The sequence below is a fragment of the Cyrtonyx montezumae genome, unplaced genomic scaffold (assembly GCF_038088225.1).
Source record: "Cyrtonyx montezumae isolate F1298 unplaced genomic scaffold, pur_monq_1.0 scaffold_3, whole genome shotgun sequence".
Lineage (NCBI taxonomy): Eukaryota > Metazoa > Chordata > Aves > Galliformes > Odontophoridae > Cyrtonyx > Cyrtonyx montezumae.
The window spans coordinates 14222254-14294342 of NW_027072034.1; the positions used below are offsets into that span (position 1 = coordinate 14222254).

Below are 72089 nucleotides of genomic sequence, written 5' to 3' on the forward strand. Positions count from 1 at the left end.
TACTACAAGGAAAAGTACACAAGGAGTTATTTGAAAGTTAGTCCATGCTATCTGACAACAGGAAGCGAGTAAGATTCAATAAGGCCAAATGAAGGGTGTTGAACTTGAGTCAGGGCAATCCCAGATGTGTGTACAGTCTGGGAGAAGAATTCATTGAGAGCAGCCCTGTGGAGAAGGACTTTGGGGTCCTGGTGGATAAAAGATGAATGTGAGTTATCAGTGTGTTTTTACTTGCAGACCAGAAGGCCAACAGCATCCTAGGCTGCATCAAAAGAGGGGTGGGCAGTAGAGCAAGGAAGATGGTCCATCTCTACTATGTCCTCCCATATGGAGCTTTGTGTCCAGGCCTGGGGCCCTCAGCACAAGAAAGATATGGAAGTATTGGAGCAGGTCCAAACAAGGACCATGAAGTTGATCAGAGGTCTGCAGCACGCTGCCGCTGAAGAAAGGTTGAGGGAGCTGGGCTTGTTCAGACTGGAGAAGGCTCTGTAGAGACCTCATCGAGGCCATCCAATACTTGAAGGGAGCTTTAAAACAGGAGGGGGAGTGACTTTTTACATGGGTAGATATTAATAGGACAAGGGGGAATAGTTTTACACTAAAAAAGGGAAGATTTAGATTAAGCATTAGGAGGATATTTTATGCTCAGAGGGTAGTCAGGCACTGTAACAGTTTGCCCAGAGACACTGTGGATACTTTATCCCTGGAGGCGTTCAAGGTCAGGTTGGATGGGGCCCTGGGCAGCCTGACCTGGTGGGCAGTAACTCTATGTATGGAAGGGGGGCTTGAACTAGGTGAACTTTAAGGTTCCTTTCAACCCAAGCCATTCTATGTTTCTATGATATGTAGTAAAGACAGAGAAAGGATGTACGTATGGTCACTGAAGAATTTTCAAGCTTTAAATTCTACCATCACAATCTCTCTCAACAATTAATCTGGATGTTTCATTAATCTTTTAAGTTAGATGTTTTTCTTCTACAGCTGTGTGAAGGTAATCTAACATAGATATCATTTAGAATCATAGGATCATATTTAAATTTCAAAAAGCTCTGGATTTTGTCTGATAGAACTTTCTGCTTAAAGTGAAGACAACAGACATCAGGTTGCTCAGGATCTTCTCCAGTTGAGTTTTAAGTGTCTCCACTTCTCTGTGTGAGAGTCAGGCCCTTAAGCTCTTGTTTGGGTTAACTATGTAATTTGTCCATTGCTGTTGCTGCTCATGTTGTTAGTGACAGTTACATGACTTTCACCAGGAAATATACGTCAGGTTTGTTAAAACACAATGAGTTGCAGCAAAGATGCTTAACAAAGGTCAGTAGACCCTGGAAGTGTGGACTTCTCATAGACCTCTCATCTCAGATGCTGAGATTAGAGACAAGGCTGTTTTGACTGGGACATTACCCTTTTTCTCTCTTTGTTGGGGGTGCAACCACAGTCCTTGCTGCTGAGTGACAGTTTTGGATGAGGGGACACAATCTGATGGCAAACTTATGTTTTAGTCTTGGAATGAAAGTGCATCCAAAACTTAACTATATTTATGAGAACAATTATAATCATTTTGAGGGAGCTCATTCCTACCCTGCAGCATCAACATCCCATCTTAATTGCCTTCTTCCCATGGACAGAAAAGTGATTCTTTTTTCACCCTCAGCCTGTTTAGACAAAGTTTCCTGCCAGGTTAAGGAAAGTTATACATAACTATTCTGAATTGCCCAGGTCTGTGCATTCCTGTGCTTTTGACCCCTCTGAATGAGCAAGTGTATCTTCCCACTGTGTGTCTAAGACACTAAAGTGTAATATTCACTCAGATTTCCCAGGACCAACAACTCTGTGAATTGTTTGAGGCATCCCTTCTTGATCCATGAGCCCTGCTGCTTAGTGTAGAGGTTCACGTCTATGCTCCTATCCACCTCTTTCCAACTTCTCCACTACTGTGGTTATCTTTATCAGTGTCTGCTCCTGTGGGACGTTGAACAGCTAGGTCCCTGGGTGGCTGGTGATTCTGAGTCACAGACTGGTCTCTTGGATGCCAGCACTTCTGTATAGGACTTAGCCGGAGCATGGAGGATCAAGGGCAGATTGAGTGCTTAGTTCTCCATCCAGGTTCATATTCCTGGAAATACCAAAACATTGCTCAAATTCCAGGTTCTTTGGCCTCAGATTATATTTTTTGATTTTGAACTGGTGAAACCATAAATGTTGATCTCCTCTTGACCCTAGCTGACACTTCTTTAAATGCTGCTTAGCATCGTTCTCATTCAGCTTCAGCCCGGAAGGCCAACTGCCTCACAATCTAACTCAGGAATGTTTTGTAGCTTGTTGCCAAAGCTAAGGCACGTCGTTTTTGTCTGTAGCATGAGAATCAGAAAGGGCACATAAGGCCATGTTGCCTGCAGGATGAAGAAGTTAGATGTGCCAGCATTTATTTTTATATTGCAGAACTAGTAATGAAACCTTGGCAGGCAATGTTTTCCAGTTCATGCTTGCAATTTTTTAGTCAAGAGAGTTGTTCAGGTTCACCACTTCCACCATCACCAACACTCACCACACTGTAATATCATGCTGGCTGATAAATAATGTATATGTAGCCAGGAAGACTAAAGGACTCAGACCTGAGTTTGAAATACATAACACAGAACATGACAACAAAGATATGTCACTGTTTGGAATTCTGCAGTACCCAGAACTCAATGCCCAGTGCTTTCCTAAAATATATAGGAAAAACATATCTCACCTCAAAATGATCTAAGAGCTGAGGGAGGGATATGAAAAGATGTGGAAATAGAACACAGTATTATCCAACATATTAAGCATGGATGCTGTCTATCTCCCTCACCATGTAAAAAGCTGAGGAAAATTTCCTAGTAACAGGTTCGTAAACTAATATGCAAAGTGCATCCTGTATAAGACTGTCATGCAGAAACATTTTTGGAATAAGATTACAAGTGATCCATTCAAACTACAATCAGTGCAGAAGCAGATAATAAATTAAAAACATAGAGAACTCTTTCCACAAGGGCAGCATCTGTCCTGGCAGAGGAGGAGTACTTCAAATGAAAATGTAGCAGTAGCAGTGTACAGCACTGATAAATACAAAACAGAGAAAATAGAGAAGGGAAGAGTTGTAAAGGGGAAGGAAAATACAAGTTTGTGCTTATGCCCTGAGAAAAATAAATAAATAAATAAACAGTTTTATTTAAAGGGTCTTGGAGAATGTGGAAAACCCTTTTCCTTAACACAAGTCATTATCTTCAACCTTGAATTGAATATTAGTCTAGGACGGCCCACCTTTTGTGAGAGTCATCAGTACAATGAGTTACTGCCAGAATCCAGCAACAAATACCAAATGGGTTAACTTATCTGCTTAAAGCAACAAACAAATCATCCTACAAGAAGCTCTTTCAACTACTGTTTTTTTGGAATGACTCCCAACAGTATTAATTACATGGGTTCTTTCAACTTGAGTCTTTTGGAACGTCTCCCAATAAAGTTAATGACATTAAGCTCTTTCAGCTAGTGTATTTTGGAAAGTCTCTGTAATATTCCCTCAACTCATTTGCCATTGTAGCATCTTAGTAATTACACATTCATTTTCCTATATATTGAACTACTTTTCCTTGCAATAAAGTAACATTTTTAGGTAATTAAACAATATTTGGTCTAAAATATATCCAATATTAATGTATGCACTGTTTATAGACAGATAAATGGATGTGTAAACTAAAAAATCCATTAAACTGGAAATACTGTGATTTGTAAATTCAGTATATGATTTAGTTAATTTTAGTAGGATAATTTCAGGCATGCATAAATTAATTTGGAGAAGACTTGTTTTATTATTTACTCAGTAGAGTTGTCAAGCTAACTGCTATAAGAAAAAGGTCTGACTTCTTTGTGTGTCTACATGGAAAAAGTCATAAGAAGGCAATGTATTTTTAACATTTTAAAATGCCTATGTCTGAAATGACAGCACTGTTACAAAGGCTATTTTCTCTCTAATGTACTTTTTCATGCTTCAGACAATTAAATTGACTCTTTTGGAATCTTCAGACTGAATTGAATCTGAGGGTTTCTGTGCACAGTGGTAACTAGCCTCTTCACACTGTCTATATAAATCTCATCTACTGACAAAAGACTGTATTTTTGATGATGCTTAAGGATTTTAATGAAATATCATCAAATGGCTCAAGCCAAGCTTCTCCTACTTCCTTTTCTTTCTTTCCTTTTTTCCTTCTTTCTCTCCTTCTTTCCCTCTTTCTTTCTCACTTTCTCCCTTTTCTTTTTCTTTCTTTCTTGTAGAAATGCTAGATGCTCAGAAATTTGAAACAAATGCAAAGGACAACACATGGAAGGGAAATATACACTTGGATTGTGTGTCATATATTTTTTGCGTTCTCATCATAAAACTTTCTTTCTCACACAATTGTTGACCTCTAGAAAAAAAAAAAAAAAAGAAATGTATGGAATTAAATATTTGTTTTGTATCCTGTTCAGAAATATTAATAACAGCCTCGGGTGACTCGTAAAATGAAATAAAACTTCTGAGCTGTCAAAGACTTCTTTTATGCAGAGGCAGGAATGCCAGCTTTGTGGGGAGAAGTTATCTCAATACAAACCTTCCTAGAAACAAGTGCTATCAACAACATTTATTTTCCCTGTCATGCCACAATGCCAGTTCATTCCTTACAGCTTTTCTATGATCTTCTTTCCAGAAAGAGTGAAATTAAGCTACATTCACTTGCATATTTTTTTTCTACCTAAGTGGAGAGTTGAAGGTAGAACGCAACAAGATATTGTTCAGGTCAGATAAATTCTCACTCCTCTGCTGGATGATATAAAGGCCAGGATGGATATCACAGATTCTCATCATTACAAACTCCATCTATTCCTTCGTAATACTGAAAGCATGATGGGCATGTAGAGATGCTGTCACCTCCTTTGCTCACTTTCAGAAGCTTAGCCAGAGACAACTCCTATTCTGTCATAGGCAACACAATCTCGGCTCTGAGAATTTCACTTAATTTAGTTTATTGCCAATTTACATCAATTTTTAATAACCAATTTGGGAACTGGGAAACAAAGAAACATTTACAAAAACATTTAAGGAAAACTTTCCACCTTCTTTCCCCATTCAACATCCATCCAGAGAGTTCTCAGTCTCTTCTGTGAGACAATGGGAACTGTAAGAGGTTGGGACAAGTGTGAGTGTGGGTTCTACCACAGACAACAGTCTCTTCAGAGGTATTCCTGCTCCAGTGCGTGTGTATCCTTGGGCTGCACTCCCTCAGATGTGTACCATCTCTGTACAGGAGTGTTTCTTTAAGACTGCATATCTCTTCAAGATCACAGTGCCTCCTTTTTCTATCTCCTCTTTCATCTTTAGTACGCCCTCCTGTGTCTCCTTACACATCTTCCAGCAACAGCAGCTCCCAGCCCTTCTTACATGTGTATTAGCACAGACATTGCATGCTCTCCTAACCAGCTGAGGTTTGGGCACAGGTTGAGCTGGTTGCCACCTGACCAAAAACAACTGTGATCAGCACAGATTGGTTCATGGCCTCCTTCTACACAGGTCACTACTGCATCCTTCTGCTGGGATTGCTGGAGGGATAATTGAACTCAAGCAACTGATGGGTTTGTATGTGCAAGGAGAAGAGACCTGAACAACAAACACGTTGAGGTATATTTCTTTTACTGATAAGTAATTTATCCAGCTCAAATGCTTTATATGTCAGAAAAAAATCAGTGGTAAATATAAAGAAAAAAAAGTATATAAAACCAGAAGGCATATTATTCCCTAAAATAAGATAGCACTGTAGGAAACACACTTATGGAATAGACTGGCAGTGATGAAACTTTCAATATTTCTTTTGTAAATATATGATTTATTGCCATCTTCCAGTGTAAAAGCTGAAATACTGAGAAATTGAACGACATGGTGATCTAAGAGGTCCTAGTTCCTTTAAGAATAGATACTGTGGAACACCTCCTATACGTATACCTAATAAATGATCCATCCTTAAAACATGCAGAACCTTAAGCACCAAATACTAGATCTGTATCTGCTTTTAGCAGGTACCATTTTACTATGTTAAAGGAAGTATTTTGTAGCAGCTGAAAATCAGCTTCTTTTTTTTCATGATTCTCTGATGAATACAACTGTCAGATGGTTATCTAGACTTAGCTGTATTTAAACGTTATATGTAATTCAATAGATTGGAGACTTGAATAAGATATTTTATTAGAAGGAAGGGTTGGGTTGTTTAAGAACATGGAAAAGACATGTAGGGCTTTTAACCTTGAGGTCATTGGTTTGTACTTGGTCCAGCCTGATAAGAAACCAAAACGCTGTCTGTATGTTCTCATGCAACTCTTCCAAACAAGCATTTCCTAAAGTATTAGAGGGAGGTCATTGCTGTTGTTGTTTCTTCTTTTTCCTGCTTTCCTTTCTGAGTTGAACATTATGTTTGGTATGTTGATCTGTTTCTGCTTTTATAAGAAGCACAGCAGGGTTTTTTAATGAGATTCTTGTTCATAGAAAGAATGTTTCTGCTTCCCACATATATATTGTTTATGAAAAATATTTTATGTCATATTTACCCCACTGAATTTACTCCTATTTTAAATGGAGTGTCAGCTAGACAATGTTCGTTATGAACAGCTTCTTGTTCAGGCTATATGTTCTGGATTTATTTCACATAGATTCAAGTACCTAGTCAAATCACATAATTGAAGGGAGGTTTAATCTAAATTCTATAATCCTGGAAGAGGGACAAGTACAAGCAGAGCATGCTTGAGGTTCTTATATGTACACCATCTTATCTATAATAACAATGCTTTTGTGCAGCTCTGCTTAATGTTTTTGTGTACTTTGGGATTAAACCCAACTGCCAGAAGGCACCCAGTGTCGAATTAGAACGTTCACACAGGGACTTGGAATGTATTTAGATTTAGGTTAAGTTCCAAGGTTCAAGACAGAAATTAAGAATATTTATAATGTGTGTCCAACAGCCTTTGAAAACATCCATTATGTTCATTTTTCAGTATTTGAGGAAGAGGTTGTCAAGAGTACCTAGGACTTCAGTTCCATTTGATTTTGCAATTGGGAACAGCGTTGATGTGCACTAGCTGATGCCAATCTCTTAGTCCAATTTGTATCTTCATGCCACTCAATTGCTCTGAAGCAGTTGAGTATATCTGAGCTACTGTTTTCCTAACACTATGTGAAAGCCTTGGCTTTATACTCAATAAAATTGCCTGTAGCATTCAGCTGGCCTCCTTTTGTCACTGAGGCAGCTGAGCACAGGGAAAGTGGAATGCGTAAGAGAATACGCCCCTTAGTGTTCAAGTAGTCAAGTGAATCCAAGTGAATGGAGCGTGTGTTACTTGCAACTATTAACAACAATAGGGTACTGTTGATGTTACAGGAGTCTCTGATATATTCAGAGAGATCTGAAAATGACATTTTATTTTCAGCAGCAGAAATACATCATTTGAATTGCTTGCATTTTCTCACAGTAAATATTGCGAATATAAAGCAGAAATAATCAGCTTCTTATGGGATTTGCAACCACTGATAGCTGAGTACTCACATAAATATGTTTGTGAGCTTTCTAATATTCTTGGTGTACTGCTGGCATTATGTACCACTATGGGAAAGACGTAGTGGGTCTGAACAGGGCATGGGAGAACTGTATCAAAAGCCCTGCCTATGTAGCAGCCTTACTCTATTCAAAAACCCATTTAGAACACTGCTTTGTACAACTATAATCCCTGTCTGTACTTGTCATAGTTTAGCCACAGTCATCGGAGATGCATCTGAGACATTTTAACACTGATCACAGTACTATGCAGTTATTGCATTATGTTGCATTACTCCCATATGCATAAGCATTCAACTGCATATCTGTATTGGTGAGAGAACAAATTATTCAGACTGGTTTCTATTTATCATCTAGATGATCTCATTTGTACAGAGATTCAAATCTTCATCCTCTCTATCCTCATAGTGAATAGAGCATAGAACAGGTAAACCTTTGCCAGTGTACATTTTTTCAGCCTGAACTGGCTGCCAACACTCACTTCTTAAAGTAGTGAGCACTATATCTCAGCCACAAAATAATGTCTGCATACATATAAGAATATAGAAATTATTCAGACAAAAAGCATGTTCCATACACCACCTGAAGGGGGAATAACCCAAAAGAATAGCATTCACAGAAAATAATGAGGTGGATGGTATATTTTGCTGGGCTTATCTGAATGGTAAACAGACAACTGGTAAATAAAGAGAGGCTCACCTTTTGCAGATGATTGTGGCTTGCCAATAACTCCATAGGGGAGTGACATCCAACAAGAGATCCTTCCCCAGTGGTGGTCAGCCCTTAAATGGGGTCTGGGAGAGGTGGAGCCAGACTCCACCCCTTCCAGTCACACAGGTGCATTGCCTTCACCTGTGCTCCTGCAGCTGACTCAGTGTTTGCCTCAGGTCATCAGTCAGTGGTTCAGGCTGTGATTCAACGGTTCCCATACACCACCTCACCCTAGAACTGTCCATATGTGGATATGGAAGGAAGGGAAGAATAGGGCTAGTAAATTATAATTACTAATAGCCTTTCAATGATGAAGGTATCAGAGCTATATGCAGTACTCAAGCTATGGGCAATCATGGATTTAAATAATGACATAAGGATACCTTCTGTTTTGGTTTCTAGTCCTTTCCTAGCTTTTCCGAGTATTCTACCAGTTTTCTAAGCACTAGGAAAGTACTATTTAGGCTAAGACTTTTCCCAGAATATAAAAACTAGCTCATATGATATTTTAAAATATGATGCTATGTCCATTTTCCCACATGATTTCTCAGATTACTGCTCATTTCTCTACATTGAAATCCACCTGCTGTTTTACTGCTCAATTGTTTAAGGTTCTTTTGTGATTCTGAACATTCTTATTTTCATTTACCTGAATGACTACATATTATCCGCAGGTTTCATCACTGTACTGTTGGCTGTCTCTTCCAGGCTGTGTATGAGTATCTTGAACTGAACACGCATTTGGTGAGGTTAGGAGGGTGGCTTTTTTTTTCAGCCTTGATCACAGCCTGCCACATCGTTGTGAAGCTTTATGAGCATAGCTCAGGATGGAAAACTGTAACACAGAAGGAAAACACAAAACAGAAGTAGAGGAATCTTTTCAGGAACTAATTTTCTTGCCAGTTACAGTGGGAATCGTAACTGGCACTCTAAGAAAAAGATAGATCCCATTTGCATAATAAGCTGCATTTATTTATGGGATCTATCTTTTTCTTAGAGTGCCAGTGTTAACTCGTAGAGTTAACAGTGTTACTCATAGAATTAGCATTTGAAGCTTCATAATACCTTAGGCTGAAAGCTCTTGGTTTTCAAGAGAAGGTTTTTGTACTTCAGCAGGAAATGCAGCACTGGATTCCACTTTTCACCATCTTCCAGTTTTCAATATCTCTTTATAGTGTCTTGAACCAACAGAAATTTTCACAGTAAGCTTGTTGTGCCATACAGAAAAATCTACAACTTCCTGTCCTGAGTAGTGATACTGAGTGGTTGCCTATGATTCATACTGGGCCTTATCCCAAATTCATCAAAACTTTTGCTATGGATGTAAAAAATTGCAAGTCACTGTGGATGTGTGAACGCTGCCAAAGACAGAACTGAGGAAGCTGAGGCTCAGTTCAGCAAGTGTGACTCAGCTTCACTCATCTGTTATCAGCAGAGTAATTCTGTTTAATGCCAACTGACAGACCACAGGGATCAATTTGCAATAGGATTATAAGTCATCGCTTTAAGTTACTGCTTTGTCCAGCATAACTAGTGAACACAGGTAAGAGGGGGAGAGCTAGGCAGAGACAAATGTAGAAGTGTGAACTAGAGAAAATGATCAAGGTAACGTATCTTAATATTACTGAAATTTATTTTCACTCACTTAACAGCGCTTCGGCTTATTAAATTCTTCGGTGTGCAGCAGTATTCACTGTCTAGTAAGCTCAGCTGGTTCTTTGCAGAGAGAGATTACACTGTCTAGCTTTTTAAAATTCATTTTCTGTTTAGTATGGAAAACAGTCACCCTGGATCTGGGTTAATCCGTCTTCTGGTTGGACATGATGGAGATCCGAATGAAATGAAAAAGACAAATTACAGCGGGCATGTAACAAGCCCCTCTTCTTTCTGTTAAACCTCTGTTAATAACGTGTGAAAGAGTAACAACAAAGAGCTTCTGTTCCCTTTATAAAAGAACCTTAAGGGCAGAGGCAGGCTGTAAGAAACTATTCTTTTGCAAATGCTCTCTGAGTTACTGAGAAAGCTCAGTGTTAAAAATCCACTACAAGCATCTTGTACATGGAAAGGAAGTATTTTCTTGGATGACTTTCTAATGACTGTCAAACATTTGCAGCCATCAGACAAATGGAAGCATTGTAACGACAAGACACCATCGACTTAGTCCCTTGTCCTGCGGTTACAACTGCCAGCGGGGTAATTTGTGAGCTGCAAGCACTTGAGCGGTCCTACAAACAAATTAGAAATTGAGTTCTGACGTTGAATCGTCTCTCTCTCTCTCTCTCTCTTTCTCTCTTTCTCAGTCTCTTCTCCTCTTTCTCTTCTTTCTCTCTTTCTCTCTCTCTCTCTTTCTTTCTTTCTTTCTTTCTTTCTTTCTTTCTTTCTTTCTTTCTTTCTTTCTTTCTTTCTTTTCTTTCTTTCTTTCTTTCTTTCTTTCTTTCTTTCTTTCTTTCTTTCTTCTTTCTCTCTTTCTCTCTTTCTCTCTTTCTCTCCTCTTTCTCTCTTTCTCTCTTTCTCTCTCTTTCTCTCTTTCTCTCTTTCTCTCTTTCTCTCTCTCTTTCTCTCTTTCTCTCTTTCTCTTCTTTCTCTCTTTCTCTCTTTCTCCTCTTTCTCTCTTTCTCTCTTCTCTCTTTCTCTCTTTCTCTCTTTCTCTCTTTCTTCTCTCTTTCTTCTCCTTTCTCTCTTTCTTCTCTTTCTCTCTTTCTCTCTTTCTCCTCTTTCTCTCTCTCTTTCTCTCTTTCCTCTCTTTCCTTCCTTTCTCTCTTTCCTTCTTTCTTTCTTTCTTTCTTTCTTTCTTTCTTTCTTTCTTTCTTCTTTCTTTCTTTCTTTCTTTCTTTCTTTCTTTCTTTCTTTCTTTCTTTCTTTCTTTCTTCTTTCTTTCTTTCTTCTTTCTTTCTTTCTTTCTTTCTTTCTTTCTTCTTTCTTTCTTTCTTCTTTCTTTCTTTCTTCTCTCTCTCTCTTTCTTTCTTCCCTCTCTTTCTCTCTCTCTTCTTTCTCTCTTCTCTTTCTCTCTCTTTCTCTCTCTCTTTCTCCTCTCTTTCTCTCTCTTTCTCTCTCTTTCTCTCTCTCTCTTTCTCTCTCTCTCCTTCCTCTTCCTCTTTCTCTCTCTTCTCTCTCTCTCTCTCTCTCCTTCCTCTCTCTTTCTCTCTCTCTCTCTCTCCCTTCTCTCTCTTTCTCTCTCTCTCTCTCTTTCTCTCTCTCTTTCTCCCTTTCTCCCTTTCTTCCTTTCTTCTTTTCCTTCCTTCCCCCCTTCCTTCCTTCACCCCTTCCTCCCTGCTTTCTTTCCCTCTTGCTTTCTTTCTTTCCCTCTTTCTTTCTTTCTCTTTCTTTCTCTCTTTCCTTGCTTTCCTTCTTTCCTTTCTCTCTCTCTTTCTCTCTTTCCTCTTTCTTCCTCTCTTTTTCTTCCTCTCTTCCTCTCTCTCTGACTCTGTTTTTTCCCCAGAGACAGTTGGAATGATCGTGGTATTACTACAGAAGTTTTAGAGCCTTTCAGCTGTACCTCCCTCTCTCTCTTTTTTTTTTCCCGAGTTCTATAAAAGTCTTTTTCATATCAGTAAATCCGTTCATTTTTTTCAAGATCCTTAGGTTTCCATACAGTCACAGTTCTTTTTTTAGCTCAAACTATGCTCATCATTTACATGCCATCTGTGAAACAGTGGCTTTAATAGCACTCTTGATCAAACACAACTATGTATTTTCAACGCGACTTAAAGATTTAATGATCTATATCATTTCCTGTGTTTCAGCATATATTTCAGTGTACAGACTACAAAAAGCAATTTAGTTCTAGGCACCAAAAAACAACAAAAAAAAAACAAACAAACAAACAAAACCACCACCAAGAAGTGTATACATATTCATTACATTTCCAAGAAATTGATTACATCCCAGAAGGTGGGGAAGGTCTCTAGGCCCATCTGGTGTTATCCTTGGAAATCTTCAGGGGGTTGCATTGTGTCCCAACAGCAACCCTTCCTCCTTATCTTCACGGGACTCCCCATCGAGTTACAACAGCAACAACGCTTATCTCCTCTGGACCCTCCATTGTGTTGTAAACAGCAGCCCACCAACACCATTGTGTTATCCTTCTCTTTACGGATCACCCCCCCATTGAGTTGCAAAAGGTAGCTCTACTTGTCTTCACTTATCTTCAATAGCCCATGCATTTCTATGGCCCCTGTGTTCCTTTCCTAAAGTTATCTGCTGGCTCAAGCTATGAGGCCTAGTTTTAACAAGTCTATAGATTCAGTCTAATTCAATTCCTTGATTCCAAATCATAATTTGATTATAGGTTCATAGGTTCAGAGGTTCATAAGGTTGGAAAGGACCTACAAGATCATCTAGTCCAACCATCCTCCTATCACTATCTCTACCCAACTACTAAATCAAATCCCTTAGCACCTCATCTAAACGCTTCTTGAACAGCGCTAGGGATGGTGCCTCATCCACCTCCCTAGGCAGGCCATTCCAGTGCCTGACCACTCTTTCAGAGAAAAAATGTTTCCTCAGGTCTAATCTAAATCTTCCCCGGCGCAACTTGTGGCCATTCCCTCTCGTCCTGTCATTATTTATCAGGGAGAAAAGGCCCACCCCCTCCTCACCACAACCTCCCTTCAGGAAGTGGTAGAGTGCAATACTTATTGCATCACATGCAACAAATCAACCTCATCATATTGTCCACAATTGAAATCTGATAATAATTATATAATGCAGTCACGTTTTGACAATAATACAGAAAATCAACAGTTAAATAATGAGGAGTAAAGATCATGTTAGACACTAATAGGTGGTATATACTGTTTTTCATCACTGTGACAGCAGTAATGAAATGGATTTATTTAGGAGAGTGTCATTATATTAACAGAAGGCTTAATGAGGAAGCAGTATAGAAGTGTAATGTTATACTTCCTACGTCTAACTTTAGAAATGGAACTGAATATCACCACAATGTAGAAACTTAGCTACTTTGAAAAGTAAGACTCTGAAAAGTCTTAAAGAATTTCTCTAATAGTTTCAAAAAATCCAATCAATTGTGCCTTCATTTTAAATGGCTGAGATTACACATCCAAGTTATGCATTCAAGCTTACAAGTACAATCAATATCAAGAAATAAAAGTCAGAAGGAGGCTTTTCATCTCAACTGAAGACGTCTGCCGAGCCAGTAATCACACCATAGAAAGCTACCAGGTTGGTTGAGCACGACCTCCACCTGGTAAACCCATTCTGACTACTCCTGATAATTCTCATCTCTTCCAGTTCCCTGGATATGGCATTCAGAACAAACTGTTCAACCATTTTTCTAGGGACAGAGGTGAGGCTGACTGGCCTGTAGTTCCCCAAATCCTTCAGGAAAGAAAAGGCTGGTAACAGGCACACAGGCAGATACATAGAAAGGCTGGTAATAAGTAGACAGGCTGGTAACAAAGAGAAGGCTGAGATACTAATGTTTTTGTTTTTGTTTTTTGCCTCAGTCTTCAACGGCAACTGCTGTTCACTCAGTCCTCAAATGAATAGGTTGGAAGGTGGTGACTGAGAGAGCAGTGTCCCTCCCCACTGTAAGTGAATCAAGCTCACAACCACCTGAGGAACCTAGACATCCATAAGTCTATGGTTCCTGACAAGATGCACCCTAGAGTCCCGTGGGAATTGGCTGACATAGTCATCAAGCCATTCTCAATGATATTTGAAAAGCCGTGGGTGTCAGGTTAAGTCCCTGGTGACTAGAAGAAAAGCACTGTCAAACACATTTTTAATAAGGGTAGAAAGGAGGATCCAGGGAATTACTGACATGTCAGTCTCACCTCTGTGCTGGGGAAGATCATAAACAGATCCTCCTGGATGCTATGCAAAGGCACAGAAGAGGATGTGATAGGGACAACCAGCATGGCTTCACTAAGGGCAGGTCCTGCCTGACCTAGTGGCCTTCTATGATGGTGTAACTGCATCAGTGGGAAGGATCACTGATGTCATCTATCTGGATTTTTAGCAGGACCCCCACAAGCTCTTTCTTTCCAAACTGAGAAGATATAGATGTGATAGTTATACTGTTTGATGGAGGAGGTTTGATGGTTGTGAGACTGTACTCAGAGATTGGTGGTCAGTGACTAAGTGTCAGGGTGGAGATCAGGGATGAGTGTTCTGTAGTGTTCTCTCAGTGTTCTGTTCTGGAACTTCATCAATTACAACAGTGGGATTGAATGAACCCACAGCAAGTTTGTGGAGGACACCAAGCTGTGTAGTGCAGGGGGAAGATGTCCTTCAAAGAGATCTAGATAGGCTCAAGCAGTGGGCCTAGAAGAACCTCATGAAGTTCAACAAATCCAAGTGCAAGTTCCTGCACCTAACTTGTGTCAACTCTTGACATGAGTACAAGTTGGGGGATGATAGGATCGAGTACAGCCTTGCTGAAATGTGCTTGGTTGTACTGGAGGATGTCAAGCTGGACATCAGCCAGTAATGGGCCCATGCATTCCAGAAAGCCAAATGTATCTTGGGCCACGTCAAAAGAAGTGTGGTCAACAGATAGAAGGAAGTAATTCTGCTCCACTAATCTGCACTGATGAAACCTTAAGTGGAGTACTGCATCTATATGTGGAGTTCTTGGTACAGAAGAGACATGGATCTGTTGGAGCATGTCCAGAGAAGGGCCTCAAAAATGATCCAAAGAATGAGAGACTTCCCTTATGAGAACAGGATGAGAGAGCTGGAGCTGTTAAGTATTGAGAAGAGAAGGCTCCAGAGGGACCTGATAGTGGCCTTCCAGTATCTAAAGGGGGGGCTGTAAAAAGGTAGGGGACAGACTCTTTTAGCAGAATCTGTGGTGACAGGACAAGGGGAAATAGATTCAAACTAAAAGAGGGGAAATTTAAACTGGATATAAGGAAAAAGTTGTTCTTATAATAATGGTAGTAAAGCCCTGGAACCACTTGCCCAGAGATGTAGTGGATGCCCCATTCCTGGAGACATTCAAGGTCAGGCTGGATGGGACTCTGAGCAACCTGATCTAGCTGTAGATGTCCCTGTTCACTGCAGCAGAATTGGAATACATGATAATTAAGAATCCCCTCCGACTCAAGCAATTCTATGATTCTAACTCTTCTTTTACAGCAAAAGGAACCTGAAGTATTAGCTTTCAATTTTTAGGCAAATTCGTTAGGGTGGGTGAATGTCTTCTGAGGTGTAAATGTAGTAGAGTGAAGGGCTTCAAAATTTTACATCTTAAATGTTAATTTTGCCTTGAAGTTTTCTTACAGGATAAGAGATCTTGTGCTTTCATCAGAAACAAAGATATACAAATAATATTTTTCTCATAGAAACTTGTACTTTTTGCACTCAAATCAGTTTACTACTCAAATTCCAGTGCAGTGGTATGTTACTACCTCTGAAACTCACATTCATTATTTTCTCTCTCGATGACATAGACACTGAGGATTAAAGGCTTGATTTAAATCCCATTAAAATGGGAGAGACTTGCCTTGACTTTAATGGGATTTAGATTGAGTGCAGAGGAGTCTGAATACTGAACTGCTGTCGGGAATGAAGTACAGAGGGTATTAAAGGCCAAACTAATAATGCTTCTGTTAAATGTTAAGTATTCATTCTTCAGAGAGACTTGCCAGACTGGTCATTCAGTCTTGTTCAGGACAACTGAAGCAACTTAGTGAGCAATAAACAAGATTATTAATATAATTGCTAGTTTTCTTCATGTCTTCTAATCTTTGTTACATTCCAGTCATGTAACATATAGTGTTTAAGACATGATGTGTTTAATACATACTATTAACAATTTATTTGATAAGGTACTTTTTTCTATCTGATAGTGTTAAGGAATGTCCCTCTTCTATTGATGCATCTTTTGATCAGTTTACAATCCAAAGAAAATACATAGGGCTATATTCATCCTGCTAGCTATGGTATTAAGTGGAACATTTCTGGACATATACTGAATACAGCAGACACCTATTCTGAACTCTAGTTCTAAAAAAATGTTGCATAGAGTTGGCCTCTATGTCAAATACAGACATTCTTGCTGGCATCAGCAAGGGCTGCCAGATCCTAGATGCTTGTAGACTCACTTCATAGCAATTGCCTTTGGATCTGCAAAGCTTAGGTACCTGCTCCATGAAAAAGGGAATCACAACTGGTGTTTGTCTCTGCAAAGCACATGGGCAACACGGAGTTCAGTTCATTATGTGACCAGAGGCAGGGCATGGTTTTCATGAAATAGTTAAAAAATTGGTCGATTTGGTTTGGTAAATTTAGGCACGTAAATTAAATGTGACTGTTAACATTTGCTAGCATGGAAGGGCCTGCACCCACAGAGCTCATTTCACTCAGATCTCAACTAGTGTGGCTCCATTATAGCTATGTGGAGTGGTCCTTGGACCTACTAACTGTTTGGAAAAACATCCTGATTTACATGAGCCAAAACCATAACAGAGACCTGTAAGTAAGTGTGAGTCTTAGCACCCGTTCATCACATTGTAGCAGTTGGGCAGCCTTCTGTAATGAGGAGGGGAGTTGTTCTTCAATAGGGAATGTGTATGGCCCCTGAGCTTTGGAGCTGAAGAGATGACAGGACGAGAATTGCCCTCCCTCTTGTCCAGCAGCTGTTTGAAGGAAAAGGACTAAAATGATTTAGAAAGAAATACTGACCACAATGAAAGTGTTGTGGTCTGGTTCTGAGTGTAGTTATGCTCTTCATAATATCCCCCAAGTGTGCTGCTGTTACAGCATAACTCCTAAGCCTGCTGGTATATGTATCTGGTGTTTGATTTCTTTAGTGCTGCTACGTTTTGGAGGCACACTTGCCTCCTGAATATGGTTGTAGTACCATGCATCAAAGAGACACTGAATACTTATAATTCTTCTTCTTGTGCTATCCCATTAACATGAAAGTGAACACAAAACATGCTGTGCACCAGACATGTTCAAGATGAGTCTCCCATGCAGTTGAATTCTCTTCATGGTGTTGTCAAATATAGGTTACACAGATAGAGATCATTTGGAATTTCCACACTTAATCTTGGATAATTACTCAAAATTCTCTTAAAAATCTACATAATGCTACAGTTCTTAGATCTAAAGAATTAAACAGTTAAGTTTACTTAAAGAAATACAACTCACATATGCAATTCAAGGTTTAGAAATTAAGATGTGTTTTAATGTTTATTTTGCTTTATAGCGGGAAAAAGAAAATATAAAAATGGCAATTAAATTCAATTTAAATATTTTTCTTGAGGTTCAAGATAGTAAAACCCCCCCAGACAAATTTTGGACTTCTAATTAAAGGAGAATGAGTAAACATAAGCGAAGACAAATCCCAAAGATACAAAGCAGGATTTCACATGGCATTCAGATAGATTTAGTATTATTTATGGTTTGTTTGAAGAAAATTTTTTGTCCATTAGCAAACTTATATTTGTGAGTATCTATGCCAACGCAGACATTGTTGTGTCTTTGCTGTCTGCCCCACAATGAAAATCTGAATTTAGAACTAATTCCTAGCTGACCTCACAAGTTGTATCTTAGCGAATTTCTCCTCCTGTATAGATAAAACCAGAAATATAAGCAGCAGACCTAACTAATTTGGTTGCTGATTCAAATACTTCTGGCAAATAGTTTGCAATGATCTTACCCTCCTTGTTCTAGATGAAAATGTGAAAAGATACTACTTAGTCACAGAAAGATAAACCCAGACTTTTGACTTTTGAAGTGACTTTTGATAAGGTATTGTCTTTCTGTTATTGTGGGCCATTTTTTTTTAAACATTCAGGGCTTTGCATAATTTATTGAGAAAAGAAAATAATGAATGCACTCAAGTGTTCATGCTAGCTAGTGACTACTTCATGTGAAATGAAGATTTTGAAGCTGGAAAGAGAATCCAGCTTCCCCCATTTTGTGAGTGAGTGCTGTAATTGCTAGAAAAGAGCAATCAGCTTTCTGCTTATTTTCTGGACTAATCAATCATGGTTGTACTTTTAATTTTTTCTATAACACGCAGATAAGTAGCAGGGATTAATAATCTTTTCTTTCTTCTTGACACCAGAAGACTGCAATTTGATGTTTGGTACATTTTTTTAGAGGTGAGAAAAGGCAAACTGACATCTGAAAACAGCTTCCTCTTCCCATTTTAGAAGCTGCTACATCTACTGAAATATAGTATGAAGGGCAGAAAGGGAAGAAGAATGTGAATGATCTATTTTTGAACAGTTAATAAACTTTTTATTTAACTGCAAATAACTTGGTTCTGAATTCTACAAGAAAGATGATCAAGACCACTGTATTCTTCATGGGGTTTATGCCTTAGATGTGATCACAGAATATTCTCTAGTACATAAAGAGCTGGAGCTATTCAGAAGGCTCTGGGGAGATTTGATAGAAGCTTTTCAGCATCTAAAGGGGAGCTACAGTAAAGAAGGGAACAGACCTTTTAGCGGTGTCTGTGGTGATAGGGCAAGGAAGAAATGGTTTCATACTTAATGAGGGTTGATTAAGTTGGATATAAGGAAAAAAATCTTTTCCAGTTGCCCAGAAATGTGGTTGAAGACCCATCTCTGGAGATATTCAAAGCTAGTCTGGACCAGACTCTGAGCAACATGATCTAGCAGTGGACATCCCTGTTCATTGCAAGGGAGTTGGCCTTTAAAGGTCCCTTCCAACTCTAAGGATTCTATGACTCTACATATGGTATTGTATTCAAAGAATCACAGTACGTAGACCTGTTAGGTTGGCCGAGAGGTGAGAAATATGTGGCAGATAAGCCAGAGACATCAGAGCTATTTCTCACCAACCATCACGCTGAACATGTCAGCCATGGCCCATAAAAACAAAAATTGGGCAGAAAGAGTGACTGACTTGTTCTTTGCCTGGACTCAGGTATTTGTCTCCAGGCAGTGCACAGGAGTCTCTGGCAATATGAGATAAGCCTGACAGCCCCGTTGCTTTGAGGGGCATCTGCAAACAGACCTGTAGTGTTGTTTTCATTTTAATTTCTTACAATGAACAATAATCATAATGCACCATAAACTGCTGGCTTACATCACAAAAGCACAAAACCTTATAGTAGGGCCTCACTGACTTAAGAGAGTGCAGACTTGCAGATCTGATGACCTGGAACTAATCTCAGAAATTTCTAGTGCAATTAGTAAGATAAATACCAAATGGAAATATTTCCAGGGCTTAAATTGTACTACTCATCAGTGTTTAGGCAATTGAAAACCACCATTTGGGCATTCACATGGCTGATCACCTGATTAGAGTAGCTATTAGCATATCTATGTTTTTACTGATACCTATCATAGCTCAAAGTTCTGATTTATGCTATGTATACAAAAATATGGACTTAGATTTGACTCTTAGTCTTTGCCCTTGTGAGGTATTTTCACAGCTTTTAAGATTAATTGTTCAAAAAATCCTGATTTTAATCCAATTATTCCCATATTTAAAATGAATAATGTTCTCAAGGCTTCCTAGAACAAAACATAGGCCTAGTCTGACTTGTTCTTCCTCTTTCAATTTTTCTTTTAAGTATCCTAGATGGTGGTTGACACTAGAACCAGGAATCCAGACACACTGACATCAAAAGCAATTGTAATATGTATGTTGCAACAAGGGCGGGGGGGGAAGCGGAAGGAAGAGGAGCACTTTGAAGATGTCATGATAACTTGGCATGTTTAGATTTGGTAAATAGGTGTGCCTTTTTCTGTATCCTGCTCATCTGCAGACTAGGATGTTTGAAGAGAAGGAAAAGTGAATTGTTATTTCCAGTAAAGTGGAGGAGATTAACAATGGTAAAATCGTTATGACAAAACAAGTATCGGTAGGAACATCAGAAGTTTTTGCCAGTAAAAAAAAAACACAAAAAAACAGAAAAAAAGCATATGTTATTTAAATAAAGAGGTAAATTACTGTATTTAACTGTTTTCCAAAGCACTAATGTTTATAATTTATTTCTAGCTGAGTTTTATAAACAATGTTACAATAAATATGAGGCTGGAACCAAATAATATTTTCCCTATCAGCTTACTTAATTGCCAGAAAAGTGGTTTAAATTAACTGAAAATGTAATTTATATTTGCAAATAGAAAATTTGTCTGATTGTTGTTTGGTTGACAAGAGATTAATCCAGACCCTAGCCATCTCATGTGAAATTGTCACTGTTTCTCTGCTGTGTCACAGAAGCAAGCCTAGAGGAACCAATGAATAAGTCTCCCTCAACCTTTGCCTACTGTGATAACCATCTTACTTCTAATAAACTGAAAATCAGACCATTTCTGGAGAATGTGCACCTAAAGACACTGATAAAGACCCAGTGTCATGTTCAGTAAGGATATGGGGGGAAATTCTTCTCACAATGGGATCTCAACAACAACAAAAAAATGGCAGTGAAGGTCAATAAGACAGCACTTAGAGACACAGTTTTAGCTATTGGGTAATGGTAGTTTAGAGAAAGGCCAGGAAATATGATTTTGCATAAGGCCCATCTGTAACCACGGGGGATTTCTACTGTTCTTCAAGACATCCAAGTCCACTACTAAGGTCAACCAGATCTTACATAATCATTGCTGGAGCAGCTGTGGACTTAGCTCCAGTGGTAGCGATATCTGGTAGGACCACAAGAAGGATACAAAACTGATTCAAGCCCAGGTAGTAACTAGAAGAACCATACTGACAGGTATTTTTTTTTGCGTGTGTGTGTTTTATTATTTATTTATTTATTATTTTATTTTTAAATTTACAGATTTTTTCAGGGCTTTATTCATGCCATAAGAAAGGAGGAAGTTATTCCAGTTTTATTTCTGGAAGGCTTACCCATAATCCAGATCATGAAGATGTAGCTTCAATATATATGTACACATATACACACATACCACCCTATGTCTAGCCAGTAAAGTGATTTGTAAGTACTCCCTAACTAATTTAAAGAAGAATTATTTGGATTGATTACTTTAGCTAGGCAGTTTACCTGACTTGCTTTGTGTTAAGTGGATTAGGAAACATTAATATAAACTGTTCTAGAAGAACAGTAGAAATCCTTCAATCTTCATCTCTGCCTTTCATGAGAAGCCCTCACTTAAAGGGCAGGGAAGAACAGTGATCTCTGGGGACATCTGCTCAAAGTGCAAGCTGTGCAGGAAGGAAACAGCAGGTGTGGCAGGAGGCCAGCTTGGCTGGATAGGGGACTCTTGGCTGAACTCAAACACAAAATGGAAATGCACAGAAATTGGAAGCAGGGAGGAGCTAAGGAGGAGTAAGGAAGGTATCATTCAAGCACACTGAAATGAAGTTAGTAAAGCCCAAGTCTGGATGAGGAAGGTGACAAGAAGAAGTGCTACAAACACTTGGTAGTAAAAGGAAGACCACCACCAACAACAAAAAAGAACAACAAAAAGAAGACCCACTGCTGAATGGGATGGATGACTCAGTGATGAAAGAAAAGACATACCAATTCTGTATCATTTTGCCTTGGTTCTTACTTGCCAGGTCAGCACTCTGGCTCTCTGAATGTCTCTGACAGTCTTGGGGAGATAAGTGTTACCCATGGTAGAGGATGCTGGAATTAGAGACCATTTAAGAAACCTGGACCTATAGAGGACCATGAAACTGAACAGGATACACTAAATATTGCTGGAGGAACTGGCTTATGTCATTGTGATACAATTATCCATCAGCAGTATGTCACTGTGGTATTTCTTAGAATTATCTTTGAAATGTGTTTGAGACTGGATTTCTGCAAGTAGATCCTTCAGATTTCTTGTACCCATTACATCTGCACTAGTCTATTACCAGATGTCTGGAGTTGCTGGATGGCTGATTTATTTATTACAGTCTCTGTCATATGGTCTGCATTCCTAAGCTATCCACAACTACTGTACCTTATTATTCAAGATGGTGCACACATGCAGTTAGAAAAAATAATATGAAAAGATACATGAATGGTAACTAGGATATGTTTAAACATATTTTACTAGATGTTGAAAACACTACAGATCTCCAAGGACAGAGGTCTATATCTAAGAAATGAAGCAGTCTGGATGAAGATAAATCATGACAGAATAAATGATAAAAAGGAGGAACTTTTTCATAGATGAGTGGTATCAGTGCACAACTTGAAAGCCAGAGCATTAAGAAAATGAATGAAAGAAGATTAAAGAACTGAAGCTTATAATCTTCTCCATTAAATATATTTTCTGAGTAGACCCAAACAAAATGCTGATAATAATAAAAAACTAGATGACCCTGACAGAACTACAATGGATGATATAGAAAATATAATATCATTCAATACATGTTTTGGTTCTCTATTATGAACTGGGGAGAAAAATGAATGATGTCTCCCAATTGGTTAACAATGATTTAATATCCAGTGGTACTTAGGATAGCTACCTGTTCCATACATTGTATGTCTTTAACTTGTAAAATTAAGTAATCTTGCAGTAAAACCTTTGCCAAAGACAATATCAACATTCTTTGGTGATGATTTTCTTTGGTGATGATTTTCAGGAAGTCTTAGAATTTCTAGAGGATTTGAGAGAAACTAACACTGTGACATATTTTAAAAAAGGAAATTAATTGAAAATATTGGACGAGTTTGCATACAATGACCAATTGATAATTAGAAAGGCTAATATAATTTATTTCAACCAACAGAATCGAGATAATTTTTTTTTACAAAGTTGCTGTATAATTCAAATTCAACATTAGTTGTCAGATGGAGAAACTTCTGATAAACCTTCAACAAGACACCACATGACATCTTCGTTAACACACATTAGCACATTAGCAGGTCAACATAACACACATTATATTGATGATAAACTGCTTATTTCCATGGTAACTGTAAATATGACATTGTCTGTCTTGTTTGATTGCTGCTTTCCATGGAATGCCAGAGAGAAAATTTGGGTCCATGTCATTGATCACTTTTACCTCTTTTACTGTGTAGACACAGCATATTGTCTGACAAAATTTGATGATGACACAAAGATAACAGGAAAATTAAGAAGAGAGTTCAGTGAAAAGGGATCTGGAGGCATTGGCCTAGGAAAAGCAGACTGAAAAAAATGTTATCTATGTAGAGCTTATTAGAAGGTCTCACATTTAGGGAAAAAAATTGTAAGCCATTAAAATGGGAGATAAGACTTTTCTGTGAAGTTGTGATCCTGAGAAGGACATAATATAATCCTCCACTGGACAAAAAAGACAAATGCTATCATTAGGAGCATCCACTGGACAGGAGGGGAAGGTTAAGTCATTGCTGCATTTGGTAGAGAAGCAATTGCTACTGGAATAGTGTGTCCAGTTCTAATGTTCAGAGTTTGTGATGGATGTGAATAATTTGAAGAAGGGGTCAAAGAAAAGCCATGGGAATATTAAAGACCTGGAAAGTCTCCAGGAGTTCAGTCTACTTAGTTTATCAAATGATGACTCAAAGATAACTCATCATGGTACACAAAAGCAGGACAAATAGTGAAAGGCTGTTCAGTCCAGCAGTCAAGGGTCTGACAAGCTCCTCCAAAGCCAAAAATTCAAACATAAAAAGCACATTTTTTTCCTGAACAGTCTGTGAAATTAGTGGCTAAATTCACTTACCAGGAAGGCAGTTTTTAAATCTGGATTAGATCTCTCCCTAAAGACAAGCGTTAATTTTCAAGAAGTCTGTTTGTCCCAAAATAACTGCAGAACTGTGTGACCTCTGTCACAGATGAGATTAGAGTGTACAAGCATATTCGAGCCCTTCTGCCTTTTTTCTACAACTTTGTGGGTGTGCCCATTCTTTTCTTCACTGTGACCTAGTCCAAGTCTATATAGACTGAAGTAGGAACAAGTCTACTTTAAGCAATACAAAGTGTTATGGTGGTGAGCTCAGGTAGATTAATGATTATTGTCTCAAGTGCCAATCAGTCTATTGTCATAATTTGACTAAGGTGCTTCCCTTTGCAGAGCTGGCTCTACACAAACCAAGGCTGTTTGATACTTGTACAATTCAACAGAGACACTAAGCCAGTTAAGTTGGTATGTATTAAAAAAACAAAAGCAAAAAAAAAAAACAACAACCCAACAAAGAAGGCTTTTCTCTCTTTAATGAAGATAAAGTCACTACTGTGATTCCACATTGTATTGTGATATTTTAAGCTGTTTTACATATCTGAATACCAGTGGTAGCTGAGATAGTTCAGAGTGCCTGGTTCCCCTAATAAACTAGCCACAATATGACACACTATTCCCAGTTTTTGGCTCTGACGTGCTTGATTTTCCTACTTGTATTATAAGGAGAAACACTAAGCAGAGGGTTTATTGTGACATTTTTACTGAGAAGAGGAACTAAATGACATGGGAATTGATAACTTTTCTGAAAAACTGCGTGAAATAACAAAAATCTAATGGAAACCATTTCATAGTTGTTTGTAGTTGTTTATATCAGTCAGTAGGACACTCACTGCACCAGAACATATCTCTTTTCTTATTTACTCCAAATAAATATTTGCAACATGGAAGTAATTATTTGCATTATGGGATCTCATTCTTGGAATTTCACAGATATATTCTCTGATTTCAAGATACTCCTGTGGGCTAGGGGAGAATGTTTGGTTTTTTCTACCTCAAACAAGATTTTCTAGATATAATAGTCACTTGGAATCTTGCAACATCTAAAAAGCCTTCCCTAGTATACCACCCCAATACATAAATATGCAGTGAAACCTCAGAATTAAAATTACAACTCTCTCACTAAATGCAAGCCTAGAAACACTTAAATAACCTCAAAAATTAAAAAGGAATTATAGAAAAAGTAGAGAGGAGAGAAAGAATAAAGAGTTAAGTGTGTTAAATTGAGATAACTGAGTAATCAGTATCAAAATTTAGGTGCCTCAATCTTGGTCTCTGTCTACAGCTGCTTAGCTCAGAGCAGTAAGGTGGGTTCTGAAGGAAAAGGCTTGATTTTCTTTACTTTCTGAAGTTTTTCTTGGGCTTCATAGTAATTTCAGTGGTTTCCAACTAGATTATTTTTGTAATAAACTAAACTGGAATTTTCATTTTAAGTATCCTCCACTGCTTGATACAGATATTAAGGTGTGAACCTCTGAGTGGTGCCCAGTGCATATCTAAGTATGTGGCAGTAGACATCCTGTGGCACTCTGAAGTGGTTGTTGTTCAGTGTTGACAATAAGTTTTTCTAGGTGTTTTAAAGCTTGAGGACCATAAGTCAAGGAAATTAAATATATATCAAGTAGCTGCATCAGAAAATATTGTCTTCCTTGTATAAGACTGTTTCTCCATTGTAGTTTTAGAAACCAAATGAACTGCCCATGTGGCAGCCCTGAAAACGAATTTCCAGAGTACTAAAACCTCATTATGTGGTTAGTTGCATTCCTTGAACAATGCTCCTTCAAATAATCCTCTGATCAATACTACAGATCCTGTCCACAAATAAATGAGGAGTCTTTCCTTCAGGTTCAGAACATCCAATTGACTGTACTCAAAGCAGCAGCAAACACAAGCTGCTAGTTTTCTACTTGAGAGAATAGGGGATCCCAGAGGACAGTTCTGTCAAAGTAATGCCTGTGGGAGATAGCCATGGCAGCCATAGGATTAATTTTCTTTTCTCCTCCTATTGTGTCTAACAATTCATGTTGTTCAAATTCAGATTGGGAAGGCAGTTTGGGCAGGTAACACCACAGCATGAGCAGAAACAGAAACAGCACTTTGTGCAAAAGAACTTGTATAGGCAGTAGTGGGTGGGAGGGAGAGGGAAATTACATATTTGATTTACATGAGATATATAAGGACTGACTGGCCTTGGGGGTAGACTTTGACCTTGTCAAGACTTTTGACCTTGTCAAGATTCTTGACCTTGTCTCACATGACATCTTTGTGAACTCCCTGAAGATTTATCTAAAATAATCATCAGGGTTATTCTAACTCACGATTTTAAAATCACCCTAAAATAGGAACTTCTGCAAAGATCAGCTGTGGACATGAGTCTCTTCAGCACTTTCCACATGGCTTTAATTGATTACAGGTAGTGTATACAGTGAATTGTATATAACACAGAATATGCAAGCATGCTTTTCTATTAGGACTCTATTATACTGTCTTGATGTATGAGAGTCTGGAAAAACAGACTGTAATCAACAGTATGAAACTACATGGCTACAATCAGGAAAGATCAAGGGTGGAAATAGATCAATGTGCATAGATTATTCAACATCACGATAACATTGTACAAAAGAGAAAAATTTAATTGTGGGAAATATTGAAAGGAGAGTTGTATTTATGACAAATACGTTGTGCTGTTCCAGTCTGAGATAACCTTCTTATCTTTCAAGTACTGTATGCTAGTTTGTCAGTGTCTATTGTGTACTTGTTATAGCAAAATTAAGCATGAACTTTACATACTCGCACTGGTGCAGCTGCAAATCTATAATCCTGTATGACAGTGAAGCCTGCTGCTGTTTGTAACGTGTGGTATATTTTCAGAAATAATTTAAAGAATATACTGGTATAGATGATGATAAGGAACTGACATTTCTTGTCAGGTAGGGAGCCTTGAAGAGAAAATGCTTGATTGATGTAGACAATATGTTCCCTCCCCATGTTTAAAATACTGTTGAGGAATGCATCTACTTATCTTCGTTAACTGTGTTTGACATCTGCATATATGCAGTGTGTGCTTCACAGCTTCCTGCCTGCTTTTCAAGAAGCCCAGCAAAATCAAGGGTTTTTGAACTATTATTACTGAATTATTATTACTTCAAGGTCTCTTGAAATGCATACAATTGTTAATGGGACAAAATGAAGAAAACTGTGTACGTTATTAATCACTGGTGTCACCTCACAAATAAAGTATTATTTTGCTTCATATACTCCTCCAGAAAAAGAAAGTCCTGAGAAATTTACTATGCAAGGGGTTAAGGAGTAAGCATATAATCCTGAGAGACACAGCCATAACCTAATCGACACTGAAGCCCATGAAAGCGAAGATAAAACCTAACAGTTCTCCTGCACTTCAACACACCTTTGCCTTGCAAACTTCCATTGACTTCAGCAGGCCAGTTAAACAACAATAAAGTCAGTTTTGGTAAGTTACTAGACAAGTTTTGCAAAATGTCCACTGATTCTTGTTATCATATGTACATCTGTTCACTAATTATCAGACCATTTGTTTTATATCTGTGGATCTCACAGTATCTTTTCAGTTATATTAAAAAATAAAAAATAAAAAAATAAAGTGTCCAGGATTGAATTTTTACATTATTTTAATTACTCTGACAGTGGAAGCTCTTAGAGTTTCAGAAAGTACATAGGTTACATAGATTACATTTAAATCATCATACTGTTGAAAATGATTCTGGAGATCATTAGTTCTCTCAAATCCTTTCTTCAAGAAGGATCATCTACACAAGTATGCTCAGAGCTGTTTCCTGTTGGGTTCCAGGTGTCACCAGTGATGGAGGCTTCACAGCCTCTCTGTACCTGTTTCATTTTTGAAGTAATTAAATTTTTTAATATAAATGAAATTTCCATGTTTCATTAATATGTTAAACTAGGGATGATGATCTTTTTGTGTACTCTAATGGTTCAAATATTTACCTTAGTAAGTAGCCATGCATCACTTAGGATCTACCTGCATGCATGGAAGCAAACTGGCACTAGCTCACTCTACAGAATATGAGTTGAATATAAGTTAGCCTGTTCTGCTCTGGAAGCAGTACAACTAGTACAATTAGACTCATTTTGGTGCCCACTGAGCTCTGACACTCCTGACTTTCTACATTCAACCTTGTAGATATACCTAATATCTATTTAAGGTACTTCAGTACTATTTAATGGATTGTAGATCATAATAAATCTTTCTAACTATACAAATAAAAGATACAGAGAAATTTAAAAGCCTTTTAAAGTATATGTTTATAAAACTACTTAACAGAGTAGGAAAAGGGGTGATTTAGATACACTTAACATTTGAGTTGACATATACTGAGAGAAACCTGGAATGTTAAAGATACGATTTTATGTTTAAATTCTGCTTTTCATTCTGAAACATCCTCAAGTACTTTACAAACCGACAGATTGGAATGCTCCCACTTTCTAGCACTGAAATAGTTACCTTCCATGTGAGACACAGCAGATGTCTCAGTGCAGAGAACAAAGCAGTATGCTCTTCTCCACCACACCACAGTTGATAGGAAAGAAGCAGAATGTAATTATTTCAACTGGAATTTGGCAAAGAGCCCAGCATCAGCTGTTCTGCTCTTCTGTAAGACTACCGTGATTGTACTCCAGGTTTTACAATTCATTGTAATCGTGTTGTTTGGAAAGCTGGTTATTTGTATCAAAGCTGTAAGCTAAAGAAGACAAAAGTAGACATCTCAGTAAATCTACACTAGAATTTCTACACTAAAAATCTCTCGTATTTGAACTCTTAACTATAGCTTCTCTAGTCTTTTCCATTTCTTTCACTGTAATTTGTTAGTGTAATTACAAGTAAAGTAAAAGAAAATAGAGACAAGTGTAGCTATACCTGCACTTATGCAACAAATGCATATATGTGCATGTACGTACAGACAGACAAAAACAAATATATGCGTAGGTATGTTTTAAAATATAAATTATATATTGAATGCATGTGTATATTATAATGGTTTTATTCCTTTAGTAAACTAAAGCAATTTTTATGTTAAATTCTCTTGCATAAGTGACGTGCATGCGTAAGCAAATCTCAGATGACCTCAACTGTATGTGAGACATTGTTTTTCTTATGAAGGCTTTTGTGAGTTTTATTAATGATTATAAAGTTTTTTTAATGATTATGAAGATAAAAAAAAATTGAAATAGGCTAGTCCAACATTTTATGTTTAAGAATAGAGGTGCATATATATATAAATATGTACCAAAGTTATGTACACGTGTGATTACTGCACTTGTCAGTTACTGAAATACAGCAGATTTGCACAGCACGTATATTGAGAACTCTTCAGCCTGACCGAGCAGACCACAAGAAAAGCAGCCTTAAAGGAAGGTGTAGTGCAAACTGAACCACTTCATGGACCAGAGTCAGACATCAACACCAGTGTCAAATATACCCCCTTCTCAGTGGCTAGTATGAGTCAGTATTTGAGGAACGTAAACTACATGTATATCCTTGTTGCTACGTAAATTCTAGTATGTTTAGAAAACCAAGAAGCAGCACAGTTAATCCCCTAAATGAAACAGTCAAGACTGCAGTAGATAAAACTGGGGTTGAGTGAGAAAAGGAAATTGTGGCAAGGGATTAGGAGCTGGGCTGTGAATGCTATGCTCTAAGTACATAAATCTGTAGGATTTTAAAAGAAATATGCAAACTCATAACCTCACTGAGGACCAGAGATGAAGGGAAAATAAATAAAGAGGTCAGGAGTGGTATTAAATAAAATGTTTACTTACAAGAGATTTCTTTTTTACAGGTGCTTCTGTTCCAGGCGCAAGAAACTTGAAACTGTGTGATAAAAGTCCTGGGACCACAAGGAAAGGCAAATCTAAAACAAATGCAGCAAGTCACCAACTAAACAGGAGGAAAAATAGCTACTTGGAACCAAACGCAATGTCGGAATACTGCAAACATCAAAACATATATATTTGAAGAACAGAATATTTAGATTGATTTAATTTTCCACACCTTTACAGAAGGTGAATGAAATATGCATGAAATTGAAGTCAACATACAAAGGAGGTGATGGTTTTCAGGAGGCTTATATCAATATAGGATGCATACACATCTAAAATTTCATGCCTTTTTTTGTTGTGCCCCTGACACAGGAGGATTTCTGACTATATATGGGTATGTAGAGAGATTGCAACTGGCATTCTGAGCAAAAACAAGCACAGCAGAGATAGCATGACTGATTGTTTTAACAAACAATTTTGCAATGTGTTTGCAAGTCTGAACTCTTTCCAATTTTCAACTAGCTGTATAAAGTTATCCTGACCTAAAGCTTTTATTTTTAATTCTGAAATTTTTTTTACCTGTCACTGTTAAATTATTGAGACTCCAGAGAAGTAAAAAAAGATCAGAAACAGGTTTTAATGAATCAAAGTTTTGAATATTTTATTGATAATTTCATTTGTTTACACTGATACCAAAAGTTCCTATTTTGAGAGACCAAATAAAGTGAAATATAGAATTATTTTACATAGCTAATCAAAACAATAAAAAAAAGTCCTTTTAACATTGTTTCAATACAAACAGCATTTTCTTTCTAAGCCTACTGCATCTTAATCAACTAAGAGGCATTTGAGACACTGAAATACAACAGCTCACAGTAGATGCTCCATCACCATTGCCTTTTCCATCAGTTTTTCTAAGGTGTAGTACCAGTGCATCAGTTCAGTCTACCCAGTCTGGAATTTGCTCTCTTAACTCAGAGAGCTGTACGCAGGCAGAATTCAGGGCGGCAGCAAAGTAACATCTAACTGCCATCTGAAGGCTGAAGCATAGAGTGTAGCTTCTTCCAAGTTTTTTTTTTTCATCATGTGTCAGTTCTTCAGTCCACTGGGACCAATGACTCTGTAACACCATATGAACTCCCTCTCTGCAGTTGCTACCAGTAACCCTCTGTCTGAGGCTGAAATGAGCCTTACATGGGCTGTTTTAACCCAACAACTGATTTAACCCACTTTCTCTTTAGGTTCATAGGTTCATAGGTTCATTAGGTTGGAAAGGACCTACAGGATCATCTAGTCCAACCATCCTCCTATCACTATCCCTACCCAACTACTAAATCAAATCCCTTAGCATCTCATCTAAACGCTTCTTGAACAGAAGAAGCTTTCTAGCTTGTATACTCTTTTCCAGAAAATAGAGTATTTAGGTCTTTTTTTTTTTTTAATTCAAGGCAGAAAATTTCAGCTACATGTTTTTAAAAAAGTTCTGTCTTAATGCTGTTTCAACTGAACTGAATGTTTAACATTCATTGATTTCAGAGGGCCTATGATAGACCTCTACTGAGGACTTTGCAAAATGCCAGTGTTCACTACTAGAGAAACAGTTTTATCTAGAACACAAAAGCATTTGATCTCTTCTGTGTATTCTTTTAAGTATATGAGAGCAGAATCCTTCAATTTCTTTTTTTTTTTTTACAGAAAATGAGACCTTCAGCAAATATATTGCTTTGAAAAACAATGTAAAAAAATAAAGACAATAAGTGTACTAATATGTACATACTACTTTGGAAAATGGGCAATATATATGATCTTTATTTGAAAAACCTAAATGTCTCACTTAGCAAGACTTGTCTTAAAGAGTTAGTTGAGAAAAAAATGAAAAATGTTACACACTTGCCAATACAAGAGCTATATTTCAAATAAAAATAACAATCATATACATGTTCGATATTGTAATGATATAAAAATTGACAAAAATAACAATGACCAGTATCGAACTTAGGATTTAACTGATTATCCATTCTTAACAGATGAAACATGCTTCACAGAAATTGCTGCAGGAAGGATGAAGTGATAGTCGTGGCTTCCCACAAGAGACTTACCATGAAAGTGAAGACAAAAATGTTTTATAAATATGAATGCATTAAAACCTTTGTTCTTCAAAATTTCAGTATTATAGCAGTTGGGTGTTTGTGCTGCAGGGAAAGGTGGTAACAGAAATCTAATGGCAGAAAACAAACACATACACATACACACACAGAAACATGCTCAAATGCATGTGCTTATGCTCTCAGATTGTTCATACAGACATAAACTTACTAACTCTTGATGGGGTAACACCAGGGATGGGGTTCGCTTCTCCTGTTTTCAGTTGTCTACAAGGTACTAACTACCTCAAGTCCAGTGAGATGAACTCCATTCAAAGCACTATCAGCTGAATATTTTACAAAAACTGTTTTCATCCAGATCATATTTAAGGCACATTATGGAAAAAAAAAAAAGAAAAAAAGAAAATCTAAAGTCAATTAAGGCTGGACAAAACAGGTAAAAATCCTTTTCAGTGAAATTTGAAAATTGAAAAAAAATTCCTGAGTTTTGATAAATAATTTTATTATAATAAAATACCATGCCTACTGAAAAAAAATGTCTTTTAAGAAAGCATGTTACATGATAATTTCTTCTTGAAAAAATCAAGCCTTAGTGCACAAAATATGTTAGTAAGTCTTCGGGGACATCTTTAACAAATTCATAGGAAATGAAAAGCCAAAAATGACCTGTTACGTATGTACAAAATGTGTATTGCTCCTGGCAACACACACCATGTTTACTACAGGCATCTTTATCTTTCTTCTTTTTACAGGGTCCCGCCCATATTTTAATACTTTACAATTAATTAAGCTTCACTAAACTATTTACAGAAGCAGAAACTAATCACACATCTTAAGCCAATAAATGTGGCACTACTGAAAAAGAACACTTTAAAACAATATTGAGTGTGCTACATAATACTGTTCTTTCAAAGTATAGTTTGTGAATTATTTTTCTTCATGAAGACTTAAATCCATTTGAAAACAAATGTTCAAATTCTCCTGCTGTTTTACCTTGTTACATTTTTTTTCCACAAGGTGTTTCTGAAGGACAGTATACAAACTGCAGTTTTGATTGTCTCAAAAATATCTTGAGAAAGGTGTCAGGGCTTCTGAATGCCCACTCATTATAAGGGATACAACCAATTAGTTTTCAGTTAAAATTTGCTAGTTTCCAATACTAGCCATTGTTTGTATGGATCCATTACTCTGTGCTTTTGCTTTTGGTGTGTTCCCTCTTCTGCTACCATTCAACACAAATAACGTGGAAACAGTTAAATGGACCATACCCAAGTGCTGCCAAATGCACTGAACAAGCAATGAGGCTACAGAATGGTATTTATACAGACCTTGGAAGTTCCTTCTACAATCATAGGTAAAAACAAACATCTGAGTGAAATACACTTTCAATATGACTGCATCCTTTAATAATTCATTAACTACTTCTATAAAACCCAGATTAAAAATTCTTTTTTACATTTAAACTTGTATTACAACATATTTCAGGTTTTATTAAAAAAAAACAGAACAGAAAACAACAAGAACAAAACAATAGTGATGGTGGTTAATCTGCTTTATAAAAGACAATACACTGAGTTATATATAATACTGGCTTTGACCCAGTTAAAGTTATATTATTATACTGCTTAGTAATTACTGTGACTCCAGTTCCTACAACTGTTACAGTGAGTACAAATGATCATTTAATATACAGGAAGTAGGGACCATTCGGAAGTGCTGATTCAGAAGGATTCAAGTGCTAACAATGACTTTGTATGCTTTTCTTCGTGTTTTATAAAATGACAATATTTTAAATGTCCATGATTTTGAGAGTTACACAGATTTTGGGCAATTATTTTTATGATCTTCTTTGTGCAAAAACAAAACTAAAGTTTTCTGAATGCTACCGTCTCATTAAAAGTAATTGCCACTTCTTCTTCAAAAGACACCAGTGTTAATGTACAAGAATACACCTTTTATGCCTGTTTTATGAAGAGCTGTACTTGTTACTGGAACGGAAGTTATCATATCCGTGATCATTAGCTTTGAACTTTAAACAGGACTGTCTTTCCTCCAGGGACAACAGATCTTTGGATTGGCACCAGCAACACAAACATGACTGTGAAAATAAAAGGAATGAGCAGTGAACCTTCTGCATCATTTTGTTTTGTACATGTTGCAGAACGCCCTGAAACAGTGCACTTCTTCAGCAGTACTCTAGGACTAAAGTGTGTGAGCTCCCATTTTGGCATGGCAGTGTAAGCAAAAAGTTACAAGGCTATGCTCTGCATTGCTCTAATCACAACCAGCCACAGCAACCTGAGCACCAGATGGCAGGGAGAGAAATGTTCTGGCCACATACCTACCATTGGAGTCTGGTCTGCAATTCTACATGCATCTGAAAACAAAAATCACTTTCTTCATAATCTTTCTTGTAAAATAATGATACAGAGTAACCTGTACTTCCTAAATGAAGTGCTGTTTAGTTCATTTTTAGAGGAAAATAAAAGAGAACTAAATAGGACAATGGTGAAAAACTACACAAATTGCAGCAGATGTACTTCAGTCCTCTTGCTGGTGTTACAGACTGACTGGCTTCTGAAAGTCCTCCTGGGATCCTGACAGGAGGGGGTCCAAGAGTGGACTGACATCTGATTGAAAAATATAACCACTGAAGAATTTACACAACTAGGCAATAGGCCTAGCAGTAATCAACTGTTAAATGTTTTGCAGCAAAAGAAAAATCTAAGAATTTCTGCATGGCAATGTAAGAATCTTGATAAGAACCTCATTGTTTGAAGACAATGAGGAGCCTCAAAAAAGCTCAGAGAGCACTCGTACTGCTTGGTGCTGCTGGGTGATAGATCTAGATATTTTCTGAGCAGATGTGGTGGATCTGGCTGGCTGTAAGGCTGTAGGACTGAAGGGAGAAGGGCTGCAATCCAGAGTTCTGTATGGAGAATGAGCACCCAGGGCTACTCACAGTATCACAGAATCAAAGACAAAACTGCATCAGATCAGGCCTTTCCCCTCATACACTGTTTATTACCTATGTGACTACTGAACCAAGTGCTCAGTCAGGATCTGAGGAACATGATCAGAGCGTGACCCCTCTGATGGGTTTCAGAGGATATGGCTACACCAATTTCTTCAGAGCAGCCTGAGACTGTTTTGTCAGGATTCTCTAAGTGGCAACACACCAGGTCCAATCAGGAAATGATGTAGCCTGATGACCATGGTGCCAGGAGTGTTTATTATATACTCTGCTAGTTTGCTTTTCTTTTTTAACTCTGTGAATCCTTAATATCTTTCTACATAGTTTCAGAAAGAGAAAAGAAACTTAAACTTTAATGAACGTTTAAAACGCTTTGTGGGAGTTAGAGAATTAATTTTATGGCTGACAACATGTCAGAGGTGCAACTCCCAGCAGTCTCTTACCTTAAAGCAGTTTTGGAATCTCTTGCTCACCAAATACAGAGCAATTGGATTAATGCAGGAATTCAGCGAGGCCATGTTAATGCCAATGTAGTCCATCACAAGAAAAAAGCTGTGTGGAAATTAAAGGAAGTGAGACTTCTCATTTTCTCATAAAATGTTTACAGTTATAGATTGAATTTTCCACTATATTCAACAAAGAACTGTTAAATGTGATAGTAAAAGGGCCTCTGTCAATAGGATTAACTCATGCAGGAAACAATTGTGCTTAATGACAAAGTTTGCTTCAGTAGACCATTCTCATGAAAGTGATTTCAAAAGATTCAGTTTCCTTAACTTGAGGGAGGAAATATTCCTAAGGTTGTCTTCATATGTTTAATCCTAGCTATTCAGTCGAAAGGGAAAATGGGGACAAAATTTCCCCCACATCCAGGTAATGTCACAAGACAAAATGACAGTCCCATAAGGGATCAGAAAACGAATGGGCAAACAGGGTAGAACCCCTCTGTGGGCTTCCTCATGATTTTCCAACTGCTAATGGAATGAAACATGAATGTTCTGGATAAGAAAGATGTGAAAACTTCAGACACACAGAACAAGTTATTGCACTGGGAAATTCAAACAGCCTTATGGAGAATGCTAGCAGCACACACGTACTTTATTTGTATAGTCTCACCTTAAAAGTTCACATCTATTGGGGTCCTTTTGATCATAAATAGTGAGCTTCAGTATTCTGCTTAAATGAAGTGGGAGCCAACACAAGGCAAAAACAAGTACCAGGCAGAACACAGTTTTGGCCACCTCACGTCTCTGAAAATGAAAATTGGAGAGAATATGGTTACAGTTTCTGCGTCTCTCTTTATGATTGTTGCCTTCTGAGATCCAAGTGTTTAATAAATAAAATAAAGATCTTATAAAAATGGGAGTTAGGAGAACATCAGAGTACTTTATTTTCTTGGAATATGTACTTAATGTTCTCTGTTGTTTTAGATGTCTTGCACCAATCCTCTGTATCTCTAATTTACTGAAGCATGAGTAATGATATGAAAACTCATAGACATGAAAACAGCCTTTTAAATCAAAATGAGGAAGATAATCATCAGCTCAATCATTTTTAAAAGCCAGCTAGTTTTCTACTGCATTTTCTCGTGCTTTGATCTCAATCCTTCCTTGCAAGGTTCCAAGAGATTGAAATTATAGCTTTATCACAGTAAGAAGGTGCTAAGGGATTTGATTTAGTAGCTTAGTGGGTAGAGATGGTGATAGGAGGATGGTTGGACTAGATGATCTTGTAGGTTCTTTCCAACCTAATGTATCTATGAATCTATGAATCTATAAGATCACTCTTATTTACACCACCATTGCAAATTAGCATGCACATAAAAGGTATTAGAAAAGCATTGATCACAAATATATTTTACAGAACAAATGTAAACTAATTCTCTGTTTAAGAATTAAATTCACTACACGCAAATATGTTTTCCTCTGGTGCACCACTAACTTGGAACGTAATTTGGAATATGTTCTGTTCAGATACACTGATAACCCCACTGCAGATTGTCGTGAAATTAATTCAAAATAATTAACAATTCCACATAATCAGCTTCTATATTGTGGAATGATTTTAGTTGTAATCACAAAATACCCAGTTCTCATTATTATAAAGAAGAAATAAAGCCTATAAGATTAACAGCAGATAAGAAAAAAGTGCGTTGTGATCACTGAACTTCTCAGGTTTCTAACAGCTTTGATATATATATATATGAGTTTATTACCAGCAGTGCTATGAAGTACTCTTCAGTAGTGATCTTGAAGTTGTCATAAAAGTGTAAGACAACGACATGGCAGTAAAGTCAACAGAGTTGTCAGAGATAAATTTTTACCTGTTTTAAGTGATCATTTAAAGCAATCTGCATCCCGCTTTTCTTTCGTAACATCTCACAGGTCATGAGAGTATAGAAAAGTGCTGTGATAGCCAGTGGCAAACAGAAATAAAAGCTGAACAGCCACCAGTCTTTAGCTTGCTTGTAAAACTAGAAGAGGGAAAAAAAAACAACCAATAAAAAAAAACCCAACAAAACAAAACCAGTGTTAAAAGTTAACCATTGACAACGTTGAAACGTACACTACGAATTGGTCAATCTGTCCTGAAAGAATATCCATATAAGAAAACAGGACAAGAAGGTAATATGCCCTCAACCCACAAAAAGACATAATCTTCTGAAGGTGCTTATTTAACTAGCACACTTCAGAAATTTGCCAGTATTTCATTTGAACACATCCACAAACACCTGTGAACACTGTGATCCACAGAACACTGTGAAGGTTGAAGGAACTGCTCCAGAGAGCTCAAATACCACCTTCGTTGTCTTACCATCATAAAGGATGTTTTCTGTGTAGGGTGAAGCAGGCAGATTCTGAGATCCTTTCCCCTGTACTCCATTGTTATCATGTCAAATGCGATAGCTTCAGGAACAGCCAATACAACCGATATAATCCAGATCAGTACAATTTCAACAGCAGTCCACTTTGGCACTCCAATTCCTTTAATTCGACTCCAAGAAGCAACTGCTCGGTACCTGAAGTAGAGCATAAATTTGCAGATTAAAAGCACAAAGGAAAAAAAAGACTCTAGTTATAACTGGTTTAAACTCAGCTTCTCAGCTGAAAAGAAAGGAAAACTTTGGGCATTGTCCGTATTTAAGAGAAAGTATAGAATTTGATGAAAAAAATGGGTCTCACCTGTCTATACTGAGAGCACATAAACTCAACACTGTGATGCCCACTGATGCCTTTTGAATGAAGGGGACTAATTTACACATTTCAACACCAAAGGGCCAGTCTTCTGCAAGTAGCTGTGAAAGAAAAACAGCCATGAGAACTGAACAATTTTTAAAAATTTTCCCCTCAGATGCAACATATTGTCTTACTCTTTTATTTTTTTCCAGATTGTAAAACTTAATTAGAACCATTTCACAAAGGAGTCCCCAAAACGCATGTCCTAAAAACTAAAAAGTAGCAACACAGCCACAGGCTGAGCATGAATATGCGTAAAGGCCCAATCCTGACTTTTCAAGTCCTGCAAATTCAGCTCATATTGCTTCCAACTTCACCACTTCAGTATTTATGGTGAAAATGAGGATTTCCTGCTTCCTCACATTGGTCTGTCTTAAGCCTTCATGGCTTTTCCTGCAAGTAATTCTCCATTTACTAGAAATACAGAAAACAACTCGAGGCTGATCAGAACAGAGGTTACACCTGTAACCTGGGGTTACAGCTGAACACCTGGGTTGGGGTTGCTGAGGCTCCCTCAGATGAAACGGTGGGCAACACAGGAGGGCAATCTGTCCCACTGGTATTCGCTGACCATACAATGATGAAAGGAAGGGCCCTTCTTCAAGGTCCTCCTTCCTTCCACTCAAAGAACGTAGTTTGACGTAAATATTTCACAGCACGTAAGGTAGATCAGATGAATTCTGTACTGAAGATCTTTATTGATCAGTTTTGCAATTGACCAATAATTTCCCTTACTACAATTTGGGTCTTACACTTGCAAAGAAATTTTCTACGCTGTAGCTAATTTAGAGAACAATACTCATGGACACAGAAAGCACTTTCCTCATGGCTGAAGCTATGAACTTTTTGCCTGCAGCTTCAGTTTAGAAATATTTGATCTCTGTACCGTGCTGTAAGCTGCAGTAATGGCTCAAACACATCACAGCTGCAGCCAAATCTTCCAATTCCTCATAAAAAACATGGCTCTCCAGAGCAGGGGTTATGCCAAGAAATGGTCGCAATCGTTTTGTAGAAAAGTAAACCTTCTGAGTTTCTCTAATTAGTTGCATTATCTAAGCTCATCTCTACAGATCTGTTTTTCATAACTTTCTTCAAATGAGGCCTTTTCGATCTATCGCAGAGAGAGGATTTCAACATACAAAAAGACAGGGAAGAAGAATGGGATTACAGAATCCTTCCCTCAGCTCAGGTCCCCTCAGACATCTTTTTTAAGGGGAATGTAAGAAAAGAAATCGGTCACTATGTAACATGGATCATGCTGAGGATCAAAATGATCAAAAATTGCCACAGCATTGTCCACCAAGCACACCTACATATGCATCTAGGGATAACCAGTTACATGGACCAAACGATTTTTCAAAAGCCCCAGTATAATTTAAGTATCATTTTATTTCCATATGAAGGAAGTATAGTACATTTTGTGGCCATTTGCTTTTGGAAATCCCTATGAAGTGATCAGAACACCGTCAAAACCCTGCTTCAGTCATATGCTGAAATGGGATCTTTGTAAGAACAGCAGTAAGAAAATTGTAATACAACCCCGCTTTGATCTGCTTTTTCCATGATCTACTTAAGTCGGATGAGAAGTATAATGCTTCTGCAGAAATAAAGCAGAAAAATAAATTCTAAGGATTTGTGTTTCTTGAGTTTCATGGAAAGCAATAAAGCACAGGAAGAAGGGAGAAGGCCATAAGCACTGTACAATATGTTTTGCTTTTGTGATGTGGGAAAATAACACAGACTGTAATTAAAGTATTTTCAGTATTTTCAAGACTCTCCCTGAGACTTCTTTTTAATTGCTGAAAGGGGATGAGAATAACAAACTCCCATTAAAATTGCTATGTGAAAAAATAACAGGTTTTCTAAAGTTATACTCCAAAGAATCAAATGACTCCTGGACAAATTTATAAATATCAATTAGCCAGTGAATCTCTACCACAAACTGAGTTGCTAGAGAAATAAAGGACATAATAGAAAGTACATTGTACACTTCTCTATAGTATCTATTGTATACTGTACACTTGTACATATGAAGTCAGAACTGATTAATAAAAAAAGCATGTTAAAATGGAAACATTTTTATCTCTACCGAACAGAAATCCACAGCATTGATCAAGTTTCTGTTGGCAGATCCTACCGAAGAATTTGAGCTTCAGCTAGCTGGTGTCTGTACAAGACACTCCCTCTCACTCTTCCTAATATCACAACTGTTTAGCCACACATGAGACTACCCAGAACTAATGCTTATCTCTCAGGTGCAGACAGTCACACCTGTGCTCCAAGCTGCCTGGATCAGAGCCAGCTCTAGTTTGGGAGCCATATGGCTGTATTATAATTGGACTGCACGAGTGAATGTGCGCTTCTGAGAGAAAGGGGGAATTAGTTTTGGTTTAGCATCATATCAAAATATTGCTTGCATTCAGCCAGCTTTTAAATCAGGGACAGAATGGATGCACAGCTGTCGGCCTTGGATTGGAAAAGCATGTTCTTTATCTCTTGCAGCTGATGTATTATGAAATTTGAGCATTTTAATGCATGAGTCATCCATTTCCCTATCATGGTATTGCAAGTAGCTAATGATATACTTCACAGCAAAAGCTTGAAAATACAGAGAGAAAAGGAAGAAGTATTTTAATTGCTGAATTGCGTATGCTCCCTTGCTCTTTATTTGTTCACTGTATTGCCATCTCTTCAAAGCACTGCCTTGAAGAATAGCAAAAAACTTCTGTAAAGTATTCAGTAAGAAATCGTTGTAAAAGCGTTTACAGACAAGAACAACTGATTATTCTTAGTTTAGTACTGAAGCAGTCTAATTCAATTTTCTTATGATTCATGGAAGGGTATCTGTAACAACAAGAGTCCCATTTTACAAACGGCAAATAATTCTGAGTCATGAGATACCGACAAATGGCAGGAAAGGGAAAAATAATATTGCATTTTCAAAAGTAAAATGTCAAAAGAACACTACCACTGCCTGCATTCAGAGTGGCATTTTCCAGTGTTTTATTTTCACTTGTTTTGCATGGGCAGTTTCAGCTGCTAAGACACACGGAAGTGTTTAAAATCAGCGCAGGGCAGTTGGACTAGATGACATAGATGACCTACAAGTGGTCTCTTCCAACTTCAATGATTCCATGATTCTCTGAAATAGCACACTGCAGAATGATGAGAAATTAAATTGAAATGAACTAGCTCTATCACAATCCCTGTTTCTACACTTGATGCCCTTGTAGTAAATACTTTCTCAGGCCAGGCACAGATCTGAGCCTCAGCTGATGTGAGAGTTGCTCAGCAATGAAAGTAGCCCCAAGAGATACCATGACTCAGAGGCACACCTTCAAGTTACAGTTCCTGCCCTGCGTCCTCTTGGTTGTGTAGGAAGAGAGGGATGTTAGCAATCAGCTATGGAACATGCCAGCATGTGAGAGCAACACACTGTTCCTGGTGGCCCAGTGGTTGCAGCCAGAGGGCTGATGCCACAGCTCCAGCCCACCACTGTTGGCTTTCCACAATCAGACATGAAGTAGCCGCAAGGTGTGTGCTTATTTACATCTCTGTCCTAATCCGAAGGAATGAATGCATATGGAAATGCAAAGCAGAACTTCTCACTTCCTCCTGGCTCAGCATTCCCACTAAGTGTAGTTCAGTGGGGTAGCACTTGAGATTCATATTTATAAATGTCAGAACTACACGTGAAACCAGGAATGCAAGCATACAAGAAATCACAAGCAACACTTTTTGTTATATCTGTGAAATAATTGACAGATTTTCACTCTTTAGACAGAGAGGTCTGGCAAATAAATTTTTCAGTATTTCACAGGAACAAGCAATCTCCACATGTGTTTGCCCAGGAAAATGAGCTTACAGTCAGAGATGACTCAGACAATATACAAGACATACTAGTGTTTAACAATAATTACAATTTATTCATATGTCTGAATAGGATCTTCTTTTTAGACAAGAACATGATTTTCTTTCTCTGTAGTTATGCTAAGAATATCTTCGTGATCTAGTCTAAATCATAATGTGCAACACATGATTATTTTTTCACGTGCCTTTATTCATGAATTCTGCTCACAAACTATATTTTTTGGAAACAACAACAGCCACCAATAACCTGAATTAAGATGAAGCAATATCACACAGACATCTTGAAAACAACAGAAGCCTTGTAATACCTTGTTAAAGTCAAAAGTTTCTGCAGTCTCACAAACCCAGTATAACAACTGCATCAAAAGTAACCATAAATAAAGCCCTGCTGATGTCAGACAGGGGAGCATAAATGCAGAGCTAGACAAAAATAAAAAAAAAAAGAAAAGCCACAAACAATGGGAAAACCTGTTTGGAAATTTTGTCACATGCACCTTTCAGTGAATGTATACATAAATGTATGCACAGTGAAAAAATTGCTCTATATTTACAAATCTATGCTGATGTGGCCTTCCATACTCTGGTTTGGAGACTCACAGTAAAAACTGTTTGCATACACTTTCACCATACAGGCATTTCTGCTACTCCATGTATTTGATTTCATACTGTTCCCCTCTAACTACAGAACAAAGTTACCCCCATAGTCAGTGGAGTCCAAAGAGGTTCCTCTGCTGGACTATGCAAAATGGCTTCAAACTTGAAGAGGGTACATTTAGGTTGGATTTAAAGAAGTATTTTACAGTGAGGTACTACAACAGGTTGCTCAGGAGAGGTGGTGGATGCCCCATTCCTGGAGACACTCAAGGTCAGACTGGATGGGGCTCTGAGCAACCTGACGGAGCAGTGGGTACCCCTGTTCAATGCAGGGAAGTTGGACTAGATGACCTTTGAAGGCCCCTTCCTACTCTAAGGGTTCTATGATTTGCCAACAATAAAGAGATTTCAAACCAGCGAAAGACCTTAGAAAGCTTAATTTGGCCTTTGATCATTTTCCTGGATACACAATGGTTTTTGCTTCTTCTCTGAAATTCCTTTTCTCTACTCTTAAATTGCACTATGTGATAAGGGAGTAAGACAAAGAATTTCCAGGTAGACATTCTTCTTCATTTATTTACGACACAGTAAATTGATAGCCATAGTTCAGAAAGCCACACAGGAGTGTGTAAAGACTATGGTCTTTCCCCTTTTAAAAATCAATGGGAACATGAAAATAGATTTAGTTCAATATATGAGAACGAATATTAAAAATAAGAGAAAGAGGGAGGTCTATGTAAGAAGAGAAAGCAAGGGTGTTATACAATTTGGTTAGTTTTTAAGATTACACGTTCTGATAGCATTACAGATATACGCATGAGAAGTAGAGCTAATGTGGTGGAACAGCATTAAGTTTGGAGTTTACAGTCCTGATGTTGTCTTGGTATCTGATACATGAGAGTTACCACCTTTGTCTATTTGGAAAGCTGAGTGTTAGCTTCCCAGATGCAGATCTGTACCATCAGAAGTAAAAACTGCCGCAGCTTTTGACTTCCCATAGACTAAGTAAAGAGAAAGTCTAATAGACAGAAGAGAAATATCTATCAGTTAACAAAGACATGCCTATATTGCCTTCATCACATTAAGAGTATCTCTGCAACCACAACTGGCAGCAATTTGGCAAAGCATCTTGTTGCAAAATGGCAGTCCCAGTCTTTTCTCTACTTCACATTCTGCACTTCTGGGGATACAGCTAAAGCCAGCTTGTTTCTCAGGACCCTGAAGGCTGAAATGCCTTCTAGGTTCTTCTTGCAAAAACACAGTGCTCCTCCTACCCTAATTTCATACCTATTTTGCTGACTGTGTGAAGGATTCCAACCTTTCCTATCTTCTACTGAACGTATTCATCACATTTATCACCTGAAGCAGACTAATTAGTGTTACACATTGGATGGCATTCATCTCACAGAAGACTGAAAATCTGTTTTTTCTTCAGATACCCTCAAATGAGTGATGTAAACATTCATTTGTGTATTTTGAAAAGCTATTTGGACAGCACTCACTTAAGTTAAATACTCTTGGGACACCTTTTGCAATTACCACCTTTAATACCTAATAAAATGATGCTCCTAGTTTTGAGTTCTCTTACAGAGCTGTCTGGAAAGTGCCCAGGGACACTTTCAAGCACTCTAATACAAAAGCAGTTGTGGAACCTGATGGCATTTCCTTAACAGAAGAAATCCTTTCACATTCTTGTTCATGTCTCTGGATAAGTGAGGATCTGGTAGCAATTCCGAACATCTGTTTCATTCAGTTGGAAACTGTTTCAGCTTGCAAATTACAACAGTGAAGCACACTTGTTTTACAAAGTGTCCTTGCTAGCCTTTGTTTTTCCCACATTGCTGGGTGATTACGGCAGCGAGAGTGCTTTGCTGTACTGCCGGCGCTCTGTGGGTGGAATTGAATGGATGCAGAATTGCTTACAAAAAAATATTATCACCTTAAATTGAACGCAAGCTCATCTGTAAGGTCTGCTTTCATATTTACTTACATTTACTTAGAAGTACTGCTTTAAAACGGCCACTATTTTGCTCACTGTTCTAATGGATAATACATTTCTGCTACAGGCATGCTCATCAAGATGAGCATCCCTGCAGCAGATTCAGCACCTGCAAGCCACTGCTCAGCTCCCAGCACAACAAAACTCTGAGCTTGCAGCTGGTATTATATTTACCAGTTTGCATCTGACCCTTTATTCCTCCCACTCCAACCTGCCCACGGTGACATACTTGATAGCATTCAATCAAGATAAGTACAGCAGCATATTATTGTGCTTTATCATTGATTTAACTTTGAAATGGTATGACTGAGATTGCCAAGTCTTGTGCTGAGCAACTGTTAGCCTCATACTCTTTCTTTTTTGGAAACAGTAAGGAAACAAAATGGTTAGTCTGTTCTAGAAAAATACAATTTTTCAAAGCAGTTTGTTTTGTTTTATGAATTCCAGACTCTCACACAGCTCTCACAAGTACTATGATAAACACACCGTATGGGAATTACACTACAAAATGAGGAACTCTCACATAACCCAAATTACCCAGCTCGGGAATTTAATGTAACCAGGATGAGCTCTAAGATTCCTGCTTTGTAATACTGCAGTACTTCAGAAGGATAAAATATCCAGCGTTCCCCCATGTCAACAGCTTCTGTAACTCGTCACTGCAGACACAAAAGGCTAAACTCAAAACCTGTCCCTGCAACAGGTTTTTCCAAAGATAAAAGTAACGCAGCCCAGAGCTTTAAACCACACATATGAAGAGAAGCAAGAGATGAAGGCTCTGCTCGTTTAATGCAGCGGCTGATCAAAGAATCAGACTTGTCTGAGCTGGAAGGGACTTTTAAAAAGGTCATCTGGTCCTCCACCCCAGTGGATGCTCAGGGACCTGCACACCATCCAGGTAGAAGGTGCCCTGTTTTTCTAGCATCCCCCCTAAGAGTGTTCATCCCGCTAGAGGCTGGATTCACACACACAACGAATTTGTAAGGACACACGGGCTGCTGATGGCATAGAATGCGCTCCTGTGCCAAGCTGCATTGCATTAAAAAGCAGAGAGCAGTAGGTCTGGCTACGTCCTGCAGCTCATGCTGCAGCGCTGGGAAAGGGCTCACAGCTCAGGGTGGGACAGCACCACACCCACCACCACCGGACATGCAGAACAGATCTTTTAAAGCCTCCATATGCTGACTGTATGGGTCCCTGTGACCAGTCCTACCCCAGGGCAACACATGGGTCTGAGTAGTACCCAGTTCTGTGCCTTCCCTGTTCCTCAGGGGAAGGAGATGCCCTCCAGTAGTTAAAAGGAATTTATAAGCAGGAGGGAGACTGACTTGTAACACGGGCAGATAGCAATAGGACAAGGAGGAATGGCTTCGTTCTGAAAGGGAGATTTAAATTAGATGTTAAGGGGAAATTTTTTACTCAGAGAATGGTGAGGCGTTGGAACACGCTGCCCAGAGAAGCTGAGTGCATCCCATCCCTGGAGGCACTCAAGGCCAGGTCGGATGGGGTCCTCGGAAGCCTGGTCTAGCTAGTGGGTGGCAGTTAGGGGGCTGGAGCCAGATGGGCTTTAAGGTCTCTTCCAACCTAAGCCATTCCATGATCCTCTAACTCTATGAAATAGAGCATTCACCTGCTGCACGACCATCCCAGGACAGCGCCAGCTTACAGGTAACTTTGTTGCCTGCCCACCTCTAGGCACAAATCTCTGCCCTATTTCCAGCCAGAACAGGGACTGTGAAGGCACCACATCCAGCTCGCACCCGACGGCAGCCACTTCCCCCCGTCTCACCTTGTAGACGCTGATGGGGATATCGATGATGATGTGCAGCAGGTCACCCAGCGCCAGGCTGGCGATGAGGATGTTGGGGCCGTTCCTCATGCACTTGTTCTTGTAGATGATCCTCAGCAGCGTGGAATTGCCGATGATGCCCAAGACGAAGACCAGACAGGACACCACCGTGTTGATGTACTTGAAGGTCTCTTTGATCTCCGTCTGCCCGGTGCACATCGGGGGCGAACCCGAGCGCGGCCGCCCACCGCCCGTTCCCCCGACGCCGTGGGGCAGCGCGGCCGCCCGGGAGGAGTTGGGCCCGGCGGCCGTCGGGGGGGTCCCATCGGCCGCCTCCGGGCTCAACCGCCCGGGACCCGGCGGGTGCAAGGCACCGTCGCCCTCGGCGGGGCGTTGGCCAAGAAGCAGCAGCAAGAGGGCGGGCAGCAACCAGAGGCGGGCGGCGGGCATGGCCGGGAAGAGAGCGCGGAGCCGCACAGCGAGCCCCGCCGGAGAGAAGGGAAAAAGCGCGACCTGGAGGAGCCGCTCTGTCCCCGCTCGTCCCTCTCCGGGCCGGGTAGGGCTGGGCAGGGTCTCCCCGCCCGCCGCCTGCGGTGCTGCAGCTGCCGAGCGAGGGAAACGCGCTCCGCCGGTCGCTCCCCGCCGCGGCCGGAGGGACTCGGCGGCTGTCAGCGGAGCAGCTAAAGCCCAAAGCTACAACCCGAGCGGCGGGGCAGGGCCCCCCCCTTTTCTAAAACATAGGGCCGCATCTGACCCGTCCGTCACCGCCAGACCCCACCCGCGCCTCCCGCCCTTCTCACCGCCTCCTCCTGCCCCGCTGGGGGCTGCCCGCCCACCCCCCGCCTCCCCGCGGCTGTCCTCCGCCTCCTGCACCAGGTGCGTCTGCCTCCGCCGCAGGAGCGCTGGGGTGTCACGGCAGTTTAGGAAGCGACGCGGTTTTTTGGCGTTGTCGTAGGTCGCCTATGGGAAAGAAGAGGGTTTTTCCCCGGGACCCCTCCCCAGGATCCAAGGAGAGGCGTTTCACTCCGCGTTTTATTCCCCCCCCCCCCCAGCGATAACGTTGCGTCCGCTAAGAACCCGTGCGTTGCAGCGCGGTTGTCTCACCGCTGCAGCGATGCCTCTGATCTCAGCTCCTTCCAGTTACGGGGCCCTTCCTTCGGCGAAGCGTAAGGGAAGGAGCAGAGCTCTGTGAGGGGTTTTGTGTAAGCGAGAGCTGTCTCGGAAGGTTGGAAACAACCGCACGCCCGACTGAAATGTACGTGAAGCTGTTTCCAGGAGACCTGTGCGCTTCTCCCCAGTCTCAATCACGAAGAGAGTGAATGTGTGAACCCTGTGTTTGTGACCAACTCATCTACATCACTGTCGTACACCCAAAGGGGAAAACAGGAAAAAACAAACTCTTTCAAGCTCACCACAATTGCTGGTCTGACCTCTTATCTTTCCAGCATCTCCTGCTCACATCTCCTTGAGCCACAGTAGCAGACAGCCTCTCCCCTCCCTCATTAACTTCACTCTCTTATGTCTGTCTCTGTTGATATCCAGCACCTTTCCCATTTAATCACTCTTGATCCATTTCCTAACATAGGTGCATTTTCATTTTTCTTCCCACTTTGCATTTGTGAAATGAAGGCACCACACTCCCTGCCCAGCTGCAGGAGTGTAGCTGAAGGTTAATTGCACTCCATCTGGAAAAGTGATCTTTCCAGGTTCAGCCTTTTTCCAATTATATTTTGCAGTAGGATACATTTTGCGGAGCTAATTCAGCTCTGCGTGACACAAGTGTGAAATTGGAAGAACCCTGAGAAATGTGCGCTTCAAGTCTTCTGCTTTTCATTTCTGCATTTCCAGTTCTGCAATCTGTGTTTGCAGCACTGATTTTTATTACAGGCTCTTGCCAATTAGCATACCATTAATTTTTAGTTGGAAATAAGCTCTGAAGACCTGAGAGCGGCCTGTCAGTATCTAAAGGGAGGCTGTAAGAAAGAAGGGGGCAGGCTCTTTAGCAGGGTCTGTTGTGATAAGACAAAGGGAAATGGTTTCAAACTAGAAGAGAAGAGATTTAGATTGGGTGTAAGGAAGAAGTATTTTGCAGATTGTGGTGAAGCACACAAACATGTTGCCTTGGTGGATGCTGTTTCCCCGAAGACATCCAAGATCAGGCTGGATGGGATCAGTCTGCCCCTCTGCTGCTATCTGCCACATGGCAACAAAATGTAGTGGAATATTGATAGGAAGGTTCAGCCTTTGCTGCCATACCAACATTCACCTCTGACATTGTGGGCCAACGTATAAAATAGGAGGCGTTACATTTGCCGATTTCTTTTCATGCTCTGATTGTAGAGTTTAGAACACTTAAGAAATTGAAAAGAGCCTATGCTATGATACAAGTCTCCTTTAATTAGAGAAAAAGAAAAGGAAAGCTCAGTTCCACATAATATATAGATGGACAGATCAATTATAGCTTCAGTGAAGAAGCAGCTAACAACATTAACCTAGATTGTAACAGGAGAAAAATATCTGTGAATATAACAGTCTGTTGATCTCAAGTGGTCCAAATTACAAATTAAGTAACAGCTGATTAAAGTTGCTAATTATGAAACAAATTATGTGCTGAAATATATGAAATTAATCGCATCAGATAATGCAAACTTCTGCTCATATATCTGATGGTTTTCCTTTTTTCTTTTCTTTTCTTTTCTTTTCTTTTCTTTTCTTTTCTTTTCTTTTCTTTTCTTTTCTTTTCTTTTCTTTTCTTTTCTTTTCTTTTCTTTTCTTTTCTTTTCTTTTCTTTTCTTTTCTTTTCTTTTCTTTTCTTTTCTTTTCTTTTCTTTTCTTTTCTTTTCTTTTCTTTTTTCTTTTTTTCCCAGAAAGCAGAAATACTCCTGACCTATGTAAAATTCATTTTGTACAAAATAAGGGAAGTTTAATCACTATCTATTATATCCTCCAAGCTCCCTGACACTGGTTTAAATATTTTCTGTAGTCCCACTTCATTTTCTATTAACAACTTATGAACTATAGCCAGTGACTCTTTTAACTGTAAATCAGACGTAGCTTGTTCATCAGTGGCTGATCACAGAATTGAAGTGGCTGATCACAGCGGAATCACAGAATTGTAGGGGTTGGAAGGAACCTCAAGAGATCATCAAGTCCAACCCCCCTGCCAATGCAGGCATCCTACAAAATAATGGCTGATAATGCTCTGCCATTCGTTTTGGAACCTCATACACAAGCTAGATAGACTGGATAATTTTTGTAGCCACCATCAAGATGATTTTCAGTAACAGGAAGATGTTTATAGAATGATCATGTGATGTGTAGAATACATGATGCAAAGTGGTCAAGATTGTGGCGTCAGGAATTCCTTTTATAAAGATGATGAGACACATCTCAGACATGTATTTTAGTACATACTGCATTCAGTGAACCAAGGCATGAGCTTCCTGGTACTTTTGCAAATCTCATTCATTTTCTGTTTATATTGTTCAGTAACTAAGTAGCTTTGGAAATCTGCCGTATCAGGTCTGCTTTTGTTTTCACTGAGTCCAGTGGAAATCTGCCTGCTAACTGGGCAAGTTCCGGAAGAACAAAAAGAATAGCCACCTCTGTGTGAGCTGCTCATTGGATTCATGTGGTCATTTAAAGTCAGAAAATAATTATTTTCTGTGTTTTCAAAACGACCATAGAAACATTACCAATGGCAATTTTAAGAGAATAAATGCAACTTACTTTGAGAAGTTCAGAATTAGGATACTGTAGTTTTGTAACTGCGCATGGTTATTTATTGGACCAGTGCTACGAAAGAATGACATTAACTCTCTCATTTTTTTCCATCAGTCTAAATTCATGCCAAAATGTGAAATTCTTTTTTTGAGTGATGTATGGCTGTCATTTCTCTCACCTTTTAGAAATGAAGCAACTTACCTAAATTGGAGTGTTGGATGTCAGCGGCATTGTATTCATGTTACGCCTAATTCTTGAAATGGTGGAGCTTTATTTATTTTATCATTATAAGTTGTAATAAGACAATATCAGAAGTTATCACAAATGAAGCATGAAATCCGAGTGCAGATTTTATATATATATGTGAAATTTAAATAAATAAATAAATAAGTAAATATTTTTTATTTTTTATTTTTCACAGAAACACAGAGTCACAGAATTGTAGGGGTTGGAACGGACCTCTAGAGAACATCGAGTCCAACCTCCCTTCCAAAGCAGCTCCCTAGCCCAGGTTGCACAGGTAGGCATCCAGGCAGGCCTTGAATGTCTTCAGAGAAGGAGACTCCACCACCTCTCTGGGCAACCTGTTCCAGGGCAAGAATTTCTTCTTAAATGAGTCCATAATTTCTCTTGAAGTAGAAAGAGGAAAAATGGTGGAAGACAATCAGAACTGTACTGGGATGAAAAGAATTATCTGTCTCTTATGGTTCTTAATGATATGAGTTTAAGGGCTTTTAGATTAACAAACTGAAATAAGTTTTCTCCTCTAAATCAAAGATAAAAAATATGGAACTTATTAAAACTTTCCCACTTCATCCTTCCTGTTGAGCATCAGCAGAAGAAATCACAAGGTAAATAAAGCTAAATTTAGAGTTAACATTTCATGCTAATAGCATGTAATTGATCCGTGATAAAATACACTGAATCAATGTCTTCTAAGGAAAAAGCTACAAAAGGAGTTGACAATGTAGTTGTGGGTTTTTTTGGATTTGTATGAGCAGTAGTTTTGATTTTTACTGAAATGATTAAAGATATTTTTCACCATATTTCAAGAAGGAAAGTGACCATGTTTACATTTAAATTCCATTTTTAGTAGGAGGTTGGAACAGATTCTCCCAGGAAACTCAGATAAGATAGATAAGATCTAGCCAGGAAAAAAAAAAGAAAAAAAGCAACCACAAAACGGCTCTTTTTTCTTTTTTTTTTTTTTCTCTCTGTTGCTGAGGAATGTATGAGTTTATACAAAGGAGGTGATAACTGACCATACGTTGTTTATGTTGTTGCACAGAAATCACTACATGCAAACCTTTCAAGTCTGGATTAAATTCATTTCCAGACGAAATGTCTGAGCTCATCCAGAGGTGCAGTGATTCACTCATCCATACTTTTCTGCAACTGTGGCCGTGCAATACAAACACAGCATTCATCTGGAGAGAATGAATCTGCCAGCACATACTGAATTTAAATTGCACTGATACAGCTGTGTATCAGTAAAATCATAAAATCATAGAATCATTTTATCTGGAAGGGACCCTTAAAGACTATGTAGTCCAACCCTCTGCAATGAACAGTGACACCTACAGCTCCATCAGGTTGCTCAGAGCACCATCCAGCCTGATCCTGAATGTCTCCAGGGATGAGGCATTCACCACCCCTCTGGGCAAACCTTATTGTAAAAACTTCTTCCTTATATCCAATCTAAATCTCCTCTCTTTTTAGTTTTTTGCTAAAATTTGTTATTTAGGTTATGAAATAAAAGGGGGTTAGGGAGAGATCTTCAGGTTGATGGACTATTTTTCTTCATGCTTCCCCTGTTTGGGATTGTTCCAACTACATCCATACCAAATCTGCTACTGTGCGGGCAGCCCTACACAGGGTTGAGGAGAGCCAGTTCATGACACCACAGCTTCTGCACAGCAGCATGTTGGCCTATCCTAACAGCTGAAGTAATACTTGGGAACCTCTGCATGGCTTGAAGAATCACCTCCATTTCTAAGGCAGTTCTTCCTTCAAGGGAGCTTTTATCAAATCCTAACAACATTTACTCCTATGTACATAAAATGTGCAGAAATCTTACGTGTCTCACTGTCCTCACTGTTCAGACATTTGGAGAAGATCCTCACTTTTATTTCAAACAAGCATTGGACTGTAGTTGAAAAACAGTATTTAGTCATTTTCTCAGTCTTGGATGTTGGCAATGTTTTTCCGTGGGAAAAGTTTTCCAGTTTTACAAACATTTGTGATTAGTGCTAGCAGATCATATGCTATTAGCTAAAAGAAAACTGGAATTCTCTTCTCAGGTGTTGCTCATGTGTGTTTTTTAGTTTTATTTTGCTTTTTTTTTCTGTTGGTAGTTTTTTTGTTTCTCTTTCTTTCTCTTTCCCTTCCCCTTCCCTTTCACCCTTTCTCTCTCTGTCTCTCCCTTGTTTGTTAGTTTGTTTTCTGAAATCTATTTTGGTTTGTAAATGCTCTGACTTTGTGCGACATCTCCTGGAGTCTTTGGTCCTTCAGATGAGCCAGCTTGGTAGCCATTGGTACTATCATGACAACACTTCACAGAATTACAGAACTGCTGAGGTTGGAAGGGACTCCTGCTTCCAGCTTGTCCAATCCACTTTAAAGCAGGGACGCCCACAGTAGAGTGCCCAGGCCTATGTCCAGATGGCTGTTAAATATCTCCAAGGGGCAAGACTCCATATCAACCTATGCCAGTGCTCAGATACCCTCACAATAAAATGTTTCATGGTGTTCAGAGGGAACAACCTGTTTGTTCCCATTGCCTTTTATCCTGGCACTGAGCATCAATGAAAAGGGCCTGGCACCTTCCCTTCAGGTATTTATACATGTTGTCAAGATTCCCCTCTGAGTATCCTCTTCCACAACCGAACAGTCCCAGGTCTCAAAGCCTCCCCTTGTATGAAACATTCTCTAACCCTTTAATCATCTTTGTGGTCCTTCATTATAATCATTCCACTCATAAGCATTAACAGAACGTTGTTTCTGAGTCTGTGGACTTAACAGTAAATCTCTGTGGATTCATTTGCTTATATATTTGTTCCCAGATCAAGTCAATGTTCTCCGAAGTGGATCTCTTTGCTCCTAATGGCGATCTATTTTTTTTTCCTCCAGGAAGTAGGGTATTTTTGCTTAAAAAGGAACTTTCCAAAGTTACTTCCCACTCAAAAATACATTTTGATTTTTCCAACGAAAATTCCCCCTAACTTATTTTTAACTTTCTCCCCATCCTTGGCCTTTGCATGTCGTCTTTTAGTTACCTTCCCTTCATGACCCTTCCTTTCCTCTCTTCTTTGCTAGGGAAGTGTCCCTAAACCTCTTTTCCTTAAGCTTCCAGGCCAGCATGATCATATTATCCCCAGCATCAATTAGCAATGAGCTCCTTACCACTCCTCTCACAGCTTTATGAGTTGTAGACATTCTGCAGCTGTCATTCATCTTTCCAAATAAGCTTTTCTAATATGGCACTCTCTCCATTCTGATTTCATTTTTTCCATTGTTTTCACTGGGTACAAGTATAGTATTCAAGGTTCTGTGCTCTCTCTTCTTTTGTTAGCTATACTCTGAAGCTTTTTTTTTTTTTTCCACTTTTCCCTGATCTTTTTTTGCTTTTTCATCCAGTCATTGAAACTGTGCTTCTGGCATTCCTCTTCCTGTGATATCTCGTGTACTTTCTGTAGCCTTGACCTCATCTACTGAAATTTTTCCATAGAAGAATTTGAACTTTCCTGGAAGCCAAAGACACAGAACGTTGTTTCTTCTCAGATCAATCCTCTGGTTTCTTCTCCAGTTCTCCTTCGTCAAAGCTTCTGAGTATGACATGAATCTATTACAAGACCCTGAGAGACCTCCACATTCACATATGTGCAGGCCAACAGCATGATCCAGATATTTGTTCTGGAAAATAAATGGTATTCCAACTTTACTGCTGTACTCCCACTTGTTCTTCATAAATTTAATTTGTTGATTTTTCTTTCTATTACGTCAGGTTTTACCTCTGGAATCTTGATTTTGTGCATTTTCTATTTTCAGAGGCTTTAAACTCCTCTGAGTCTTTCTCAAAGCCCTTTTCTTCTAATAGACATATTTATAGTCTTCTTTGTCATAACTGAATAAGGTTTGTAATTCTACTATAAGCAGGCAGAATGAAGTTCTTCTAATTCTCTACTGAAATTTCTTCTTTAGATTCCAGAAGGACGATACACCTAGGCAACAAAACCTGAGATAGGTAGTTCCAAGTTTAACTTCAGTCCAAATGTGTCTCTCTTGATACTCTTTGTACTCGAGGAATTAATTCTCCATGTAGATAGGCCACATCTTCAAAAATGACAAGTAGTTGTGGTTTTCATGATTCTTCTGCTTCGTATAATTATCACCATTCTGAGTTTTGACCAGCACTCATTCTCATTCTCCATGATGCCAGTGGCTTACAAACCCAACTCTTGCTCACCTTTGTCTCCCTGTGCTCATTAATTTTCACAGTAGAGCAAATATTTAATGAAGTTATTCCTTTGCCTTGTGTGCCTCATTTCTGGTGGGTCTGACTTTTAGAATGAGACCATGTAAAATGTGCATGGAATCTGAATAGAAATCCATTGCATCACATTATGTTACCTGCAGTATGCATTCAGTTTGATTCAGCAAATCCAGCTGAGTTTTTTTTGGAAACAGCTTTAATTCACAGGAAACTCAGTCTATGGTCATTTCTACAATTTTGGTTTCTAGTCAAGACAGTAATTGTACAGTAGATATATTTCACTTGTTTCCTTGTCACTTCTGTGGGTTTTTGTTGTTGTTGTTGTTGTTGGAATTAGAGGCAGAAAGTTATGTGATAATAAAGAAAAGCAAGTGTAAATATTGCAGATTCCAAAGGGTCATTCTAATTTGAGAGAAATGTCAGAGAAGGTTTTCTTATATCTGAGCCATTTCCCCTATCTGTTCATTGTCAGCAGAAAGAACTTGCTCCTATTATGTTAAAAATAAAGTGTCGAAGTTGTATTTTTAGTCAAATATAAGAGAATGATAACCCTTTAGCCCATGTCCTCACTACAGATGCATTGCCTCCTTATTCTGATGACGTGAATGAGGATCACTGCTTCCTCTATTTTAGACACAGAATGCCCTTGCAAACAAAACACTTTATTTTAGTGGGAATTTCCTGGATAAATACAAGTTGCATCCCTTGGACATGATTCCTGTGCATTAAGATTGATGCAGCCCTTCCTTTGAATCACTTAACTGAAATGCACATTTCTTTCATAGTTGTGTTACTCCAGAAGCCCAGAGCAAAGGGCAAAGAGCCATGAGAATTAGGGCAAAGAAGATAAAATACCATATTATTTAAGAATGCAATTGCAATCTTCTCTGTTGTATGATTCCTTTACATTAACATCCAGTTTGCCAGAAGTTACTTGTTAGTGCCAATGTAGCCAACTTAATTCCTAATACATTTATATCCCTTTTAGGGATTGATAAATGTAGCAGTGAAGATTTACTGTTGCTTGTTGATAGTATAAGACAGTTAGGGGTAATTAGTACTGATATACATCAGACCAGTAATGTGTCTGCCAGTGTATCTGCTCTCACTCTCACTGTTAAGAAAAGAGACAGCTTGCTGACTTTCCCATCACTCTTTTTTTTTGGCCGCTACTTTAAGAAATACTTTTACCCTCTGTAATATTTAAACCCCAACAATCTCAACAAGCCAAAGAGAAAACTTGTGTGTATATTTCTTGGGTCGGGAACAAAAAAGTAGGCAACAGAAATTTGTTCCTTCCCTAACTTTTTCATGGTACCTGCAAATATGTAGATCTGTGGTTCCTACATATCAATGGCTGAATTATGAAAATGATCTTGTGAATGTTAGTCAGATGACATCTACAAGGGCTTCACATCCCTCTTGTTTCCTCCCCCTTGGCGAGTGATTTGCATCAAGAGCACATTAGTCTGTTAAGTACCATGAACAGTTACATATCAAAACGCTATAGTGCAAGAGCAAGATTTGCCAAACAAGAATGAATAATTCCACATATTTCTTATGTACTAATGTGTGGGTCAAACTATTTAGAGAAACCCCACACAGCAATGTTGTGTCTGTGCTAGCTAGTGCTGTGCTAAATAATGCCTGCGTGCTTTATCCTCATAATGTGTGATACAGACTGTTACAGTAAGAAATCTGGACACAACCACCTTGTTTTGTGTGTGAATGAAGAGGGTTGTTTAGATGCCTGTAAGTAAGCTGGGTCATGCCAGGTCCCAGGATAATTCTATTTATTGATGCAGATATGAGCTGCATGTTCCAGGGAAACTTCAAATACAAGGTTATGGTTGAGATTGGAGATGTCTTCTGCATAGGGAGGAATGACATGCAGTTGTGAGCCACTCGTCTCAAATGTAAGCAGGTGGAGCTTTCACAGTCAGATCTGGATCAACTTAAAACATATGCAATGTTATATATAGATGAGCAGCTGAAAGAAAAGGGTCATCTGGCAAAAAAAAAAAAAAAAAAAAACACCACAGGAGTTTAAGCATCAACTGAGTGGACTGATGGTTGTTGAATAGGAAAGATGAAAAGTCCGTCCATTTTTAGACCTGAATGCAGAACCATCTAAATAAGTTAGCGGGTCACTGCAGGCCGGCCATAGAATATCTCTACACTGCTGTGTTGTGTCTCAAAGAGTCTGATGCAAATGAGGCCATCAGCAATGACTAGGCAACTGTGGACAGACTCTGGCTAAATAGACTTCTTTCTCTACAAAATATATGCTGGAGGTTGTACCCCACATGAGAATAATTTCAGAGCTAGACATCTGTGTGAATGATTCTGAACATGAAGTAGCTTCTGTTTCTCTGCTTGAATGAAACCAGGTGCCTCTGAAGGTGATAATTGCATCTGGAGATTACAGCATAAGATTGCTGAGGAGATTTGTCTTCTGGATTATCTACTATTCTTTTCCTGTTGAGTCTATTGAGAGCAGAGTGACTAGCTCAGAATTAATTGTTAAGACTCTAGATATTTCAGACTAGGGGAGATGAACACCAGTGCTTGAGCCTTAGTTCAGGAAAATGTTTAGGATAGGATACATAAATTAAAGAGAGAATAAGTTTTTTTCTTCTTGAGATTCCTCATCTTTCCATATTTTATCACATAAAATTTATACTCAATCAAAAGCAAATTATGTGACAGAGCCTCTTTTATCATTAAAGCCTCTGCTCAACATCTGTGTTGTAAAACACTAATTAGCCAAGTGTAACTCCAGTCACTACTAGTAAATTCGGATTCATTTTTCTAGAAAACAGTTTATTATTGCCTCTTCCTTACAGTTTCCATTTCTAAAATGGCTATCAGAATGTAATACATATTTTGATTCAAATGGGTTAATATTCATGGTCAAGAGGAAACATTTCCTTTATCTCTATTTTTGGTGTTAGAAATTAGCCAAAAGCTCAGACCAAAACAAACTTTTTATTGGCATTGATTCAAATAATTTCAGTGCAATCCTACTCTTCTGAAAATCAGTAACATCTCTTCCATTGGGTTTCTGGAGCGAGAGGATAGGATCATTAATAATAAATATCTTTGATTAATTCAATTATCTTAGTTAAATAACACTGATACCAGAAGAAATAAATCAGCAGCAGTGACTTCTGGAGTGATTTTTGGACGAAATCCAAATTTAATAAAAAGGTAATGAGTAAAGGAGACAGGATACTCTACATTAAGGAAAAAAAAAGATTTTTTTTTTTGTATTTGAAAATGCAATGGGCTCTGATACATTGTACTGAATATCATAATGATGTAAATGTTTCAGAAGGTCTGAAAATGTAGAGCTCTTTACTGCATAAAAAGCAAGTTGAATGGATTGGATGACCTAAACTATCTTAATTGGGACTTCACAAGTAACACTGAAAGCAGGTATTGACTGGAGAATCTTTAATTGTCATGCAGATCATGCAAGTAGTTTGAGAAATACATAGTGAAATACACTTGAATTTAGAATTTGTTTTCCTAGAACTCCTAGATCCAGTTGGAAAAGAAACAAAATCTGTAGAGATTTGGGAAATCAACATCTGCTGAATAAGATTTGGGCAATCTGCAGGACCTCTCTCTCCTATTGACAACAAAGGAAGCTTAGAGCAATAGTGCTTAATTTAGATACCTCTTAAATCTGTTAGAAAACTGAATAGTGTGAGAACAGTGTGTTTTGAAGTCATCAATCCAATTTAACAGTATAGTGAAAAGAAGGAGGGAAAGATATTGAAAAGGAAATTATGGAATTAATGTTTTTCCAAAGCTTGAGACATCATCACTTTGGAATGACCAAAAACTTAACGATGAAATTATTATTATCACAGTACAGAATGGTAATTTTCTAGTAAAAAATACTTTGGGAAATCTTTCTCTTTCCCACTACATTTGTGCTATCACATAAATATGTTTTTTTAATTCTGGTTTATTGAAGGTATCTCTCTCTGCATCCCTTTCACAAAAGGAAAAAAAAAAAAGAAGAAAGAAAAAAGAAGGAAAAAAAGAATAAATGAAAAAGATTTCTTTCAACTATACATTGGTGCATGTGTATGACCCCAGATATGATAACCTTAGGCATATGTTGTACATTTTCATCTCAGGCAACTGATTCTCAAAGCACAATGACAGGAATTCAAGTTAGTAAGTAACAGGGCCTTTATTTCCCCAGAGATACAAGTGTGGAAGTCAAGGGAAATACAATGACGTTGTTAATGCTGTATTTATAACTGTTAGTAGTCCCACCCTCAGCTTCATTGTCTGAAGTGCTACTGTTATTTTCATAAAAAGCACAGCAGGCATTTTCTATTTTATACAAATGATTTATTTCTACATGTGAGGAAAAAACATTTGTATTGGCTGTTTGTGATCTACTGAAAGAATCTTGTCACAATGTTTTATGCTTTAAAACTCTAAACTCGTTAATAATTGGACATGCTTTTGAAGACTACAGATTCCCAGCATTAATTTTCATCTCACAAAAGATATTCTAACATGAATCATTTCTTCTGTGCTGACAAGTATTCTTGTTAAAGGTGGAAAAACTGATGCAAAGGTGTTAATGACTTCAACAAAGTGACCATTGGTGTTGGCCATTAATACAACAAATCAGCTCCTCATTCCTAACATGACTCTAGGCATTTGAATTTGGATCATAAATTTCATTTTTTTTCTTTGTGTGATTTTCTTTCCCTTTTCATTTTTCTGCTCTTTTTCTTGTTCTTCTCTCTCACTTTCTTCTGCCTTTCCTTTTCTTGTGTTTAAGCATAACATAGAGGATATACTATAAAGTCTTCTGTAAGTATAATTTCCTACATTAGCATAACTGATGCATAATTTTTCATTATAATTCCTAAAACTTTTAAGAAATAATTTGTTATTAAAAAATGAGATTATAAGAAGCACAGTCCCATCACTGAAATGAATTGAATTTAAACAATTTTTTTTTTGTATGAAAACACTTCATTAAGTATTTAAGTAGTTCCCAAGTCCGAAATGAATGCAACCTGACAGAAACATTACAAATCTATGTTATGTGACTTTAAATACCTAACCAAATTAAGTGCATTCATAGCAAATCACAAGATTCAGCATCTGATTAACTAAACTGTAATTTGGGAATGTAACAGAAAAGGATTACAAGTTTAAGGTGCTTTACAGAACATGCAACATATTTACTTCATGAGACCACTCAAAACAGAGGAAATATTTTTCCATCTCAAAAGACTCCAGTGAACTCCCTTTAGATAAACTCTTGTCAGCATTATGAAATACAGCTGTCCTCTGATCTGATGTGTGAAGGTAGGGTTGGGAGGTTTCTTTGAATACTATTAGAAGAAAAGTAATTAATAAATAATTGGGAAGCTGAAAAAAAATATGTTAAGAGGAGAGGAGGGGAGAGGAGGAGAGAGTTCTGTTGAAAGGGACCTCTAAAGATCCCCAGGTCCGTCTATCTTACCACTTCAAGGCTAACCAAAAGTTAAAGTCAACCAAAAGTTAAGGTGTATTATTGAGGGAATTATTCAAATGCTTCTTTTACACTGACAGGACTGGGGCAACAACTTCACCAGGAAGCCTGTACCAGTGTTTGACCACCCTTACTATAAACACATTCTTCCTAATATGCAGTCTGGGATATATCTATCCTCTGGTGCAGCTTTGTGGCTTTTCTGCATATCCTATCATTAGTTACATACAGTTGTGTGGCTTTCCTGTGCTCTGAGATTAATACTTCAGTAAAAGGCTACAAGATGGTAGAAAACCCAAGTCTATTTTAGTTAATTCATCAATATGAACTTTCTGTCTGAATGAGAATTAGTTTGAATATATATTGCTGTGTGGAAAGAACTAAACAGATGTAAATTATACCATTCCTAGTAAAATATAAAATATATTTGTGCCACTGATACAGAGATAAGACTTTCATGGGTAATTCTCAGTGCATAGTTAGGGTCTGTTCAGCAGTAGTACCCCTTCTGTCTAAGGAAAAGTCACATGGTAACAAATGCTAAGTTCAGAATGTCTGAAAGATCTTTTCCATGCCTGCTGAGATCACACAGTTTCCTACCTAAAACATTCATGAAAACATTCTATATCACCAGCAATAATGCCAACAATCTTTTTTTTAGCATTAAAAGCATGATAGAAATGATCCACACATGCTTAAATAAGCCTAGACTTGATTATCCTTTGCATTATTGGTTATTATTTGATTACATGATTATATGAGGAAAGTCTAAAGATTTATGATAGTTCATTTAACACATAAGGCACTGTCAACATGTTTCTTTCTGTTTCAAATTCTGAACATTTATACATACTTGATTTTATTGTGCTTTCTTTGTCTTCTTTTTCCTTTGATTATGGCTGAAATGCAGAAAAAAGCAAAAGAATGAAAAGTCCCAAATAACTAGATACTAATAGTTTTTGAAGCAAGGAGTTGTTAAAATATATTAAAATGTTGGTGATACTATACACTCAATTTTTTATCTTTCAGAAGTGACTTGATTTCTTCATGAGACATCTAGGGTTTCATACAACTTTTCTTTCCCCGTGACAACTTGTTCATTTGCAGTCCCTTGAGAATTTGTTTTCTCTCTCCAGTAATACAGAAGATAAACTGCTGCCTTGATCTTCCCATAGCAAATCCTAAGAGCTTGTTTGTTCCAAATGCTTAATGTACTCAATACCTTTAGAAGTCTCGTAAGATTTTTGATGTGTGATAGTAATGCACAGGTGGACTTGATCTTCGGATACACTGGACATTCTTTTCCTCATCCAGTAAAACATTTAAACATGTGCTTCAGTTGATTTCTGTGTGACCCTTCCTTGACTGAAGATGGTGTGAAGGACCATGATCCTTGGTTGATGTACACTGATGAACCCATTCCAATGCAGATAAACATCTGATGCTGTTTTACTGAAAAAAAGAAAAGAAAAAAAAAAGAAGAGCAAGAAGAATAAACAGCTCATAATCTAATCCAAAGTGACCTTTGACAGTGTAAAATGCTGACTATTTACAAGTCCTTTTGGTTTTAATGATCTAACATTTACTGTTTCGAATAAATAATCTCCAAAGATAGCAAAAATATAAAGCCAGACCACAAAAGTGGTTGAAGCCATTTTAGTGGCAAGCTGTAAATTGTTCAGGAGAGACAATAGAGTAATGTCATTCTAAATTTGAGTTACTCATTCATTTCTCTGAAGAAGCTAAATTATGTTTGCTCTTTTTCCTACCCAAGCTAGTCTGACTTCCAAGAGACCACTAAGAAAGGGCTAGATTTCTACAATGAATTAATTGTCTGGTAGCTTAACAAATGGACTGTGTCATAAGTAGAGACCCAAATAATTACATTTTTATCCAACTTTCCTTCAAAGCCTTAAAGAAAAAATATTGAAAAGAATTTGCTAGGATAATCTTGAAGCATGATAACTTTATGCTCTTATATATGATGACTATTCTTTTACTTTTGCTATTGCATCAAAGTTTACTTGCTGTTGACCCTTCATAAACCAGAACAAAACAGACAAATCTGGGACTTGATGAAACTCACTTTGATATGCTTTTCTGTTGTTTTTCTTAAGCCAGTATAATCAACCGATATGTCATGATCTAACTCTCTTAAAGAGACTGAAGTCCTGCTTGTAAGTAGAAGCAGTTAAGCATTTCTTAGGAAAGCAAATTTTATTAGAAAACTAAGATCCTTAGCAGAAACATGCTGTGTTAGATTAAATTTTGTTAAGAAAATACTTCACAAACCTAATGTAGAACCATTTTTGGGATGTGTTTTGGCATTTAGTGATTCTGCTTCATCCAAGATATTTAAACAAGGTTGGCTCATCTGCAGTTATCTCACTCTTTTGAAATTACAATTTTGGAAAAAACTCTAGGAGGCCAGGTCAGATGTAAACAACCAGAGAAGCCAAAGAGAAAAGCTGGTGTGATTACAGTATGAGCTGGATCACATCTCAGGAATTAGGTAGGTACTTAAACTTAAATTATATATATACAAATTAGTCTACACTCAAGTATCACGTAACTTGAAGTACTTAAATGTCATAGAAAATTCCCTCTTCAACTTCCATGTTTCCCAGTACACCCAGCATTACTCTGTTTTTCACAGGGCTTAGCATCTGACCTAACAAGAGTTGGCGTCCTGAAACTGAATATTCATTTGCCTATCTTCCCCAATAAACTTGATACAATCAACATGATCAGGACATGTGTAACATATGCTAAGAGGTTTTGCTGTCAATTTTTCAAAAGGACAGCCAATGACTATATGATGATACATTTTATGCAACAATTAAGCATGTTTTGGCATCAGCTACAAGGACTTCTGCTGTGTTTAATTTTTACTCAGCTTTGAATAAACTAGGAACAGGAACAAGAAATTTGGTCTCTTCTCACGACTCTGCTTTGACTATTTAGCTCATAAGGACCATCATGCTCATAGGGATATTTTCCCTTTCTGGCCTGAAGATTAGGCTGCACTCAGTGGAAGTGTTTTTAGATATAGGAGTCTAGATAACAGAAGGAAAGATTTCAGTTTTATAAAGCAATATTTTGATGCACAGGGAGCTGACGGTGTGATAAGGTGCTTCGATTCAGTTATTCTTCGGTTTGTTGACTATTTAGAGATCATTTCAGTAAGGACTGAAGGACAAAAGTGACCAACAAATTCCAAAATGTATTTCCTCTGTCTAAAGCTGAATTCAAACTCCTTATCCAAAGCTGTCAAATAGCATTTTTGTAGTAATCAAGATAGTAATATTTTGACAAGAATTACCATGTTTCTATTTTTAATAGGTCTTTGAAATCTTTTTGCATCTAATTACTTCAAAATAGTCACATAAACATTTTGTACCTGTAGGAAAAGGACTATTTTGTTTTGTTTTCTTTTCTTTTGTTTCAAATTGTCCCACAGATTGACAGATTTTGCTTCAGAATGCACTATAGTTATTATTGCTCTTATTTTTCTTCCAATTTAGCCTCAAGCCACCAGAAAAAACAAAGATGAAACTAGGTGGATTTTCTTTTTGGGCATGCTGCAACTTTACAGTTGTCAGTTTAGAAATACTCTCTCTGAAAGTATCTAAGAATGTATTTTTGGATGCCTTTTTGTATAAAGGGAGATAAGATGTGGAGAGAAATTGATCATAAGAAAGAAAATGAGGAAGAGAGTATGACAGAGCTTAAAGACCTAAGGGAGTGACTGAATACTAATATGTAGAGTTTTATATGAGACCTTTTGGTTGTGAAAGTCTAAAGAGAAATATTTGAAAGCTCTTCAGTGTAATGGAAGGTTTAGGTGAGAACAACTCCTGCAAATACTGAATCATATGCATACTGGATTAAATACCTTTAAAATGGAGTGTTTCTACCCAACTTCTGTTCTGAGATGTATATGGCAAGGAAGTAATTGTGCAAATCTTTGGAATGGCCTAGTGAAGGGCCATCAGTTCACTTGCTCTTTGAAAAGGCCAAGGCATGGGTCATAACTTGTTGCCTGTATTTGAAGCCCAGCTAGGCTGGTGAATTAAGTGACAAGTGTGGAAACTGGCTCTCCATATAAACCTCTCTTGTCCTATGTTACTTGGATTGCTGTCTATTAACAGATCAAATGTATTTGTATTGGTTTATCTGAAATTTTTACTTTTTTTTTTAGCATGTAGATATTTTCATCCATGACCATATTTAAAGCAACTAAATCTGTTTGTTATATATGATTTTGAGAAAAACAGTAAGACTTGTTTTTTTTCTGAGTCTCATAATTTTCAAAGCTATACTTTATAAAGTTGTTCCCTGACCACAGGAGCATTCAGATCATCCTAATGTTTTATTAACTTTTGATGTAATCTCATTGTTCTCTTTGGGACAGTGATGTGTGGAAAAAAAAAAACCAAAAAACTTTTAGTATCAGCAACATCCCTGTCAAATGTGTTGTCATTTCATTTAGTCTGCTATGGAACCAGCATGATCATTTTGGAATGTAGTGTTAAAAAGACTTATAGTCTTCCATGTCTTGCTAAAGACAGACATTTTGTCTCTCTGGATTTAATATCCACTGCCTTTGCATCTTCAATGCATGTCTTTTAACCTGCTGCAGATCTGATCTGACTTTTAACTTAGACCCAATAGTGCAGTTTTATCTTCCTAACTGTCTCTCATACTTCCAGTTTTCCTCTTGATAAAACATCAGTAAGATGTAGATGTAGCCCAGTTCAGGTAGAAGGAAGATAGGAAGAAACTTCTTCTCCTCAGCAATTATGATTTGATTAATGTATCTGAATATTTTAGTAAAACAAAAAAAAAGTGAATTAAGTTGTTGAATGCTGCTGCATTTCTTTCACAAAGAATACACTTGTATATACTACTCTAGTAAATTCCATTTACCTTGTCAACAAGGCTGGGGTTAAATTTCTTTTTCCTGAAGTGTCACACAGTCAGTGCTTCCAGAGAACTGAGATATCTGCATTCTAGAAAGCCACTGAATATGGTGTAACTCTTCCCTGGAATGTTATTACTTGGCATGGCTTAAAAATACCACTTGAAAAAGAAAAAAAAGGAAGTGTGATTTAGGGCCAGATTCACTGACACATTCCAGTTGCTTTGTGCTTGTCTGGTGATACAAAACAGCAGTAAACTAACATGCTAAAGTGGATTTATGATTGCTTTGCATATCTGACATGGCATGGGGCTATTAGAGCATACCAGAGGGAGTGTTCTCTTCTTTAATGATGGATTGGAGATAAAGAGAGAGGGTGTTTGCTTGCAATAGAATTCCTGTTGATATGAAACGAAATCCAGTTTAGTTGTATATTCTACTATTGCTTAAATTATGTTCCTTTGCACATTATGCACTGATATTAAGAGAGTAGAAATGACTCAAAATGACATTCAGGTAGAATAGTAACCCACAGATATGAGAAATATTTGAAGGTTTTTTTAAGCAAAGACTCTGTGTACAGCACATGGTAAACTGCACTCAGTATGGGGCTCACATCCTTCCTGCTCACATAACTTTCACATATCCAGCCCAAATGAAAGTCCGTAGCTATTAAAAAGGAATGTCACCAATGTCATGCAGAGCAGATACATTTGAGTATGCCTGTCTGACATGGGACATAATTTTCAGAGAAGCACAGCAGCATGAATTGCACAGTAGAGAGCCTTTGTCAGCTCAGTTGCAGAATGTCTCAGATGTTCAATTGGCTCTGACATCTCTGACACAATGATAAGTGTGCACAAATATTTCACCAATTATTCAGAAAATGAAGTGCTTGTATGTTTTGTCAGGCAAGAGTTTCTCATGGCAAGCCTCGGTGCTCATGCTGTCAAAACCCCCATTATGGTTTTTCTTCACTGCACATGGAGTATTTTCCTTGTGACAATGTCACTGCTGACCGAGAAATATAGATTAATGCATTAGGAGTTTCATACTCTGAAGTGTGACTTTTGTCTGACACCTGCACCATTTCCCCTAGAAAACAACTGAGGACCTGGACTCTGTGCAGATATGCAGCACTATTCTTCTGACAGCTTCATGAAGTGAATTTTGCAGCTGTATGTTAGGCTGCAGTGTTTCCCAGAGAAGGAACTACAGAAACAACGACAAAGTCATTCTCTGAAGGACTAAACTGAGGTTGTAGTGTGTGGACACAGTTAGTACTTGGAGATAACAGCTGCATAATAATTGTAGTTGAAGCACGAAGAATGTGGTGTGACTATGTGCTCGACTGTATTCACTTGGGTCACTCAGTTCCCTCTATGCCTATACACTGTCAGAAACAGGGGTATATTTCTGACACTGATACTGGTCAGATTATTATGACTAGGATTATTATGGCATAGTCAGCTTCTTCCCTTGATCTTGTTTGAGTGAGAAATGTTTACATTACAAATGTCTCCAGAGGAAACCCAGGGTCTGGTGGCCGTCTCCACTAGTAACTAAAATCAAACCAACTTCAAACCCAAAGACTCTAGATTGAGCATAGTTGTCCTTAATGAAGCCTCAGTTATTAGCTTACAGATTTTCTGGCATTTTACAAGAAAATCTGATTTAACATTTAAAAAGTTAATTGTTGGATTGATTCTTGAAAACTGAGTAAACTTAAAGTTCAGTTGAAAAGAATTATTTAATCAACAGTTCTTGAAGGCTAAAATAAATACCCCAGATCTCCTATGAAAACACAAATAGAAATATCTCCAGGCCAGTTCATTGTGAAACAGATGAATGGTATGATGTGCATAAACATCTACAGCATTTTTGTCCTGTTTTCCAAGACCTTCTCTGTCTTGTCAGAATGTTCAGAGTGATATATCATTAATCTAAATGAAAATGGATTACTCTTACTGATCGTAAAATTTAATTATAGTAGAACTTTAATCTGAGATAAACTTGAATGTCTCTGATGGGAAAACAAGTGACCACCAAAGCAGACTGGCCACCCAAGCCAGCGCTGATATATTTCAGAGACTTTGTTGAAAGCCAGATGTAATGAAATATATATTATTAATTCCCTTGTGTCAGATAAGCTTGTTGTGAAAAACATTTTCAGACTCAGATATTCAACAGATATTCTACACATTTTCCAAATACTCTATCTATTGTGGGCTCTTTCTTCTTCAGCTTCCTCCTATTTTTCTCTTACAAACTTCCTAGAGTTTCTGTGATTCTTTTGTGTTCACTGAATTGCCACCAGATCATGTTCACACTTTTATTACTATTTCTAGAGGGCTTCTGGATACAAAAGATCCACTTAAGTTGATATAGATGGCCTGAAGTATAGTTCTGCCTGTAAGTGTAGTATGTAGCTTTTTAGGACTTCAGTCTTCTGTTACTTTCATATAGGCTGGTTTAGCAATAGGGATGAGCATATTCCTTTAAGGATATGTGTATCTTAAGTGTTTAAACATATAACTTGAACTCTGAGTGTGCATGCTTGATTTATCAGGTTGCCCAGTTCATACCATGAGCATTAAAAGAATGCTGCTAACAGCATATTGGAGTTAGAGAGTTATCTTTTTGGTTTTCATATGACAATTTGGATATATTGTCATTTGCATTTATGTTAAATATTAGCAAGATAAAAACAAACCATCTCACAGCTATGACTATTTGAAATCTGCTTCTGATTCTTAGAAATTATGTATTTACTTTTTCCCATTAAGCATATGATATTTCATTTGCAATAGAAAAGTAAAGGATAAATTACTGACAGGATCATTGGAGGAAGAGTATTAGAGAAATCACTTATTATAAAGTGGGTTGTGAAAGTGGTTAATCTTTGCTTGTGAAAAAAATGGTGGAACTGCTTCATTGTTCAAAGGAGTGCAAATCTAATGTGCAATTCTGACTCAGTTACTTGGGAGAGCCAGTGCTTAAAATTCAAATGTGGAGCTGTATCATGGTGAATGTGGGCAAGCCATCCATAAATGAGTTTTAGAGAAAATATAAAGTAAGGCTCAGAATATGAAGGAAAAATAGCCTCACATATTTTTGTCACCTGAAATGAATAATGCTGATTATTTAAATGGCATTGTCCATGTGTAGGAGGATTACTGACAATAGTAAAGGCTTCTAGGAGCAAGCCCAGCTCTGGTTTCAAGGCAGTAAAGATATTGAGTATTTTTGAACATGCTGTGTGTTTTGATTGACAAGCCAACCATCTTTTGCTAGGTAAAAATGATTTCAACATGATGTGATGGGTATTGAATGTTTAAAAAATTTAAATCATGATCTGTGAGACTGACTAGAAGTCATGGTAGTAAAAACGAATAAAATATTTATTCTAATTCTGCATTTCATACATCTGTTCTATTCTTAGTTTTGAGTATAGTAAAAATTGCACAGTCTTCTCTTTGTTTTGCTAGAGAAGGGATAAGAACTTCCTTGAGAATATCACTATAAGATCTGCAACACCATATCCAAATGGACAAGATTGGGTTCTGGAAGGACAACATACATATTGCATTCTGTCTAGCATATTACACCTTGTTTCTCCCTTCTCCCAGTAATGTATTTCACATTGAAATGCAGTTACTGATTTCAAGAAAAAGTGCTCATGTATTAGAGGGATAGTATTGCAGATTATACTCTTATGACCTGAGTAAATTTGGGGAGAAGAGTAGAGGAGGCACACACATCTTGGAAAAAGAAGGTCAGGCTGCAATACCACATCTTCCCTTGTCTCACTTCTTGTTGTAAGGCCTGGGCATTGGACTGCCCCTAAATAGATATAAAGCAGTTTACTCAAGCTTTCAGTATGTAAACTACATCATTCTGGGAATCTTTTTGTTTCCCTGAACCTCCCAGTGCTTAGCCTGGGGCAAAGCAACTTGCACCACACAGTGCTACTCTTAATCACACAATTGAGACCATGGAGGAAGAGAACACAGGAAACCTTTATTTTTCTACAGAACTGATACAGTACAGGCAGAGTCTGCACAATAAAGCTTCATTTACAGCCTTTCTCCTGGTATTTACCTCCTTGTGACCTGGCAGAACCAGAGGTCACTTAGCTGCATGGTAGCTCTGAGTTCTGAAGCAACTGTAAGATACTGCCAATTATTCATTATTTTCCCACAGTTTATCATGGTCCCAGAATATGTATCTCATCAGTGTTCTGAGAGAGAAATTGTCTAGGGGAATTGCCTTTCCCTTCACTTGTATTCACACAGACCATCCCTCTTCACATCTGTAACTACATCGCATTCCTGTAACAGCCATTGTGGAAGCATTCAGTGTATTTCTTATCATCTTGTAATGCAATTTAGATATTGCAAAAGGTAAGGAAGAGCCAGCAAGCTATATCTGGGTAGCTTTAGATGGACTAACACAAAGCAGGACCTTCCTAGTTTTGTCTTCTGTTTACAATATATAGAATTACTGCTAGAAATACTTATTTCAGCAAGCTTCTTATTTCATTCAAAAAGATAATAAAATAAGAGAATCACCCATTCCTGATTCCTGCAGTAAGACATAGAGGAAATATACAGATCTGATAAGAAAGAATCTTCCAGGGCAGATTGCCACTATGCAAAATCATTGCAGGATTTCTGTTTACCTCAAAATTACTTTAAAACTGAATGATGAGTGGTACACAATACCTGTGGGATGTGATATTTCAGAACTGCATATCTTTAACTAAAAAGTGCCCCTCAGAAAAGTTCAGGAAACTTTTCTTTTTTTTCCTGGAAAAATTTCTATAAGAAGACAGTAGGAACAGTAACTGCCTTCTTTTCTCTTTTGAGAGTTTTCTGAAGTAGATGATTAAGTCAGGCTGACTATGAAATTAACTACATATTTTAATATTTTGTATTTCATATTTCTTCCAAACAAGCATGTTCTGACTAAACATTATTGGTAGATGATACACTGTGTATTATCAGCTATCTGCATTTGTTCTGGTTATTCCTCAAAGGGCATTTGACAAGTCAGAGGACTTTTTCTGGTAGGCCCCTCAAATGCTAGGGTACACAATTCTGCTGTGGGTAAAAAGGCACAGAACACAAGGCATATTTGGTTTTGTTGTTATTTGTCTTGATTTATGTTTATAACCTTTCCATTTTGATTCCTTCTTCAGAGTAGACCTTCACGCTTCACTGTCTACATTTGGGGTTATTCCCCACATGGAAGCACCATAGCTGCCTTCTTCCATGCCACATCTTCTCTTGTAGTCCCCAGGAATCTCTCAGATTAAGAATCTTCAAACTTAAAAGTCTCTCATGCAGTCACACTCCAAAAAGTATAACACACATTCTCAGTTCTGTGCTACCAAATGGTCATTGTGACAGGCTGTAATTTGGTTCAAACACAAGGATGTCAAAACATAGTAATTGCCTGGATCTTCTGTATGTGGACTCTGTATCATACATACAATATACATATATATTTTCCTGCTTTTCATAACCACTAGTTTCACACTGATAGCTGCAGTCAGATGCACTCCATGCCACTGAAGCAGACAGACCCTAAGTGGCCCTGTTCATTATAGTCATATACTCATATTAATGTATGTTATTTTCCAGATTGACAGGAAAATAATTGGTGCTCTGCTTGGCTGAGCACTGGATTCGGCTGGAGCATTTAACAAAGCTCTAATTATTTAAACTTACATAGGTCTTAAAATAAACTTGGGAGAATTTTCATCAGGCTCCAATTTTTTCGACTGTCATGTTAAGTTCTGGGTGTCTAATCTTGACAACCTCACTTGGAAGGTAATTCTTGTGAGAATGTATGTTGCTTAGATCAGTGTACTGCACTTTTTAAATACACTGAATGTGATTAATCTCTCAGTGATATAAATATATTATTATTAATGTAAATACACTACTTTCACTAGTCCTTTTATGAATGCATTCTGGCACAGTGAGTGCAAAACCTGACCTTCTGATGATTAATTATGTGGTATTTAATTTTTAAATCTCTAGTTTGGAAAAGTGAAAAAAAAGATGACCTACAATGTCGGCTATATTTCAACTTAAAAATGATTCCATGTTTAAACTCTCTTGATAAAGACGGGAATGTTAGGTCATTTATTTTTCTTTGGCAAGAAGATAGAGGTAAGATAGTTCAGTCTTCTGAGGTTTAGATTATGTTACACATGTATACAATAGCATAAAAATTGTGTAGAACAGTTATTTTCAATAGACCAAACATCTATTTGCCTATCAGACATGTAAGCATTTGTCTGGTTTTCAGAGTAGAAATGTAAGATCAAATCTGTGCTCTTGCAATGTATCAGTACCTCTACCTCAGCATATTAAACTTATCTGTTCAGTTTGCAATTTGTCATTTGGTTTCTCTTAAGTTGTGTAGTTTAGTGAGCTCATTAAATGGAACAAATGAGAGGAAAAAATTACTCACAGTGTGAAAGAAATCCTAAACTTTTTTCAACATTTGTACTTTTTAAAGAATGTATTGAATTCAACAACAGCTCAAGGATTTATTTTGTTCCTATTGCACAGTATTTAAGGCTGTATTTATTTTTTTTCAGCAGTATTGCTCATGATTAGTAGAGCTGGCCTTAAATGAAGATCACAGCACACAGGGACATTAATAAATATGACTTAGTGTTTAGAGGAAATATGTAATTACAGGAATACTAGGAATGTCTTCCAGCATCATGTTGGCTGGTGTAAAGTTTGAATTTCAGGTTATATAGCACTGTAATACTGCTACTTCTGTACAGTCTTACATCAAATATTTGGGAGCATTCTAACCAGACACATTAATTAATCAATTTAATTTCAACTCCAGATTCAGTCGCACAAATTTATGTGTCCATTTTATTATAATACCAACATACAATGCAAGATCCCACCGTAGTCAATTACAAGAGTCAATTACAGACCTGAGCTCTTCTGCTCAGCTAACATAGAGATGTACCTTGTTGCATGCTGATAGGTGACTAGGGTCATTTTACCCTCTGTGAAGTATAAGCTGCATCTTCAGAAGAGCACAAGATGTGTTCTCATACCTTGCCCTTGCTTGATATTTACCTTCAGGGAAACAAATTA

At 38.0% G+C, this 72089-nt stretch overlaps 1 protein-coding gene across 1 annotated transcript; it reads right to left on the minus strand.

The window, feature by feature from the left end:
* Window positions 1-33356: 33356 nt before the first annotated feature.
* On the minus strand, window positions 33357-47051 carry EDNRB (endothelin receptor type B). The gene is given in 10 exon segments (XM_065744063.1): window positions 33357-33938; window positions 35258-35366; window positions 35931-36064; window positions 37138-37287; window positions 37629-37833; window positions 37997-38109; window positions 46303-46776; window positions 46779-46852; window positions 46855-47026; window positions 47028-47051. Coding segments are annotated over 10 exon segments (1587 nt in total). The 3' UTR covers window positions 33357-33806.
* Between the last annotated feature and the right edge of the window lie 25038 nt (window positions 47052-72089).